The sequence below is a fragment of the Stigmatopora argus genome, chromosome 5 (assembly GCF_051989625.1).
Source record: "Stigmatopora argus isolate UIUO_Sarg chromosome 5, RoL_Sarg_1.0, whole genome shotgun sequence".
Classification (NCBI taxonomy): Eukaryota; Metazoa; Chordata; class Actinopteri; order Syngnathiformes; family Syngnathidae; genus Stigmatopora; species Stigmatopora argus.
Window position 1 is genome coordinate 14043676 of NC_135391.1, and position 72089 is coordinate 14115764.

At 38.7% G+C, this 72089-nt stretch overlaps 3 protein-coding genes across 4 annotated transcripts; all 3 read left to right on the top strand.

Annotated features, from left to right (window-relative positions):
* The first annotated feature begins 4694 nt into the window (after positions 1–4694).
* On the top strand, positions 4695–39323 carry srrm4 (serine/arginine repetitive matrix 4). 2 transcript variants are annotated; one of them, XM_077601395.1, is made up of 15 exons: positions 4695–5215; positions 17585–17651; positions 18886–19019; positions 22828–22911; positions 23838–23915; positions 23999–24025; positions 24847–24900; positions 25419–25481; positions 27475–27580; positions 32494–32759; positions 34069–34239; positions 34353–34457; positions 34553–34612; positions 34801–34944; positions 37438–39323. In XM_077601395.1, exons 1-15 carry the CDS (start codon positions 5040–5042, stop codon positions 37598–37600), a joined length of 1698 nt encoding a protein of 565 aa, XP_077457521.1. In that variant the 5' UTR covers positions 4695–5039; the 3' UTR covers positions 37601–39323. The 2 variants fall into 2 exon arrangements, with proteins under 2 accessions (XP_077457521.1, XP_077457522.1); XM_077601396.1 differs by lacking the exon at positions 34553–34612.
* A 317-nt stretch (positions 39324–39640) lies between these two features.
* Positions 39641–45565, top strand: hspb8 (heat shock protein b8). Its single transcript, XM_077600979.1, has 3 exons — positions 39641–40167; positions 42768–42831; positions 44955–45565. Exons 1-3 carry the CDS (start codon positions 39765–39767, stop codon positions 45130–45132), a joined length of 645 nt encoding a protein of 214 aa, XP_077457105.1. The 5' UTR covers positions 39641–39764; the 3' UTR covers positions 45133–45565.
* Positions 45566–57129: 11564 nt separating this feature from the next.
* LOC144074875 (integrin alpha-2-like) lies at positions 57130–72018 on the top strand. Its single transcript, XM_077601516.1, has 30 exons — positions 57130–57270; positions 58880–59003; positions 59239–59348; positions 59461–59552; positions 59962–60076; positions 60154–60281; positions 60399–60547; positions 60628–60778; positions 60860–61025; positions 61113–61189; positions 62591–62729; positions 62813–62958; positions 63047–63190; positions 64524–64727; positions 64802–64932; positions 65005–65168; positions 65241–65392; positions 65592–65702; positions 66977–67062; positions 67212–67353; positions 67492–67575; positions 67650–67726; positions 68148–68231; positions 68312–68414; positions 68489–68599; positions 68710–68820; positions 68907–69020; positions 69101–69190; positions 69275–69391; positions 70613–72018. Exons 1-30 carry the CDS (start codon positions 57222–57224, stop codon positions 70679–70681), a joined length of 3540 nt encoding a protein of 1179 aa, XP_077457642.1. The 5' UTR covers positions 57130–57221; the 3' UTR covers positions 70682–72018.
* Positions 72019–72089: the final 71 nt, after the last annotated feature.

Consider the following 72089-nt stretch of genomic DNA (forward strand, 5'->3'; position numbering starts at 1 on the left):
CAAAAACATGATTTTGACAAATATTTGTATTCTTCTGTTTTGTTCTTATTGATCTTGTTTTTTTTACCCTTATTGTTGTTCTTGTTTTTGCTTTAAACCTCTCCTGTTCTTCTCAGTCTTGCTCTTTTCTTCTTCTTCTGTTCTTCCTTTTCTGGGTCTTTGTGTTCCAATGAAAAAATAACGCCCAAGTGACAAACATGCTGACACCAGCGGCCATAGGAGCTGTCAATTAGAGCACATTATTCACTCCGGTCGTCATCATCAAGCCCTCAGAGCACTTTGGCAAAATGGCGCGCTTGCGTAACAGTTCATTAAAAAAAAAAGACAAAGGAAAGAAACAAACAGTCAAGAAGATGCCCCGAGATGCCACAGCATGATTTCAGTGGAGGAAACAACACCTTTCAGAGGTTCATTTTTTATGCTGTGTTCAAACTGGCTGCGTTTTCTATTTGTCACGGGGTCGGTTCTCATACAAAGTAGATGTAATCACTCGTGGTAGGGCGACAAGCGGCCTTGGGATCGGCGATACGCATCATGCATGACGGGAAGTCGTGAGTTTGACTAGATAGGTCACGCCCCCTGATGTCGCACGTTGAAGGTTTGTGTTGCAGAGGAGTGGATCTGTGACAATTTCAGCTACAACGAGCAAGTGGCAAATCAAATATGCTTTCTAATTCTTGTGTCTTTGGTTACCAGAGCCGGGAAGTTTCTTAACATTCAAGCAATAAAAAATCAGAACAAAACTTGAAGTAGATTACATTTGCAATATTATGAGAATACATTGTAATGTTGCGAGAAAAAACGTCGTAATAATAGGAGATTTAGGTTGAAATATTAGGTGAATTAGATCAATTGGTTTTCATGGGCTGAGACTTTTGGCAACGTATCCACACAAAGCTACTTTTAGTGTGACACTATGAGATGGAAGTAAAAAACTAATATTAATTATGAGGTTAAAGTCATTATATTACACATTGTTTACGTTACGTGAACTGGAAGTTGTTCAGGCATTTGGCATTTGTGTGAGAGCAGCATGCAAAATAAACAAAGTTCTTTCTGAGCTATAGTCGAATCATTTTCAAAATGATGCAAAATAAAGAAATTTTGAAAACACTGACAAATTGATAGTCAAACTGACAGATTTCAATTTCGCATATTGACCTATTAGATCCCGAGTCTTAGCAAACCACAAGTCTAGGCTTTCGGCTTGAGCTCCCATATTTCCAATTCTGTATTTTTATGTGCACATGCAGTGATATGACACATGCGGCGGTGACCCGAGCACATCTGTGGGGACACATAAAGACGTTGCGCTCCGTCATCCCCGATGAACATTAAAGTGTAGTACTTGTCAGCCAAAAGGCAGAAGCACAGTGGACATTTGAAAGACAAAGGGGACGGAACTGGCAGCTCATTTTCACCCGGGCCTCCACATTTAGACTCTTCAGAGGATTTTGTCAACACTTGGCTGGTTCTGCTTCTCTGCTCATCTTCCTCAAACTCTTCTGGAATAGATTCTTCATCTTGACACACAAACAATACCATACACTAGCGGCTTGCAGTATATTAGTTTCATTTAGTGATTTACCTGGTTTAAGAACCCTCCAAGACATCATGTTGATCATTTTCAATGGGAGACAACCTCTAGTTATCACCACATAATGGATAAACTCACAGTATTGATACATTTCAGTCAAGGAATATCATGGCCTTCATATGTAAAGATGGTGTGTCGACTTTACGTATTTACTCCTCCTGAGTCCTTGGCTGTGGCACAAAAGGACCAGCACTGAATAAAAGAGGAAGAGGGGCCTTGACGAGATCCTTTTAGGACCGTCCGCTGCCAATGGCACGTCTTCCTACGCCTCTATGCAATTTGTGTTAATCAAGCCCCTACTTGTGGTTAAATTACTGGCTGCTTATTATACACTGAGTTATCAGCTAATGTGAGAGCTTTGATTCTACTTTAGCACTGCTTTGGACTACATTAAATGGTTGTGTTTTTGGCTTGCCAATATGTGCCCCTAGATCAGGGATTGAGAACCTTGGAAAGAGCCATGCCTATAATCTGTGTTTACATTTATCCCTGCATGAATGATCCCGGATTATTACCTCCGTCACAGTTTTACTTTGTATGTCAATTTAATTTTTATTTTTTTTAAATTTGTTTGTTGTTGTTATTTGTACACTTCGTGGTGAAGCTTTAAGTCTCATTATATTTGTATAATGACAATAAAATTCAAGAGAGAGCTTTTTAGGAAGGCGGTCAAACATTAATGATACTACTAACACCAACTCATTATAAACAGCAGCACGGTTATTTATTTATATATTTATTCATGTATTTATTTACTAACTTACTTATTACCTATCTATTTATGTCTAAAATGCCTTTCCTATTTCTGCATCCTCCCCCTCTTGCTACTGTGACAACGAAATTTCCCGAATACGGGATGAATAAAGTTATCCAATCCAATCCAAATCAAATCTCAACAAGCCATGTTTGAAAAAACAAGTCAGTTTTTTATATGAAACAGACATTTTAGGCCTAACCTGGATTTTGTAGCAAGTACTCGACTCTGACGCGCAACAGCAACACCGTACAAAGGGTCCTCTGATAAATACTTGATTGAGCTACAAATCAAAGAACAGTGAATACAATATCAGACTGAATGCATTTGAGTGACAGTGACAACCTCAGCTAATGTGATGTTGCCTTCCCTTCATGCTTTATGGATATTGAATATTTAAGTGGTTATTTATGGCGTAGTGGCTATTCCACCTGACATTGGTGTGGGCAATCTGGGTCCAATTCATGGTGCCCTGCAATTGCCTAACAACCAATTCAGGGTCTCCACCACCTGCTGCCCGTGATTGGCTGGCATAGGGTCCGTGACGCTTGTCGCAAGTAGTATTGAAGATGAATTAATTAATTTTTAAGTCGCACTTCACAAGACATCGTCATCATTATATCTCACTATATAGCGTTCTACGTATCTTTGCACTTGAGTGCAAGTATCGTCTCAATATTTTTTTGGGAGCAACGCCATACTTAACCTGCAACCGAGCATAGAAGGTTTCTGGTGAGAAAAGTGTGGGGTGATGTCAGGAATAGCCTGCTATTGTTTTTCCCACTCTCGTTTGTCCCTCCTGCCATGCCGTTGTGTTCGCGCAGCTGCGCGTGATTCATAATTAGTCCCTGATTTGTGTATATAAACACCACTGAGTTTAGTGTCATTGTCGGATCGTCTGCGTAAATTCCCTTGCCATGCAGCCACGCTACCTTGCTCCTCGATTCCACTTGTTTTCCCTAGTCCGGTTTGGTTTCGTGTTTCGTTTCACAAGTCCTTGTTGTTTTGTAAGTTCCCTCCTAAATTATTAAAGTTTTTGTTATGAGCACAATTTGCCTCGTCCTCACCTGCTTCCCCGCGACTGGGTCCTAATCCCTCCTACCTCGCCTCGACGTCTTCCGTGGACATAACAGGTGAGGGTAGTATTTCGCTTACTGTGTGGCGCGAGCACATTTGTGTGTGTGGGAATGCCTGGCTGTTGCTCTTTGTTAAGTGTCATGAAGAAAGTGGAGTGCTGAGGAGGAGCCAACGGCCAGGAAAAGCCCCTGGGGGAGGTTTGTGTCGACCACATGCTCTGGTTGCTGCTCCTCTTTGTTATTCTGATGGCCTTTCAAGAGGCTCATGCAGTGTGTGTTTGTGCGTGTGCCACAGAGAGTTTGCAGGATATGACACATAACTGTCAGAGATTTCCCATCTGCTTGTTTTGCATACAACGACCACAACATAAGCCCTAGAGATGAACTAAAATAAACAATTCTTATCTTAAACTGAAGACCAAAACACAGCACATAATTATGACTTTAAAATGATGATTTGACTGTATAATGGCAGGAGCCAAATCCAGAATTGGTGGCCAGCCAATCACAGGAGACGGACAACCATCCATTGCTTCCAAGTGTGTTTTACGCTTTTTTGACAGTTAGCATTTACCTAAGTAAATATTCCCAAAACAAGGCTTGATTTACCGCGATAAAGAAATCCCCCTAAAATTATGTTTGCACAGTAAACTGAAAAAACCCATTCCATAATTGCACAGAATAATATTTACCTATACAAATTCAATAGTACAAGAACACACAGAAAGCCTGCCATTTAGAAGATTTAATTTGGGGTGCCTCTCAGACAAACTTCTCAAAGAGAGTTTAAGAAATTTAGCCCTCCAAGCCAGCTTTTGTATAAAATAGCAACATGAACTTTGCTATGGATGTCTATCATGAACTTGACAATGAAAAAGTCTCCAGAAAAATTGTCCAGAAAGGAAGTCACTAAAGAAATCTGTCATTTTGTTTGCGGCCATTTGCAAATTGATTATTATTAGTCACTGTTACATCAAAGATCATCTCCAACCATTCCAAATACGGTGGGTTTCCATCTTTGCATGGGCGGATTTAATGTCTTGCCAACAAAAGCCAGGGTCCGTTATTACTGCGTCATTAGTTCTGAGCACCTGCGAAGAGTGCAAAGAAGCTGGAGGGACAAGTGAAGTGATGATGTGAGCTTGGGGGGGTTGTCAGAGAAATGAAGAATAAAAGGAGGTACTACCCCCCACCCTCTCTCGTCTCGTGTCCCTCCCTCCTTTGACGTCATTGACTGAAGAACACAAAACAAGATTCTCGCCGCGTATCTCTTCAGTCCGCGTTCACTTGTGCGGGCTTGGCGTTACGCTGGCTAACATCGGATCAAAGCTCACCCGTCTGAGCCCCCCCATGCACTCAATTCCACCACTCTAGACCAATTGGAATTTTACCCTTCGATTCAAACTCCACAGATGTGAGAGGGGAGCGAGCTCAGCCCTTTTCCATTGGCTAACAGCACCGCTCATCCGGAGAACAATACCTTCACTACAGAGTGGGAGGGTGGGCTTCAGTCCCACGTTGACACGCTGTGACCTGGGAGAGAAGAAGCAAGAGAGGCGCTCTGCACCGAGATTCCAGCACTTGGACAGCTCCTGGCTACATTTTCTGAATAATGCAGACAGCAAATTCAGTCCAGCTCACTCTGGAGTCGCAGGAGAAGAGTGCTGCCATGCTGCATCAGAAGCAGCTTTTTGAGAAGTTCTGGAAGGGGACCTTCAAGGCGGTTGCCATGCCGAGGCCAGAGAGTGTCATTGTGGCCAGCATCATCGCACGGGCAAGGGTGACTCGGTGAGTAGGTAAAAGTTGGAAGGGGGAAAATTACATCATGGACGTTTTGCTTGGATATGCTTCAGTGTGGATGAAAACAATTGTCAAATTACAACTTGTCTTGGTAACAAACAGGCCAAAAGTTGGTTTTATTAAAGGCAATAAATCAAGCCAATCTTGATGACACCACGAACATTAAGTGAAGGCATTTTTATAGGACTTAGCTCAGGTTTATTGACTACATTCTTTCAAACTTGTATTTCATGTTTCTCGGAGACTCTTATTAGTATTTAATAAAAACCAAGAAATGAGTTTTTGTGTGCATCGGTGTTTATGCAAATAATTTTTGGTTGCACTAACTCGACAAAATAGATTTGCTCACGTTGTTGAATAGTACGCCTATAAGTGTTGACTAGGTAAGGTTTGCTGGAGAAGTTTAATAAGGTTCAAATATGTATTTATTCATTCTCAATACTGCTTATCCTCACAAGGATTGTGGGGGGTGCTGAAGCCTATCTCAGACAACAACAGACACTACGCGAGGTACACCTTGAACTGGTTGTCAGCCAATCGTAGGGCATAAAGAGATGGACAATTTACACTCACACCTAGGGGCAATTTAAAGTGTTCAACCAGCCTACCATGCATATGTTTGGGATGTGGGAGGAGACCGGAGTACCCAGAGAAATCCCACACAAACCCGGGGAGAAAATGCAAACCCCACAATCTCATAACTGTGACGCCAGCGCACTAACCACTCACCTACCAGACCACTCGCCAACCAGGTCTCCTAAAAACACATATTGGAGATTTTTGGAAGTCTTGAATTTGCTCCGGCGCTTGACATGCTACAGGTGTATCTTTCGTTTTGGGGACTCTGGAATGGCTCTGACACCCTCCATCCACTTGATCGTCAAATTAGACGTGTTAATGACGATTAGTACAGGCCATTGCCCGCACGCAGGTGCTCAATCATATAACGGGCCAGTTTAATGGCCCCATTCGTTGCACACGTGTGTATTGAAACATTTTTCTTTTGCGTTCATCCAAATCGAGCCACGCAGAGAATCGGTGTCACTCAACATGCATTTAATTTTTGTAGATCTTTAACTCTTTTACGGACAGTGATTTGCTAGAGTGATACTTAATACCTTCAACCCTTTATTTAGCGAGTGACAGTGATGAACATCAAATTAATTTAAACTGGGAGGACTGGCTGTGAATGCTGATCTTTAAGGGCCATTGATGGCGCTAAATGTGCAATCCACGTCCAACACTGGCAATGGCAGTCAATGGGATAAATGAGTTTACTGTGAGGGTTAAAAGAAAAGAATCCTGCGACCGGATCATGCTACGAGTAATGCTTCATAAGCATTTGACGCATTTATGGTATCAAGATTTAGTGCGTTGTGGCAGTAGTAGTAAATATTCTACTGCACCATTTGTATAGGGGATATCCTGTTTCATTCTTACCATCTGGAGCAGGGATGTTAGACTCGGGTTGGTTCGCGGGCCGCGTTAACGTCAACTTGATTTCATGTGGGCCGGACCATTTTAGATATATTTAGATTGTTTTTAATAAACGGATTAAAAGAACTGGATTGAAAGTCCTGAATATTCATTTTTTATAGATCTAAAACAATGTTTATTTTAGCTTTTTATATATATTTTTAGATTTTACAAAATTATTTTTGAACTAAAAACACAGAAAAAATGATTAAAAAATTACAATTATTGATTTAAAAGGGGGAAAATGAAGGAAATTTAATATACATCTATACTCTTCATTTTAGTTTGATCCTAAAACAGAGTCGACACTCATGATTTACTTTCCCGGGCCACACAAAGTGATGATGCGGGCCAGATTTGGCCCCCCGGCCGCCACTTTGACAAATGTGATCTGGAGTGTATTTTTCGTCTATTTTTATTGATTCAGAGTTGCCACCTGCAGGCACATAGAGAAACCAAAACAAGCAGGAAGACCACTAGAACAACTATTTTGATACTTCTGCATTATCGTTTCCATGTGTGCCTGATAAAATGGCAGCTAAATGAAAGTAGTTGGAGTTGAATAGGGGCACGGGAGAAGAGTGGTGTGTCTGGTCGGTTATAGCAGGAACAAGGTGCTCCTCCAGCATACCCCTTCGCTGAGCTTGACAGTGATGCTGATGGTGAGCAGTGTGCAGGGTTTTACACACTTGGAAAAAACAGATCATTTCTTGTTGTTTGTAATGGACTGTAGCGCCATGATTAGGACTCTCCCCAGAAGAGTATTGTGTGGCTTTGTGTGCGTTTGTGTCTGTTTGTCAGGAGGCAATGTGCCCAAACATTCAGTCTGTGAATGTAGGAGACAGAATAATATGTTTCTTTTCTTCTGCTGGAGGGGTTCATATCCATCGAGGGGGCTACAACTACCGAATTTTCACGACTATAAATCACACTTTTTTTCATAGTTTGACTGGACCTACTTTTCTTTCTGACCACCAACAGCCTTTTAAATAGTTGTTTCAAGGTTATAATAGTTAACTGAAAAACATAGTATGTTAACAGATGCCTATTTATCCTGTTATTCTTCATTTGACTATTGTTACTTTAACATATGTTTTTTTCTGCGTTTCCTATAAAATAATAAAATATAAAAAGCATCTTATACTACAGTGCGACATTCATTCATTCATCTTCCATACCGCTTATCCTCACAAAAGTTGTAGGGGGTGCTGGAGCCTATCCCAGTCAACCACAGGCAATAGTCAGGGGAAAATGCTGATTTGGTTGCCAGCAAATCGCAGGGCACAATGAAACAGAAAACCACTCACACTCACAATCACAACCATGTGGTAATCGAACCCAGACTTCCCACACCAAAAGCAGGTGGAAGAACCATTGCACCATGGGTGGCCCATTTTGAGTTAGGTAATGTTTTTTCCTCTTCATTCTGTATTCTTTGAGCATCACCCTCACCTGGTGAAAAGTGGCATTGAAACATTAATTTGCCAATGAAAGTGGACATTTCTTCTTTAAAAGACACTTTATGTTCTCCATGTGGGTAAATGAGTAAAAAAAACTAAATTAATCTCTTACGAAGGTTGGATAAACTGACATTCTTGGTGGATTAGTTGTGTCTGAAAAGGCTTTAATTGGATTCTCTATCCTAGTACGCTGCTGTTTTGGAGGCTTTTAGTAAAAAAAGAAAAAGAAAGAAAATGTCTTCCAAATGGTTTTTGGAAGACATTTTCTAATGTAGCGATAATTATGATTATTTATCTTTTTGTATTTTCTTAACTGTCATAGAGAGGTAAATGAAATTGAAATGCAAAAGGCAACAGGCGCCACTGAGACAAAAAAACGAATGTTTGACAGTCCATTTCCTAAACATCAAAAAGGGAACAACTTTTCAGTATAATAATGAATTTTTAAGAAGTATTTGCTTTCTTTTTCAAAACATTTCAAATTGTTGTATTGTCTAAGGCAGGGGTGGCCAAGTCTGCTCCTCGAGAGCCCCTATCCAGTCTGTTTCCCATAGCTCCCTCCGCTAGCACACCTGAATCAAATGATCAACTCATCAGCAAGCTGTCCAGAAGCTTGATTATTGATTATTTGATTCAGGTGTGTTAGTGAGGGAGATATGGAAAACAGACCGGTTAGAGGCTCTCAAGGACCGGACTTGGCAACCCATGGTCTAAGGCCAGCGTTTTTGCAATAGCTCAGAAACTATTACCCTTTTTACATACCATATTTTAACTACTACTCTTCTTACACAGCTTTATTTGTCACAGAGACTTAAGCAAAATGAACAGAATCACTAGAAAAAAATCAGAGTTAGGCAAGTTCCAGATACAACTTTGCATTTTCACTCCATCATTCAAGACAAGGCCCGAAACAAGAAGATTGAGTGAGCAAGAAAACGAACACCATATGCCCTGCTTCCCCTCCTAATGAAATGTCACGTCCTTAGCCTCTCAACCCAAAATATTAAGCTTAACTTTTAAAGATAAAAGTCATAAATCCTGACTTGAATAAATTCCTACTAGCAGAGGCAGCTTGAATTCATCACGGCACGCAGTCGACCTTTAATTCACCCCGCCAGACATTTTGACGGCTTAATTTTTAAATAATAGTGAAAAACAAAAGGCCTCAAGTAAATGGAAGCCACTTGTCTCCTTGAGGAAAATATTGTTTTGAAAACTTTTGTTTCTTCATGTTCACCAGACTGATGATTTAAAGGACATAATGTATAATTTTTTAGCAATTTGAGCGTTTTGGGGGTGTGACAAGACATTAGTTTTTTCAAAATGTGTCTTTTTTTTTAAATTGATGGTTTAGAAAATGCAATAACAATCTTAATTTCATGATGATTCAAAGGCAGATGCTTACAAGCGTGTTATTTTGGTCCATTCATTCATCTTTTATACCACTTATCCTGCCAAGGGTCACAAAGGGGGGCGGGGAAGGGTGGGTTGGGGGTGTTGGAGCCCATCCCAGCCAACCACGGGATCGAACCCTCGATCCCAGAACTTTGAGGCCTTTTTGTTGTAGTGCCAGGCCCTGCAATGTTTTTGCAACTGCTTCTCTATGTCCTTATTCCGCTGTTAGGGACAAATAAATGTCATGCAGTTACGTTATCATGCTAATTTGATACTGTGATGATGTATATTACATTACTTCCAAGGTGATACATAAACTTGCAAAAATAACCTCTGAGTGTATGTCAATGTTAAATAACTGTAATATAGCTAACATAAAACCTTGCTGATGGAAAGAGTGCAAGCATGCGTGTGTAACCATATTTTTCCAGTTTATTTTTCTGGCTGACTGCACAGTTGCACATTTATGTAAATGCAACAAATTCCTCACGATGGTTCTTTGGTGTTCGATTTTTAAATCCTATTGATTATGGTCTTGGTGCGATCTCCTGTCAAGCTAACCTGCCTTTGGCCTTCCAAATTTGTAGTGTTAGTGGACCTAACTAACGTAAATGCATTATTTTCCTTGAGTTTTATGGTTCTGGAGCACAAAAGAACAAATGTATGGGAGAAGTCGCTATAACGAATTGAGTCTATATAGAATTGTGTTGGGGATATGCAGCTAATTATAAAATGTGTAATTAACGACTTGGGCAGATGAGCTCATTCCTACGGCCTGCTATCGTTTGATAGAAACGACATCCCTAAAGTTTTGCTTTTATGCCTGCGGCTCAAATGAAAGACTGTTATCGCACTTCTTCATTTGGAAAAAAAATGAAAGTCTCTCTGATAGCCACTCAATTAAAGATTTATTTTCAGCCATTCTATTTAAACAGAATGGAGAGAAGATGGAGCGAGTATGCCGGGAAAGAGAAAAGCTTTGTCTTACTGCTGTCTTAGAGATGCTTTGAAATGAAATGCAAAAACTGATTAACGACAGGCAGACTCTCACAGTTAATGATTTGTCTTTGATTGGACCTTTTTGCAATCAACAAGTTATCATGCAGAAGGTGTCCTATTGTTATTTCTTGAGTGTGAATATGTCACTACCGTCTGTGGAACTTTATTACACAAAAAATATAATTGCATATCCATCCAATTCGCTCATTGAGTCTGTTGTATAAAAGAAAACCAAAATCAATTTGTGATAGCTTTTAAATCTAGGTACATGAAATTGTGCAGACATGTACTAAACCTGGGGTGGGCAAATGGGTCCTCAAGGGTTGCTCTGGCGTGCAAGATTTTGTTCCAACCGATCCAGCACAGACAGTTTAACCCACATGTGTCAAAGTGGCGGCCCGGAGGCCAAATCTGGCCCGCCGCATCATTTTGTGGGGCCCGGGAAAGTAAATCATGAGTGCTGACTTTCTGTTTTAGGATCAAATTAAAATGAAGAGTATAGATGTATATTAAATTTCCTGATTTCCCCCCTTTTAAATCAATAATTGTAATTTTTTTAATCCATTTTTTCTGTGTTTTTAATTCAAAAATCATTTTGTAAAATCTAAAAAAATATTTTAAAAAAGCTAAAATAAACATTGTTTTAGATCTATTAAAAAACTGAATATTCGGGGCTTTTAATCCTGTTCTTTTAATCAATTTATTAAAAAAATCTAAATATTATATCTAAAATGGTCCGGCCCACATGAAATCGAGTTGACGTTAACCCGGCCCACGAACCAACCCGAGTCTGACACCCTTGCACTAAGCGATACAGGAAGGCAAAAATTTTGGTTTGAAAGTCTTGGATGCTACTGACAGGTTTTTGTGTGGTGTTGTTAACCTGAAGCTTAGATGATTAAAATTTAGATGCCAAAGCTGGCCAATGATTGGTGAATCTCAGGAGTGGCCTCGAGATTTGGTTTGAAAATTTCAGCCCATAAAGCATTTGCACTTCTTAACATGAAATTTGATGGCTATGCTCAATTAAAATCGCAAACATTTCTCAACAAGCCAGGCTTGAAAACCCAAAGTCTGCCATTTTGCTTTGGAGCTGCCATTTGCCAAGTCCCGTTCAAAGACTATTACTTTTATTTTTTTGTTTATTTATTCAATGAACCTATTGTGTGTGGGATAAGGCATCTAAATTTGATCCAAAATAAAAATGCAATGAGACGTGAGTATTGATGCTTTACTTGTTATCATGTCCGTATTATTAGTGTATACTTTCATACAATTGTCTTTTTTTTACATTTAACTCCAACAGGGACTAATATTCTGCAATGAACATACTCAGCAACCTAATCAGTCTTTGGTCAATATTTTGTGAGCTGCATGCAGTTAGGTAAGAATGTACAGAAACAAATCTATGATACAACAGTTTTTCTCATAGAGTGTGTGCGTAGAGGTATTTTAACTAGGCAATAGTTTGGGGTTTTATTTACAAGAAATCCAGATTGTGTGGAAGCGATGCATTTTATCAGGCATCAAGTTGACTTTGTCGGCGTCCTCTCCGGATTGACACATTTAGCCCGGCCTCCTTCGAGCCAACAACACCTCATCATGCCGAAAGCTAGGAGATTAGCGAGTAATGTGTTATTGGCCAAGGAAGCGGAGAATGAGGAAAGAGTAGGAGATGAGTGACAGCTCACCGGCCTGATGGCGAGATGAAGCCACTTTGACAGTGTTGTTGCTATTGGTACTCCCTCAGATAATCCTGCTTCATGGTTGTGCAAGGGAACCATATTAGGCTAATTAATAATGTTTTACCATGTCACTTCCCAACTGTACCATAATGACAATTTTTAGACAAAATCCGAAAATGATAAGACTGCGTCAAAAACAGAAACATCGAAATCAATTATTATTCAAATGTTTGTTTTTATGAATGTAAAAGAAAGCAGAAAACAAATATCAAATAAATACATTATGATTCAATTGTTTAAATTCAATTGTAAAGCTTTAAGGACTAAATCAAGTACAAACCTGTCAAAATACCTATTTTGCACTGACAGTATACGAATTCAGAATATAAAATAAGACAAAGTGCAAAATATAGTTTTTAAAGGAGAAATAAAGTAATTTCGAATCTTTTGAATGTCTCTCATCTCATTTTCTGAACCACTTTATCCTCAATAAGGTCGCAGGGGGTGCTGGAGCCTATCCCAGCTGACTTCTGGCCAGAGGCAGGGGACACCCTGAATTGGTGGCCAGCCAATCGCAGGGCACAATGAAACAACAACCATTCACGCTCACACTCATACCTAGGGACAATTTAGAGTGTCCAATCAGCCGACCATGCATATCTTTGGAATGTGGGAGGAAACCGGAGTATCCGGACAAAACCCACGCAGGCCCAGGCACCGACCTGGATTTGAACCCAGATCCCCCAGTATGAGGCCGACACGATAACCACTCAACCACTGGGCCGCCCCGCTTTTGAATGTTTTCATGCATAAAATCAAAATGAGGTCAGTTGGCCCTGGTTGAATTCTCTTATTTTTTGTAGTTTTTTTTTAAATTTGATTGCAATTAGGACTGAACCACTTCTCATTTGAGGCGCAACATCGCGATGTGCGCAATATACCCACATTGCAGGACGTGCGGTACGTTATAATTATAGGCCATTGTTCATGAGACATGCTATCTGGCTCTTTTAATGAGCGCAGAGACCTTACGGTACTTTAAAAAAAGCATTATTTAAATCTATTCTATAGCATTTGTTATGTTTTAGTTGCAGTTCCAGTCTTTATCACATCTTTCCATACTGCATTCCGTCTGTCTTCTAACCCCAGGAAAAGCACCTTTCTCTGCTTCTGCGGCAGCATAAGTCAGCCTCCTCACCTGGTGCGTGATCCCCCACCCCAACGTGATGTCAGTTACCACACACATTGTCCCTAACCCGCGAGCCTTGTGAGGATAAGTGGTACGGGAAATGTGTGAATAAATGTTCCATACATCTCCGCCTCTGACCTCCACGAAAACAAAAGGACAAGGAGGAATTTGTCGTGCCCTGGCCATTTCCCAGACGTTGTTTATTTCCTCCCAGGGAGTGAAGGGCAGCATTTGAAACCAGCTCCAAGACCACCACCAACCTCCACACGCCCCTCTCATAGGACCTTGACACTCCCCGGCACTTAAAGAGTAATGAAATCATTCAGCGCAAATTGAATGAAGCTCCTTTCCATAAAATGATAATGGACTCCTTACACCAGCCCTCTAAATAACAAGGCACGGCGGCCTGGACCAGATGAGGCAATTTGTTAACCGACTATGTGGCCAAGGTCGTGCATCAATTATCGATCAGCACTTTGACAGCGTGCTAGGGGACAATGCAGTGACCTATGGCCATTTGTGCCGATGGGATCACAGCTTTACTGGTTTCATTGTGCCAAAGACTCTCTTTCAGTTTATCGGTTCCTGCCTGGGCCGGTGTGGTTTTTCTCCCAGTGGTCTGGTTTAAAAACATGCATGGTATTCTGGTTGAACATTCTAAATTGCCCCTAGGTATGAGTGTGAGCATGAATGGATGTCTGTCTCTTTATGCCCTGCGATTGGCTGGCAACATCACCTACTGCCTGTTGTTGGCTAGGACACACAAAAGCCCAGGGAGAACATGCAAACTCCACAAAGTGAGAACCCCCCTGGAATCGAACCCTCAATCTCAACACTGTGAGGCCGACCAACTAACTACTCCTTCACCGGACGATACGTCAGTTTTTCCAATTACCTTCTTGACTACTATTTATGGCAATATAAATGACCAATCATTTTATTGCTGCCAATGGCACTGAAACATGATCATTCCCAGTAAGCTATCCCAGGTGAAATGAATTGTCGTTAGTGGCAGCGAATGAGGTAATTGATAAATTAGATTTTTTTATATTGTAAATGTGTTGTTGGCATACCTGCATGTGCAGTAAAATAACATTCTTTCATTCATTTTCCAAACCGTTTATCCTGGCAAGGGTCACGGGGGGTGCTGAAGCATATCCCAACCAACCATGGGCACTAGGCGGGGGACACCTAGAATTGATGGCCAGCCAATCGCAGAGAACAGGGAGATGGACTGCCAGTCCTAGCTAGGTGAAATTTGTATGTTTTTGGGATGTGGGAGGAAACCGGAATTCCCGGAGAAAACCCACACAAACCCAGGGAGACCATGTAAACTCCACACCGGAAGGTCCGGACTTGGGATTGAACCCTCAACCTCAGAACTATGAGGTCAATGTACTAACCACTGGCTTATTGCCGGTCCGGTAAAATAACAAGATGTTGAAAACTATAAGCATAAATACTTTTAAGGGGTAATTTACGTCCACACAGCAGCAAGTATAAGAAACACCATATAATTGGACCGGGTAATGATGGGCGTTCAAGACTTTAAATTGGCTACGGTATCACATGCAGACGCACACATTGACGTTACAGTATTTCCACATGGAAGCTTCCTAAATTGTACTCCTTTTAATTGGATGATTTAATTGCTGCCAAATGATTTTTTTCCGATGATTTGAAGGAAGTGTTGTTTTATTTCCCCACACTTCACTTTGCAGTTGTGATCTCTGAACTGTCAGCAGGGAAAGTCGCCAATTAAACAGATATTCCTCTGACCGTAACATAATTGGTGTAACTTCAACTCCATTGTGGACGTGCGTGGTGAAGACGAGTATGTAAGTGAGAGGGAGTGTGTATATTTGCATGAGTGTGTCGGGTGTCTTTTATGTGTGTGTTTATGCTTTATGTTTTTGTGTTAGAGCAGAGTAGAAGGAGTTTGTGTTGTAGTGGTTTAGGCATCGCACTAGTAATATAAAAGATTGTGCAGCTGTTCTTTATTTAAATGTAATTTGATGAATAAAGTGGTACCTTTACTTACGAATGCATCTAATTAAGACATTTTCAGGTTACATAATTCACTTTTTGACATTTCTGGGTTACATCCTGTTTATTTTGTGTTACATCATGTTTTCCATGAGTCACTTCAGGTTTCTATTGACTTCTGAGACAATTTCTGTGAACTTGGTTCCCTTCCTGGTAGTTTTTGGACATTTCTGGGTCACTTCCTATTGATTAGGAGTCTGTTACCATTGATCTTTGTTCACCTTCTACTGATGTGGAGTCACTTCCTCTTAAATTCTGGACGTTTCTGGGTCATGTCTTGTTTATTTTGGATCACTTTACTTTGATCTTGAGTCATTTTATTGATTTTTGAGGATTTCTGGGTGCTATCCTTCTTCAGCTTTACATTTGATACTGATAGAGTGGCGTATTTTGTGCGGGCAGCACATACATATTATGTTATAACAAATATTGTTTGCATACACAAAACCCACAAATACTATGTACATTGTAAAAATGAAAACACATCTGGCAGCAACTTCATCATCCAATTAAAGGAGTTCAATTTAGGAATACACCAAATCGGGTCTGCTTGGTACTTTTAGTGTTAAAACCTTTAGAATCCACTATAATTGATCCTAATTCGAAAAACCAATGGGCTTGTGTCAATGGGCCAATAATGTTCCACATTTTCCTCTGTATCTTCATTTTTTTGTAATATTTTTTTTTAAAATGATTTTGAATAAAAAAAGGGCCATCAATGGTTCTGTGAGCCTTGGAGAAAGCCAACAAAATTTTGAAAAAAAGACTTCTAATTTCACTTTTTGGTCCACATTCTATGATGATAATGCTAAATGTAATTCCCTTTAATCTCTTTCTTATATCGCTAATAATAATATTTCTGTTTAATGGTTGTGGAAGGAAATCGGAGTACCCAAAGAAAACTCAGAGAACATGAAAATTCAAATTAGAACTGAGGGACAGACACTTGGCCATGTTTATATTTATTTTAAAAAAATAAAGATTTTTAATTCATTTATATGTATTATTTCTGCCCACTGCACCCATTTGCTCACATACATACAGTCTAAACAAATTCCTAAATTACGAACCCCGGAGTAGTGAAACATGTAAATAATTCATTTGGATTTTATGTCGGGCATTTTAGGAACAGCCCACTCATTGATGTATGTGGGTGTCGTGAGATTGAATAAAATGTGTTTTTCCTTTTGTGAGAAGATGGCGTTAAAACATCACAAGGCACGTCGTCAAGTGTAATGTTGTGGAGACAAGGCAGCTGTCGGCTCCACTTTGGGAGACAAAAGCCGAGCTAAGCGAGGAGAAGCAATGGTGCGGCACACCTCCGTCCCAAGTTTCTCCGTTTTTCGTTGTTGACACCCCTAATCCCCCCCACCCCAAATAAAAATTCTTCTCCAACGTCCTCCTCTGTGCTTGTGATTCACCGGCATTCTCAAGGTGACTCTCATCAAGCAACCAATATGGGGGGAAACCAGAGTATCTGGAGAAAACCCACGCAAGCCCAGGGAGAACTTGCAAACTCCACACAATGAGGACCGACCTGGGATTGAACCCTCAACCCAAGAACTGTTAGCCGGATGCGCTAACCAATCCACACCGGACCGCCTATGAAAAACTAATTTAATGAAAATAAAATGAATGAAAACACGTTCTATGTAACACACTAACGTTGTCTTTTTTTCAAAGTGCCATTGACAGCAATAAACATCCAATTAAAACTGGGAAGACTGGATGTGAATTATAATTTTTCAGTGCCCATTATGGGTTAAAAAAAAATATTTGCCCATAAAAGGGTTACGTGCACATCTTTGGCACGTGGAAAAATGGAGTGTGTCAATTTTGAAAATTGTCCTCGGAGTTGACTTTGTTTTCATTTCCCTGTCGCATCTGCTCACTAAATCCGCCGCTGTTAATAAGATAGGGAAGACATCACAAAAGGACCCTTCTTCCCAAAGTGCAGCGCTGAGCCAGGGGCGGGAATTGTTGCACTTCAATCAGCAGTCGAGGCAAAATGGAGAAAATGGAACGCGAAATCCACCCGGTCAACTTTTGTCTCGCTTCAACAAAAGCATGATCCACTCAAAGTGACTTTTATTTTTTTTCCTTTTAGTCCAGCAGCGAAGACTGACCAAACACCAGGCGACAATCATATAGACAAGATCCTGGAAGACTCCAAGGTAAACCCATGCCCAAAACCCATGATAAAAGTGTTCTTTTCTATAATACAGGCCGCTCAAAATATCATAATCAAGTAGGTGCTTTGAAATATAAGTTAAATCCATTTACTTTTAAATCAAAACAATAAATTTTTCCATTCACTAATCTTCTGTACCATTTTTCCCATATTTATCACGGGGTGTTGGAGCCTATCCCAGGTAATGATGGACAGGAGGTGGGGTACACATTGAACTGATTGCAAGCCAATTTCAGAGCGCAGACAAACATGCTTTTAAACTCACAATCCCACCTATTTTTGAAACATAGAAGCAAACTGTAGTTCCCGTAGAAAACCCACACAGGGACCGGAAGTAAAGGATTGTATAACGCAAGCCATAAGTGGCCATTTGTTAGACGTGTAACCGGCTGACTCACATGACACGGACACGGACACTTTAAACGTGTGTTGCGATAATATTCTTGAATTTTGTATATTTTTGCTAATATTAAAAGTACAAACTAATTTTTATAGAAATAATGACCCTTTTTCCTATTGCTGCACAACTTGCTGATCCTGGAAAAAATATCACAACTTAAATTTTGTAAGATTCCCCATTTATTTACGGGTGTATGTTTCCGTGGGACGGCCCAAGTGGTTAGCGCATGGGCCCCACAGTGCTGGGGTCGAGGGTTAGATCCCAGGTCGGTCCTTACTGTGAGAGTTCCTTGCTGTATTTACATGTTCTTGTGTGGGTTTTCTCCAGGTACTCCAGTTTCCTCTCATATCTAAAAGCATGCTTGGTTGAACGCACTAAATTGCCCGTCGATACGTATATGTATGAGCATGAATGGTTGTCCTTCCCCTTGTGCCTTGTGATTGGCTGCCCACCAATTCAGGGTGTCCTCCATCTGGTGCCCATAGTTGGCAGGGATAAGCTCCAGCACCCCCCACAAGTCTTGTCGGGATAAGCGGTTCAGAAAATGAATGAATGTTGTTTGGTGTTGTGGGGCATCTATATTAACCTTTACTGGAAGTGACATAAGATGCTTCATTAAAATACAATATATTCAAAATTCATTGAATTGAATGCTTTCATTGAAAAAAATAAAAATACAATATGTACAAAATTCTGAGGAAATGATTGCATATACTTCTGAACACAATAGTCAGGTTAAATGCAATAAGCATTCGTTACTTTCAATTTTTTGTGCATAATGTTATGACAGCATTAAAATTGCAAAATTATATTTCAGACAGGCGACGTTGCCCACATTAACCAGAGGAAGGGGAGTGCTGTTGACTCCATAGTTAAACCTGTTGGCAGGAAAAAACATCACCGCCATGGCCGCCGTCACCATCGACGCCATCGCCATTGCCGGGCCATCAGGTGAGAGACCTCAGGGCTAAAGTTTGGAGACTGCAGAATTCATGAAGAGCAATGTTTGTCTCATTAGATCTATGCCTTAGAGCAAGGGTGTCAGACTCAGGTTGGTTTGCGGGCCGCATTAACGCCAACTCATGTTTCATGTGGGCCGGACCATTTTAGATATAATATTTAGATTTTTTATTAATAAATGGATTAAAAGAACTGGATTAAAAGCCCTGAATATTCAGTTTTTTATAGATCTAAAACCATATTTATTTGAGGTTTTTTAAATATATTTTTTTAGATTTTACGAAATGATTTTTGAACTAAAAACACAGAAAAAATTGATTAAAAAATTACAATTGATTTAAAAGGGGGAAAATCAGGAAATTTAATATACATCTATACTCTTCATTTTAATTTGATCCTAAAACAGAAAGTCGGCACTCATGATTTACTTTCTCGGGCCGCACAAAATGATGCGACGGGCCCGATTTGGCCCCCGGGCCGCTACTTTGACACCTGTGCCTTATAGACACAGAATTAGTTTGGTGTTTACTTAATCATTCAATGTTTGTTTTCTCCTCAGAATTAAGTTATTCCATATCATTTTTTCACTCAAAGAGATCATTCTTCACCCCTTTTTTGTCAAAAATGTGAACACAAACAGGATTTTTTTTACCGTGTAATCAGATTTCATTTCCATTTCTTAATATTTAACTAATGTACCATAGGTGTGTGAGCACAAAACAATTATTTACAGCACTTCATCAAAACAAACTTGACTTTTTGCACTGAAACACACAAATACACATTTCTGCATGCAGGAGCACATGCACACACCCAGTTTGTGTGTGTCTCATTAATGAGTGACAAAGTGTTTTGATTAGCGTCAGCAGCGACTCGGGCTGCCTCAGCCTAATCACGTGTAATGCGTTGGGGCGCCTAATGCTCTCAAACTGCCGAGGATGCTCACCAGGCTCATTTATTAAAAAGGTTCCTTTTATTTTTGGAAGCACGTTGTAGCTTCACCTGTTCTTTGGTCCACAGACACCACCATTTAGGATTTGCATTTTACATTGATTCCCCATTTGTAGCCAAGTATTCATTGTAGACTGAAAATCCTCAAGACAAGACATTGTGATTGTCCTTTTCATTCATTTTCTGAATCGCTTCATCCACATTAGGGTTGTGGATGGTGCTGGAGCCTATCCCAGCTGACTTGGGCCAGGGGTGAGGGACACCCTGAATCAGTGGCCAGCCAATCACAGGGCACAAGGAGACGGACAACCATTCACGCTCACACTCATAACTAAGGGCAATTTAGAGTGTCCAACCAGCCTACCATGCATGTTTTTGGAAAGTGGAAGGAAACTGGAGTACCCAGAGAAAACCCACACAAGCCCGGGGAGAACATGCAAACTCCACACAAGAGGACCGACTTGGGATTGAACCCAGGACCTTGGAGGCCGACGCGCTAAACACTAATCCGCTGGGCAATTCATTGTCCTTTTCATGTTAAAAAAAAGACATTTTAGAGATGTTAAACAAAAGATTTTCTACTCAATCAATGACACTATCAACATTTTTTTTATTCTTAATATGTTTTTTTTGTTTGTTTTTGATTTTTATATTCGTGAAGATGGTGCTTCATAGTTCTGACATCAGGGGTTCAATCCCTGATGGGTTCCAACTTTGCTGTGTGGAGTTTGCATGTTCTCCCTGAGCCTGCGTGGGTTTTCTGTGGGTACTCACATTCCCAAAACATGCATAATAGGGTGGTTGAACACGCGAAATTGCCCCTTGGTATGAGTGTGTGTGAATTCTTTTTTACCTTGATCCTCACTATAGTTTTGTGATGCTGTGTTCATTACCAAACTAAATCATTTGCTACTGAGGCTTCCAAAAACACAGAATTAGTGTGCAAAATAGTGCAGGGGAGTCAGGCTTTTTTTCCCACCATCATTGACTTCTTTACGGGGATTATCATGCTGTTGCCGACAGATCATCTCAAATACACTTGAGGATAATCTCTCTTATGATTGTTTGGAGCTGGCAATCGTGAGGATTTTTTTTTCCTCCTCATGGGCGACATTCTGATTCACTCGGTGAGTCAGGAGGATTAAGCGAGATGGAGGCTGAATGGTGTTGTTTGTACGCTAATTTGCAATATTAGCATATGGAATATGTGTCGTGTTATGAGTTCTTGTGATCATGATTCGGATTTGCAAAATAAAAACTTGTAACTTTGTAATCACATTGTATTTAGACTTACGAAAAAAACTATTTGAATGAATTCACCAGAACTGTTTTTCTTTATTCCAAGTAAAACTATGCATTTTTCTCATTTCTCCTCATTAGATTTTGTTTTAAGCTTAACGGTGAGCATTCATATTATTATTTTTACATCATTTTTCATAAACTTTGATTTTGATTTACAGGTTTTCAAGACAATTTAAGTTGGAAATACGCCAAATGACCTATTTCAAGCTCAAGTTCCTGTTTTTGCTGAGCTCTGTAAACACTCAGATTCTCATTAAAATGAGGCTGATTAAATCAAATTTGAACATATACCGTATTTTCATGACTATATGGCGCATTGCATTTAAAGCCGCAGTGTCATTAACGAGTGCTATTTCTATATTTGACACACAAAAGACGCATCGCATTTTAAGGCGCACCCACTAGATGGTACTGCGCTAAAGGGAATGTCAACAAAACAGTCAGATCGTTCAGCCAAACTTTATTAATAGATTACAAATCAGCTTTCTGACTCCATTCACTCCCAACATGAATAAACAACAGTTTCTTTTATTTTCTCCGAGGTTAAAGTACTATTATTTTCGTGACACAGCAATAGCATAATAACTCATGTTGAACAGGTGGGCATCTCACCAAAGTTGTCATTACGCGAGTCAGTAATTTCTGCCTTCCTGAAAGCTCGGACCAGTTGAAACTTCCACTGGGAATGATGACAAACATAGAATTAATGTGCTCGATCAACCGAAATGCAACGCCGTTTTATATATCTCAGTATTCACTGGCGCACCGGAAATAGTTTGGGGCCGCTTGCCGTAGTTGCCAGAGCTGTTCGATAATTATCCATATTATATATATATATATATATATATATATATATATATATATATATATATATATATATATATATATATATATATTTCGCAGTCTAGCTTTGAATGCTCTGTTGACGCCAACATCTAGCGGCAGGATTTCTTTTGTAAATCCAGCCGGAATGACGGCGAGCACCAAATTAGTGTGCTCGCTGTCAGACTGGGTGTATTGACAAAAGAACTATATATCCCAGCAGTCACGGCGCAGTACTTTTTCTATGGGGAAAATAGTAAAGTTGTGGGCTGCTTGCCGTAGTTGTGAGAGCTGTAGAGGATGGTGTACCCTATCGACTGATTTATTTGATTTTATCGTGATAACAATTTTAGTATTGGTCCATATATAAAGCGCACTGGATTATTATTTATAAGGCGCCCTGTCTATTTTGGAGAAAATCTAAGACATTTAAGTGCACCTTATAGTCGTGAAAATACGGTACTATTTAAACTCACACTCTTCACTATAATAGGTTTTTGTAGGAATAGGCGTGTGAAAAATTTCTTAAAATTGTGATTTTTACTATAATTACAATACGACTTCCTTTCTTCCTGTATTGGTTACAGCTTTTGATTTGCTTCATTCTTGTAACTTATTTTTTAAATGGGGCAGCAGTCTTTAAACCAAGGGAGTTTTGCCATATAAATTGAGCATATTTCATATTTCAGTCAGTTTGACTGACTTTTCTTCTCACACTTTGCAGTGTTTCCTTAGACGAGAGGTCGTCACCATGGCCAAAAGGCAAAAAGAAGAAGAGAAAGTTGTCACGGAAAAGGCAGAGGAGGAGGTGATTTGCATTTATAACTTGTATGCTGCATCCTTTTTTAAACAATAATAATAATAATTACACAATTACTTGGTCTTAGTTTTACCCTTCCGATTAAACAATAGACAAAGGTTCCAATAAAATTACAAATCAATCAAAAGACTTTATTGTCATCATACACAGCTCCGTATAACGAAATTGATGGAAACTGGAGAGCGAGAGCCGCTGTGTGCCGCCATCCTGGATCTATCTATGACTGATTGAAAGTTATTAAACTACTTTTTGTTATATTGTAATTTTATCTGTTTAGAAATTATGACGTGTCTTGTAGTGATTGGGTTATAATATTGGGAGAAAAATCTAGGTTTTTATTCCATCTTTACACAACGTGATTCCTGTGAAATTCAAACTTTTGTCCTGTAGAAATTATGTGCTTTTTTAAAATGTGATTTCCTTACCAAAATGTTTCAACTCTTCAAGTTTATTTGGAATCATAACAACTATCTTGCAGAATTACAGTTCTAGTTGTGAAAAAAGATGTGATATTGCATACAAGCCTATTTTCTATTTATACAATTATTAATTCATTCACTTTAATCACTTTTGTCATGAAATGTCTCATTGAATGACAATTGTGTTCTCTTGAGATTAAAAAGCAAGAACACCTCAGTTTTTTCACCAGTAGTATTAGATTTAATCCTTGTAAAATTTGTACCTTCTTTTGTCAAACGATAACTATTTTTTATTCATTTCAAGAAAATATATTCTGATATTAGAGCTTTTTTATACAAATGTGCAATTCTTCAAATGTGTACTTGTTGCTGTACTCATACAACTTTACCATTACCAAGTAAAACTGCGCTGAATCTTAGCAACCATTTGAATATGTCATTTTACTGCCAAGGCCCTTCAGTGGTTGTTAACTAGTATTGTATTCATACTTATAGATCACACTCTTGCAGCCTGTCTCCACTTAAAAAGAAGAAAAAGAAGAAGAAAAGCACCAAGAAAAGCAAGCGGCATCGGTAGGCTTGGCCTTCTTGACTTTAGTCATACATCTTACAATCAACTTTAGAAAGTAATCAAAAATTCTCATTATTCCTTCCAGATATTCCCACAAAAAGTCCAAGCGTGGGTATGTTGAATGAAAATTTTGCATGGTAATGTTACAGCGAGGCTATATTAAAAATTCGGTCATTGCCAAGGTTGAATCATTGATTCATTTCCTACTTTCCTTATCATAACAAAAATCGCAGTTAGACATCATAAATTCATTTTTGGACTCAGCCTATTAGACAATACACTATTTTGGAGAAAAAAAACACCAAAAACTTTTTTAAAAAGGCCATGGAACTTTTGATGACCAAAAAAATGGAATGAAAAATAAAAGATTAGTAAATGAAATATTTAATCATTTCCTCTATTAAGATGAATTGTTGAAATTAAACATTTTTTTTAAATCTTCTAAATAAATAACCCGATGGGTCAGTGGTTATTCTGCCTGACTTTGGTGCGTCAATGTCGATTTTCCCCCCTTTTTATTTTCCAATGTAAATAAATTAATAGAATATTTCCTGTTTTTTTGCATACAAATGAGCTATCAATGATCAGAAATGCTATCAATTCAGTAGTTGTTGGATTGTGTCAGACAAAACAGCCCTCCAAAGTAACTGTAAAGCTATATAAACATGAATTTTTGGGGAAATCAAACCATGGTTACCCTAAAATGAGATGTGTAGTCATTTGTTTTCATGCTGCGAGCTAGTGCGCATTAGTAATGCTTGGACAGGCTGAAATGGAAAAAGGCAGTGTGAACAGTCTTACAAAAAGACCCGATATGACCAAAAAAAATCTGCTTTGGGCACTGCACTGAATGTTGTCTAAGGCAGACAGAGATAGAAATGTTTGACTCTTTTGCAAGTGATTATGCTGAAAATGCTGTGTTTTTGCTTCCAGCAGCTCCTCAACTTTGAAACATGAGAGAAAAAATGAGCGCAAACGCAAGAAAAGGTCAGTCTGCAGAGCAAAACTGTAAACTTTGTAAATTGACATTTCAACATGTTTAATTGATTCCCACATAGATTGTTCTAATGTTGTCTTAATGCGTAGAAATTTCAATTTGTGTCTGTAAATTTTTCATGTAATATCAGATCAAGTCTAACTTTCTTTCGGAACATTATTCGACTGGAATTTTTCGTCCTTGTTTGCCTTGGCCAATTTAGCCTTTATTTTTTTTTTTTTAGAAAATACTCATTTGTTCTTTGAAAAAATCTGGACATTTTTAAAACAAATTTGACAAATTTTGGACACTGCCCAGCTCATGCTATACACCGACCCCTTGGAGTCTTCCATGGGTGGTGAGGCTATTGAAAGGCCCACATTGCCTTTTTGAGCTTTGCCCTAGCATTTTTATTATTTTGTTCATTTATAAGAAAATTAAAAATCTCCCAAAAATTCACAAGAAAAAAGCCGTGTCATTTCCAGAGGTCAAAATTAAGTCTTTCGTTGCATACTGGTTCTTTCTTCAGCTCCGGGACCAGATCACGTCGGAAACGCCACCGTAGGAGGTCAACATCGGACTGCCTGGACAGGTAGGGAAGAAATGCTTCCTTCAACCCTTCATACATTCCAAACACTGAAGCTAAAGTCCCATATGGGGCAGCGCAATCCATGGTTTGGCCATTCATGAGTGTGAGTTGACAGCCAATAGGTTCTCATTTAAAGATGTTATCGCTTGATGACCGATAAAGCAGTGGTGACTCTTATCACAGCGCTGCAGGAAAGACCTCCAATATTGCCAATTTTTCCCTCTTTTTTTCGCTTGTGGTGAAACGTATATTCAATCGGCAGTTTGCTATGAGCAGTACAATGTTAGTTGATTTTTTTAGTCTAAAATGTTTTTTTTAATATATTGTTGCAACAAAACGCAAAGAATTAAAATTGGTAAGAATTGACATTTTCTGTGTTTTTATAATGCATAGTAAACATTTCTGATATGAAGTACTCATCTATTGCATTTTTTTAAACTATCGGACGATTAAGTCAAGACAAGTAAATGCGCTGACTCGTCTTAGTACAATTTTATTTACCTAGTGATTTGATGTACAGACCGTACCTAGAAAAATTGAATCGTCCATAGTATTCAGAAACAAACGCACACGGCTAAAAGTTGAAGCTACCTCTGGGAACATCCAGATTGGGTACATTTAAAATGGATTGATCATACCAGTACTTATGTGTTCTTGTGCTACAAGTACGGGTGCTTTCATGTGCTTGAACTAAAAGTACGTATACTTGCGAGCACTTGTACCACAACTTAATCGGCGAGCACAGCAAATTTTATCCACAAATTGCATTTTGTAATTTCTGATTGAAATGCAACATTGGTATGATAACGCAGCTTGAGTTTCATATGCAAAGACTTATCTGGCAGCCCAAAGGGAAAGGGGAAGTTGTGCATTTCAATAATTTTGATCCTAAGAGCACTTTGATTTTTGGCCGCCAATCTTATTACTTCCTTAGTTAATGATGATGCTCTATTGCCGTATTTTGCACACTATAAGGCGCAACAAAAAGACTTCAATCTTCTCACAAACCGGCAGTGCCCCTCATAGTCTGATACGCCTACTACTTCAGCTCCATCTAGTCAGTGAATCTATAACACAACCTACTATTACTACAGCGCCATTTGTAATACTACAGTTTCATGTGTATGTATAACACAACCTACTATTACTACAGCATCATTTGTAATACTATAGCTTCATGTGTATGTATAACACAAACCCTACTACTAATACTACTACCACCACTAATACTACTACCCCTGCTACTACTACCACTACTACTACTACTACTACCACCACTAATACTACTACCCCTACTACTACTACTACTACTACATACCACTAATACTACTACTACCTCTACTACTACTACCACCACTAATACTACTACCCCTACTACTACTACCACCACTAATACTACTACCCCTACTACTACTACCACTACTACTACTACCACCACTAATACTACTACTCCTACTTTTACTACCACTACTACTACTACTACCACCACTAATACTACTACCCCTACTACCACTAATACTACTACCCCTACTACTACTACCACTACTACTACCACTATTACTGCCACTACTATTACTACTACCACTACTACTACTACCACTATTACTGCCACTACTACTACTACTTCTACTACTACCACCACTACTACTACTACCACTATTACTGCCACTACTACTACTACTTCTTCTACTACTACCACTACTACTACCACTATTACTGCCACTACTACTACTACTACTACTACAGCTCCATCTAGTGGGTGTATAACACAACTCCCTACTACTACGACTACCACCACTACTACCTCTGCGTTTTATAATCCGTTACCTATGATATTTGAAACAATTTTTAAGATCAGCCATTCATACTCCGTTGCTCGTTATAGTGTGGAAAATATGGTGCATTCAAACATTTCAAAGTATAAAAATACTGCAGATAGCACTTAATGCAAGTTAAGGATTTTATTTTTGACTTTTTCACTTTCTTCTTTTTGAAGACATTCTGCTTGTAAAAATCGCTCCCGTGACATGCTGGATACCAAGAGGACAACCGGCAGCGTATCCAAATTAGTAAAAAAGACGTCCGTCCTCACGAGCTCCTCCGTAAGTACATTTCGTTACCTTTTTTATTTTTTATTTTTTTAGACAAGTCAGTGCAGCAAAAGAATAGATGTCAGGTGGTAGGGGTCAGGATTCATGATCAACTGGTACTTTTGCTTTTTGAGTTGAGAGATGCAAGTCCTAAAATTGAGCACATTCACTCAGAAATCCTCCCGTCACAAACAGCGAAATATTTGGTTAGATGAGACGTCAACAACATTTCATTGCTCAATTTAGCCTCAAAGACATTTTTCATATTTGAAGAAAGAATGAATGACAGGAAAAAGATTGTGCATATATAGTACAATAGAGGCAATACTTTTTAAACATGCTAGCATTTTTCTGACGAAATAAATGACATTTTCACAAGGTTTTGTTAACAATCCATGTAATCCACACATGCAAAGAATCCAAACTACAGAGAAACTGGCTTTTTTAAAAGAATTCCAATCTTTAGTTCTTTCCATAAATTTTCAATCATAAGCAGGTGACTAGCTTGGCCACTCTAGTAACTTTATTGACTTTCTTTGAAACCTATTACATTTTCATGGCTTCGCTTTTGGGATCATTGTCCATCCGCGTTTCATCTTCATCAACCTCACCTGTACATTTGCCCGTTCATTTTTCCTTCAGTTTGAATTGAGTTTGCCAGTATGATAATCGGAGAAATAGCCTTAAACCATCATTTTTCCACCTTTAAATTTAACTATTGGTATGGTGTTTTTGGGATGATGTGCTGTGCCATTTTTCGACGGCCTAGAGCAGGGGTAGGGAACCTATGGCTCGGGAGCCATATGTGGCTCTTTCCATGGGTGCATATGGCTCTCCACTAACCTGTGAGGTAAAATATGGAAATCACTGGTGAGAGAGCTGAGTCCCGAACGCACTAATATGAGAGTCACTGTGGCGTTGACACTACCTCTACCACCACTTTAATCATAATTTTGTTTTTTATGACTCTTCTGCATGCATGATATCATTGATACTGATTTATTAGCAACAGCATAACAATGTTGTCAAAATAATTCTGAGACTTTTTGTACTTTAAAAGTGGTGAAATGACAAAAAAATCACACTTTTCATGTATTTTTACTTTTCAATTCTGAGAATGGCTCTCAAGAAATAACATTAGAAAATATGAATTGTTTATGGCTCTCTCTGTCAAAAAGGTTCCCGACCCCTGGCCTAGAGCAAGGGTGTCAGACTCGGGTTGGTTCGCGGGCCGCGTTAACGTCAACTCGATTTCATGTGGGCCGGACCATTTTAGATATAATATTTAGATTTTTTTAAATAAATGGATTAAAAGAACTGGATTAAAAGCCCTGAATATTCCGTTTTTTATAGATCTAAAACAATGTTTATTTTAGCTTTTTTTTAAATATATTTTTAGATTTTACAAAATTATTTTTGAACTAAAAACAGAAAAAAATGATTAAACAATTACAATTATTGATTTAAAAGGGGGAAAATCAGGAAGTTTAATATACATCGATACTCTTCATTATAATTTGATCCTAAAACAGAAAGTTGGCACTCATTATTTACTTTCCCGGGCCACACAAAATAATGCGGCAGGCCAGATTTGGCCCCTGGGCCGCCACTTTGACACATGTGGCCTAGAGTAAAGTCTGAAATTCTTCCTCAATTTTTTTTATTCTCCTCTTCGAGAGTACACTAAATAAAAGTGCTAGTCCTGCGTTGTTTGGAGACATTTCAGAAACCAATTTGATAGGCAAGTGTATTATAGTGATGCGTTTCCATCAATCCTCTGAGACGGATTTGTACATTACTACTCCACCAGTATTTGTAGACTGATGGCAATGAGATTTGGTTAGTATATTCTACAATATTTTGTCACAGGGCTGGTTAGTTAAATTTAATAATAAAACAAAGTAGGAATCAAAGAACCACAACTACTCCACAACAACTCCCATTTAGGCCATTAATTGTAACTATTAGCCGGGATTTTATTATCAGCCAGAAAATGAATTATGCAAATGGTACGAGCATAGGCAGCATGGATGTCTTCTGTGCGACAAACATTTAGTATAAGTAATCAGGTTTTCTAAATCCAGTATGCAAATGGCATCACTCGCTTCACGTTTGCTGACTCAGTGACTTGATTGGTCGCTGCTAATGCGACACATTCATCTTGCTCCATCAGACAAACAAAAATGAATTAACATACTGGTGATTAGGATTGATTATAGTTTAGCATTAATGAGTAGTGTTTTCTTTTTTTTTCTTGTAACTTTATTTCTGTATGTATTCATGATTTTTTTTACTTGTAATACCAAACACTCATTCTATATCATCAAAAACAACAATACATCCTTTTTTTCTTTTTTTCTTTTTTTGTTTATTTAGAATATTACAGCTTTATTCTCAGAACTAATGGACCATTTTTATCTCATGAAAATGCAATTTTAAGAGAGACTTTTTTACTCATCATATCACAACTTTACTTTCATAGAAAATCACTTATTTTTTTGATAACATGCCAATAATTTTTTCTTATCCAATTATTTTTCAACCGTGTACTATTACAGTTTTTTTCTCATTAAGAAAAACATTTTAATTGTATGCAATATTAACAGAAGATGTGACCATAGCTAAGCAAAATAACTCACATTAGCCCATTTATTTTCGGAATTAAGATTAATCGTTGTTTTACGTGCGACTTGTTAGAATCCATTCCGGTTGCCACACAGATCTGAAGATTTGAAAGTGATGTCTCAGAAAACATTTCCATTTGAATAAGGTTATCCCATTTAATCGTGTGTTGTCTTGCCTACAGTCATAAAGGACTTTCCGTGCGTCCCCCCCCAAAAAGGTCCAAGTGATTCTGAGTGATTGTCTTTTTCTTGCCAATTTTCGACTCTAATGATGCACTTATGTTGCCCCCCTTTTTCTTACACTTTCCCCACTTAAGGAGGAAATCTTGATTGGTAAGTGGATGCTGTCCCACAGATGGAGGGATGTTCATTCTAGTCTAGCCTAAGGCCAGGCTAAGCTAATGGCATTAGGAAAGGGGCTCTGTCGTGTCTTATTTTGAAGGCTCTCTTTAGCTTACGCCTATGGCACTTGGCCCTTTTTCTTTTCTACGACGACAAACCCCAATTTTGTTTGTCCAACGAGGCTTCTCAGCTGGCCCGTATCTTCTCTTTTCCGCCTCTAAATGGAAGTGGTAGCCTGAAGATCTTTCTTTGTATACTCCTTTGATTTCCGTTCCTTTTAGAAACAGTGGTACCTTGACTTAAGAGTGTCAGAGCTTTTTTCTCGTTGCAAGCCATTGTTTATTTGATTTGATTTTTTTTTACAAAAGAAGTCTCTCGCTCAAGTATACAAATGTATGTTAAACTGAACCTTAGCCTACCATTTTGATTTTAAATAAAATTCATTCACCGACAGAAATAAGAGTAGGCCAAGTAGGCATCAGCTGACATATTGCGGCTTGCAGACAAGCCCTAGAGAAATTTATCTGCTGCTTATTAGCCTTGGGCCCACTGAGGGGCACCGGTACCCCCACTCCAAACCTCAGTCCCTTTCGTATGCATGCTTTAAATTTGACAAAGTTGTTGAAAGATCCAGCATCCAGTTCTTAGTTACTGGGCTGCTGGTCAGTAATTGAGGCTGCCATCAAGTACCTCACCGGTACACGGTCGATTGGTCGCCGGTCTTTTGGTCATCGATCTTTTGGTCACCGGTCTTTTGGTCGCCCGGAAGGTTATTGATAATTACCATTTAAATGGTTGCCCAAATTCCCTAAATACAAACTGCAAATTACTATTTAGTCATACTTAATGTCCTATTAATTATTAGGCTAAAGAAAAGCTCCAAATTTCCCGGACTTTTATTGTTTTTTGTTGGAGAATTTGTTAAGACCCTGACTGACGTAGCTTCTTAAAGGGACAACGCATGTACATACAAACTCTTATACACTCACACGTCGGCTCAGTGAAACTGCTAATGGCCATTGTTGGCTTTTATTGATGCGTAGACCGTGTTGTTTTATCTTGTTTTGTCGCCGGTCTTTTGGTCACCTGTTGTCGCGGTCCAGGCGACCAAAAGACCGCGACCAAAAGACCGGCGACCAAAAGACCGGCGACCAATCGACCGCACACGACCTCACCTAAACATTTCACTCCCTTCTCAGAAATGATAAGTATCACTTTCCTTTCGATGCTGAGTTGGAAACTGTCAATTACCTTGCCCATCTTCACTTCTAGTGATGTAGAATTGCTGGTTTGAAATACTGTTTCCTTCATTTTTTAAGATGCCAGATTTTATTCCCTTCATTGTGGCTTGGATTTGCCAAATATATATGAAAGGTTCATAGAGTAGTTATTATACAAACATGAATTGGAGAAGAAAAAGCTAATCACAATTGGAGAGAATTTCACGGACCGCTCGGGGCAGTGTCTACCTTCGGGAGTCAACTAATAGTACAGAGAGGGTTTTACAAGATATTAAATAGACACCATACAAACACACATCACGTTTATTTAGCTATTGTGGCACGTCTTGGAACCTATTAACCGCAATAAACGGCATATTACTATTTAGTATTTTCTATTATTTCGATGGGGAAAGTTGATTTGAGATATGAGTGTTTGATTTACAATGATGGTGAGTGAAATGATTTGACTCATTAGTCAAGGTACCACTGTATGTGTTTTAGCATAGAACGCTTTATCTACTCTATTCTGACTGCATGCCTCAAATTTGCATGTTATCTTATCAGCGTTTCAAAGTTTGTGGAATATATCGATTTTTTTTTGTTTAAAGAAGAAATTTTCTTGTGTATTTTCACGAGAATATAAACAGGACTTCACAGTGAGTCAAACCGCTAGTAAGTGGCGTGCAGCAGCTCATTAGCTCAGTGGTAATTGTTAGCCTCTTTTGTCTGTCTACAGACATATTCATCAAAGCTTTTCCAAAGACGAGCGTCGCAGCAGGTTGACCGTTCGCACGACTGCGACTCTGGCAATGACACCTCCTCGCCACCGTCCAGTAAGAGGAGCACGGCCAACAGGAGTGACGTGCTGCAGAGGCGGCACACATCTTTTCCGTTGGCAGATAAGGACGGGGTCTCAGACTCGGGGAACTCCCTGACCAGCTATGCATCGTTTGGCAAACCCCATGATGAAGACAGTTTGAATGCTGCTTCACTCCTCAAGAGGTGACTTTAGTTGACCTTTTCAGACAAGCGCTTCACTTTATTTGTTCACTGCATGTATGAATTTAATATCAATTAAAAAAGATGGCCCATATCAGAAGGTTATTGTTTAAAATGTTATTATACGAATAATAAATTATATATTCATATATACAGTGGTACCTCTACTTACAAAATTTATTCATTCAAGACATGGTTTCGTATTATCAATAAAAAAGATGGCCCATATTGGAAGGTTATGTTTTACAATGTTATGATACAAAAAATACATTATATATTCATATATACAGTGGTACCTCTACTTACAAAATGTATTCATTCAAGACATGTTTCGTATTATCAATAGAAAAGATGGCCCATATTGGAAGGTTATTTTTTACAATGTTATGATACAAAAAATAAATTATATATTCATATATACAGTGGTACCTCGACTTACAAAATTCATTCATTCAAGACATGGTTTTGTATATCAATAAAAAAAAGATGGCCCATATTAGAAGGTTATGTTTTAAAATGTTATGATACGAAAAATAAGTTATATATTCATATATACAGTGGTACCTCGACTTACAAAATTCATTCATTCAAGACATGGTTTTGTATATCAATAAAAAAAGATGGCCCATATTAGAAGGTTATGTTTTAAAATGTTATGATACGAAAAATAAGTTATATATTCATATATACAGTGGTACCTCGACTTACAAAATTCATTCATTCAAGACATGGTTTTGTATATCAATAAAAAAAGATGGCCCATATTAGAAGGTTATGTTTTAAAATGTTATGATACGAAAAATAAGTTATATATTCATATATACAGTGGTACCTCAACTTACAAAATTCATTCATTCAAGACATGGTTTTGTATATCAATAAAAAACGATGGCCCATATTAGAAGGTTATGTTTTAAAATGTTATGATACGGAAAATAAATTATATATTCGTCTATACAGTGGTACCTCTACTTACAAAATTAATTCATTGCACAAGTGGTTTCGTATCTTGAATTTTGCCTAAGTAGGGACGCATTTTACATGTAAAAGCTTTCATTCCTTTCAAGATCCGCAATATTACTCTTGAAACCCTTTAATAACTATAAAAGCATATCAATTTTTGATTATTTTTACATTTTTTTATGTATTTGTGTCCAACCAGGATCCCCGTACACCAGACCATAACAGAAATATTTGTGAAAGAAAAAAAAGAGAAGAAAAGTATTTATATAAAATTAAAATTCCCACCCTGCCTATTGTCTGGTCATAAAAATGAAAGCTTTACCTTGAAACGATGTGCTTTTCTTCACAGAGAACATGAGGCTTTGAAAGGCTCTCGGTATTCCGTGGAGAAATCTCCACTGAAGTCTTCCAAGGGGCAAATGAGCTCTAAATGGCCTCACAGACACCGTAGGAGCAGATCATCAGGAAACTCCAGACACCTGGGAAGACACTCTTCAAGCCCTTCACTGTCATCTGCCAGGTGAGAAATACCTCAAAATGGCAAATTAGTCAACACAATGGAATAATTGAAGTGTTATTAGCAACGCATTAGATTTCTTGGGAGAGATGATTTCTTGGTGGTTGTCATTGCAGCTGCTCCTCGCGTTCACCCAGTTATTCACCAGATCTGAAGTGGAGGCGGGGCAGCTTGAGCAGCCTGAGCTCCAGAGGAAGCTACTCAAGATACAGATATCGCAGGTAATTGGGTTTTGGGGTTTGTTTTCTTTCTTTCTTTTAACCAGTGAAAAACCAATTGAAGCTCAGGCCTAATTTATATTGGTTTCCTGGTCAAGCAATCAGAAGCGTAGAGTATTCATCACTAAATGGACTCAAAAAGGAAACATTGTTTTACGGTACTTCCATTGCATGCTCTTTATTTCATTTATTTCACAAATGCCAACAGGCATTTTACAAATTTATGCAAAGCCCACTTTTGTAAATCACAAAAGAAATAGGTCTATTTGATTGAGCCATGTCGCCCAACTCATGAAAATGAATGGAAATGAAAATTTAATAAAACAGGATGCAATGACCCCCTCAGGTTGCAAACGCGAACGTCCAGCTCCAGTGAAACAGACGCTGAGCACAAAGTCAGCAGGAAAAGACGAAGGTACAAGTCCTATTCTCCAATGAGGAAGAGGAGGAGGAACTCACCTAGTTATCTGGAAGCCAGACGGATCACCAGGTAGCATCTTTAACATATTTGCAAAAATATCATTCACTGAAATATCTTACTATACTGGCAGAAAGAAAACAGCTCTGTGAAATACAATTGTAGGAAAAAAGGGGACATGGGAAAAATAAGTATATAAATGGGGGAAAAAATAATCACACACGCAACATTTCCAAATGGGCTCCATGTATAGTTGTTCAGTGGTGTCCAAACTACGACCAAAGGGACAATTCCCTTTGGCCTGCTACCCAGTTATTTTTTCTTATTTTGGCCTGAAGCAAATAATCAAAAAATAATTGAATACGGCCACAAAAGAAGCTGAAATTCAGCCTACACTGCACATCTCAGCTTTAACACTAGATGGACCAAACAGCCCCTCTCCATTAACTGAGGTGTCAACAACTGAAAAAATAATGGAACTAATGTTGAATTATTATCATTATTTTTTTATACATAAGTGAGCTTTTTATACGTTTGTTTCTAGTTTGTTTCAGATTGTTTCAGGAGTGTAAATATAAGTATATGCATGTATGTTTCGAAATATCATTATACTAGTTATAGACATCAAATGTATTTCAACTTGGAAAGCTGGTATTGATTCATCATTTCAAACTGACATTGACTGTGATAGACGTCCATTATAATAATTTGATCAACTGGTCACTGCGAATTCTCCCAGTCAAAATGGACTGGACATCTATTGCCGTTTTTGGCAGCCAATGTATTACCTTAAACACATTTTAAACACGATCTTGTTCAAATGATTCTGATCATTTGTTAACCAAACAAAAGTCCCACTTGTGTTGGCAGTAATCAACCTTTATTGCTGTCAGATCGTGAGGTTAATACTTTTAAAATACCATCTTTTTTTTGCTAATACCGATTGTCTATTCAACAAATACATACAGAGAGGGACAATTTCAAGTCGGCCATTGCAACATTTTATTTTTTTTAAAGTGGCCCTTGGAGAAAAAAAAGTTTGGACACCTCAGATGGAGGCTATAAGTGATTCATAGTACTGAGTGCCATGTAGTATCCATATTGGAAATGTGGTCATAGGATTGAGTTAGGAAAATGCTGTCAATGCCATAAGCATTATGGCATAGGTTGATTTGTTCATATCTAAGTGCTAAGTTATGGTCCAAAAACTGCTCACCCATACATGGCTACCATAAGGTTTATATGTGGGTTAAGTGAGCAACTCATCAACCATGTCCAATGAATGGCGTGTGTGTGGGTTAGGTGGACATAAATTGAAACTGATTACCCATGTCTGAGTCATGTATGTAATTGAGCACTGAGAAACTGCAGTGAGAAACTGGTCAGCCATATTTTGGTCTACTATGAATTCTGTGGGGATGGGATGAAACTGATCACCCATAGCTGAGTACAATGAAATTGATTATATATGGGCTAAGTAGGCATTTTTTAAAACTTGCCCCCCCATATCTGGTTACCCTTAAGTTTTACATATGAGCGGAGTAGGCATGGTTAGCACAGTTCAATCGTGTCTTGATCCTGGATGAGTGATGTGTGGGATAAGTAAGCATGGGTAGAAATAGATCAAACATGTTTGGGTCCAGTTGGACATTACGTCAGAGCACAGGTATCAAACCAATTCCATAAAGGGTCATGTGGGTGGAGTTTCATTCCAGCTGAAACAGCAAAGACAGTTTGACCAATGAGGTTTCTTCTGAAACAAGCAGCACCTGCCTGAAATCAAGTGATTGCAGTTGTAAGAGTACACAATGGTGAAAAGTTGTTGGCTTCACTATTGTTAGGAAAAACTGCACCCACTTGCCTTTTAGGCAATCGGTTTGACACACCTGTGTGCCAGAGTAATTGATGTATGAAAATTTGCATGTGTGTAACACTCTCATCTGTATTTTAGTTGGGGTTTTTTTTCAAACTATTGTGTGGCTGCAGGTTTTTGTTCCAACTGACTCAGCACAGATACTTTAACCAATGAGGTTTCGGCGGAAACAAGAAACACCTGACTGCAATCCACTGACTGCATTTGCAGTACACAGATTGGAGAAAATGTGTCATTTTGATGGCTTGTAACAAAAATCCACACCCACTGCACCCCTTTGTGAATATTTTGGATAATGGGTGTTGTGTTTGGAGCAATATTTAATACGTCTCATTTTTAGATGAATTAAATATTGCTCCAAACACAACTTTATATTTTAGATTCTAAAATTTATAGCTGTTGTGAAATTGCGACACTTCGCTTAAACACTTACATATTTTCACGACTATAAGGCGCACTTAAAAGTCTTAAAATCTCTCCAAAATAGACGGGCGCCTTATAATCCAGTGTGCTTTATATATGGAAAAAAATTAAATGTGTCATTCATTGAGGGTGTACCTTATAATGGGGTGCGCCTTATAGTCGTGAAAATACAGTACTCTTGTTTGCCAAGATGGATAAATGGTTAAAAAAAGTGTTGTCCTTACATTAGCATTTAATTAAGAGCGGTTTCTTCATTGGATGACCCGCAGCGCCCGCAAGAGACCCGTCCCATACTTCCGCCGAAGCTCGCCGTGCAGCCGCCGCAGTACCAGTGTGACGTCCTGGAGCAGTCTGTTCTCGCGGTGTCGCCCCGGCAGCCCCGCCCCTTCTTCATCCTCATCATCGTTGTTTGGGAGTTTCATTCGTGGCTAGCTGTGGCGATTCGGGGCAGCAGGCCATCTGCCCTTTGCCCACTCTTGAAAAAAAATGAATCAACATACGCTAATTCTGGATTTTGGTTGTAAACAGCAGGGAGAGACTGTTTGCTACCATATTTATTTGATAACAATTCTACCTTATTTGAATCATTCCAAAGTCTTTTTCAGGGATTTAAGTTCTATTTGCAATGTTTGGGCCCTGCGATGGGCAGGCTTTCAATTTGGAATGCTCCCTATAGTTGACAGGGATATGCTCCAGAACCCCATGCGACCCTCGTGAGGATAAGCGGTCTGGAGAATGAATAAAAGAATATATTCTATGTCAGCTGGAAAACTAATGCTTAGAAAAGTTTGTATTTGAGCCACAAAACTGGGCTTCTGTTTAAAAAACATAAAATTTATTTAAAATATTTCAAAATCCCCCAAATTCTGTGATTATTATTGCAGTCAAGTGACAACCTTTTTTAAACTATATTACGTTGCTGTCAGAGAAAGAACTCTCATGATTTTGACAGATGAAAATTGTCAAAGTCTCATCCAAATAATTCAAATACAAAAACAGATTGTGTGCTTTATCTGAATTTAAAAGTGTAGAGTGTCTGAATGACTGTATTCCCAAAGAAGCCAAATGGAAATTATCAGCGTTGTTCATGTGTTGAGAGCAATTCAATATTTAATATAGCTTCTCCGAAGAACATCCATATTTATTGCTTATTTCAATATTTATTACTTTGTTGAAGTGGTCAATCTCTCTATGCAACATGTCCATTTATTGTTACAACAGAAGCTTATGTAAATAATTCATTGCACCTGGAGAAAAGAAAATTCGCTCTCTGTTGTAAAATTCAACAAAACCTGAAGGACTTGCTTTATAAATCTTGGTCAATGTTATCAATGTGAAAGAATGTTCTACCTTTTTCTTGCAAAATTGTTTAAAAACTCATGTTTTGAGATATGTACAGAGGAATTATGTGGCCAAACTGCTCCATTTGTGCTAATGTAAATATGAAGCTCAATTAGGCAAGAAATTAAGGAATATTATGTTCTATATAAGACTTTACTATTATTGAATGATGTGTTCCCCACACCCTAACAGCCAATTGTTCATCCATCAATTAAATGGAACTTGTTTTTGTATTACCAATGAATGTTTGAACCACATTCTTGAAAAAGATATATACTGAAATTGGCAGAAAGATTGTTTGCCCGGCGGCTGAGTGATTAGCGCGTCGGCCTCACAGCTCTGGAGTTCTGGGTTCGAATCCAGGTCAGGTCACCTGTGTGGAGTTTGCATGTTCTCCCTGGGCCTGTGTGGGTTTTCTCCAGGTACTCTGGTTTCCTCCCACATTCCAAAAACATGCATGATAGGCTGATTGGACACTAAAATTCCTCTACGTATGAGTGTGAATGATTGTCCATCTCCTTGTGCCCTGCGATCGTCTGGCCGCCGATTCAGGGTGTCCCCCGCCTCTGGCCCGGAGTCAGCTGGGATAGGCTCCAGCACCCCCCGCGACCCTAATGAGGATAAAGCGGTTCAGAAAGTGAGATGAGATGAGAATTTGAGAGAGCATTTTCAGTGGTTTCCTCAACTCATCACGGAGTGTAAACATGTTATGTGAGCCTGCTGAGTCACGTTGTGCCGCTTGTTCCCAAAAAACATGAGCAAAGCTTCTGGTTAATTTTAAAAATAAATAAAAAGGTTTCTTTTACTTGTCAAACGACTGATCTAACTTGAATGTGTTGACTCCTCTTCTATTCGGGCCAGCGTGAGTCACTCCATTTGAAGGTTAAGACGCTGTAAAAAGTGTCCCCTGCCGCAAGTCACACATCTTTAAATCGAATGCTTTTAACGTGTTTTAATAGGAGAAAAAGTTTTGAAGGGGGGCAATTGAATGAGTTGAAGTAGATAGTTTTGACAGTTTGAAGTTTTTTGGGCCATTTAAGGACTTTGGAGAGTTGTTGATGGGTGACTTTTTACAGCCTTCTACGCTCCTTTGGCCTTTTCCAGAAACTTGATGCGCTATAAAAAGACACGCTCAGGCGAGGTCGGCTATTGCGTGCATTCGTTCTCGGGTCTCGAACGGTGATGCGTCAGTACCTCCACCAGAGCCGGAATTTGACTTTTTAGGGCTACTTTTTGTTTATTTTTTAAATCGGTTATGGCCGAGGGAGACTTTTACACAGTGGGCGGGCGTCCGAGGTTTCCCCGCGACCCGTTCGGAGAGTCAATGGCGTCTCGCTTCCTGGGGGAAGATGACTTCGGGATGCCGCCATTCCCGGATGACCTTTCGGCCGACTGGCCCGGCTGGGCGCGCCCTGGTCGGATCGGCGCCCGCCTGAGCTCGGCTACACCCTTCGGCAGCGGTTTGCGGACGGCGTTCCCCGAACGGCGGCGGAGGCTCTCGCCCCCCTTCGCCTCCGGGCGCTTCAGCGAGGCCTCGCCGAGGAGCTCGCCCACCGGCGGGTGTGCGGGTGAGCCGTGGAAAGTGTGCGTTAACGTGCACAGTTTCAAGGCGGACGAACTGAACATCAAAACTAGGGAGGGATTCGTTGAAGTGTCAGGTGAGACCATAGCATTTTTCTTCAAGTGAACTGTATATTTAGGAAATCCCCAATTGAAATGGTATAATGCTTGTAACATTTGGTGTAGATTGTCCAAGCCTTTTGAATGTAAAAATGAGTTTTACACCTTTAACTAGAACAGCTAAACTAAAAAGATTACACTTGTTTTTTTTGCATTATGTTGTTCCAAATTTCCCAGTTTTTATTTATTTATGTATTTTACAACAAAAACACCAACCAATGTTCAATTTTTATTTTTATTTTTTATTAAATTATTACATTAAGTTTTTTTTCCTGTAGGGATGCAAAACCTGTTTTCCCCTGAAAAGGTTAAAGGTTCCAAAAATGTTCTTATTTTTAGTCAATTAAATCTACTTCATAGCTACCTGAGGCTCGAAGAAATTTGTATTTTTGTTTATATTCAATGTCATTTAATTATTTAACAGTTTTTAATTACATTTTCATTTATTTATAGGCACAAAATTATTACAAACACAATTATGATGAAGAATTAGAAGGAATATAAAACTACTAATATTTAAATATTTTTTCACTTGCTCTATAAAGGCTTAAAGATCTTAAGTTGAAAAAATATATTTTTTTTTTTGTTTTATTACCAAAAAGACCACTGTGCCTGAAACGGTCAGTTGGATGTTTATTTATTGTATGACTAAATTTTAATAAAAATGTCTTTCAACTATAATTTATCAGGCACCCTTGCATAAAATCTGTCATTTGTCGCCAGCTGGTGGACTTCAGGGTTCCCTATGTCCGCAACTCGGACACCTGTCGTACATTCCTAGAGCGTTGCTGTTGTTCCCCCCAGAGGCGGGACGGATTTAGCATCTCGCTGTCGTCAAAGTGTCGAACGGAATGTTCTCGAAGTTCTGCGCTGTCGCTGTCACGCTCGACGTGTTCGGTCCTTACAAATATGAAAATGCGTAAAGTTTGGGTTTGAAAGGACGAGTAAATTCTAGAGACTCAGTTTTATTTAAATCCCCTTACATAAGTATATCTGGTATGTCAGCTGGATCATTAAGTCAGAGGTTGTCACTGGAGACCCGACCTCATTCTAAAAGTGTGGCACAAGCATGCTTAGAGGCCCAGCATGATGACACCAAGCAGGAAAGGGAAGCTCAAATTTTAGCAGCATTAGTCATACACCTTTCATCAACGTTGATTCGACGTTATATTTTAATTAAGGTTTAGGAATTAAGGGGGGAAAATCACACCCAAAGCTTGAGAGACCATACTCAAAAAGACACTGGAAGTCAGCCATGTTGGTCTGAATGGCCATATTATCTTAGAGCTTGTGGGCTTGTGTGGGTTTCCTCCGGGTACTCCGGTTTCCTCCCACATTCCAAAAACATGGATGGTCGGTTTAGACCAAGGGTGTCAGACTCAGGTTGGTTCGCGGGCCGCTTTAATGTCAACTTGATTTCACGTGGGCTGGACCATTTTAGATATAATATTTAGATTTATTTTTTTATAAATGGATTAAAAGAACTGAATTAAAGGCCTTGAATATTCAGTTTTTTATAGATCTAAAACAATGTTTATTTTAGCTTTTTTATATATTTTTAGATTTTACAAAATGATTTTTGAACTAAAAACACAGAAAAAATGGATTAAAAAATTACAATTATTAATTTAAAAGGGGGAAAATCAGGAAATTTAATATACATCTATACTCTTCATTTTAATTTGATCCTAAAACAGAAAGTCGGCACTCATTATTTACTTTCTCGGGCCACACAAAATGATGCGGTGGGCCAGAATTGGCCACCGGGCCGCCACTTTGACACATGTAGTTTAGACACTCCAAATTGTCCCTAGGAATGAGTGTTAGTGTGAATGGTTTTCTGTTTGCTTGTGCCAATGGCTGGCCACCAATTCAGGGTGTCCCTTGCTTGTTCCCCATAGTTGGCTCCAGCACCTCTTGCGACACTTGTGCGGAAAATGAATGAACAAATTTGAGAAGCATGGTGGTCGCAGACACAAAAAAGTCAATGTGCATCCTTGAAAAAGTCAATGTGCATGCTTGAAAATTGTAAGTCTGCCAATTTTCTTCAAAGTGACCATCTTTGTTCAATAGTATCATGTGGAATTGTCTATCACTGTTCACCCCCAGAAATCAGATTCACTTGGCCGCATCCAATTTGGTTACCATGTGTGAATAGAAAGAAAAAGACACACCAAGTCTGCTATTTGTATTTGAGGCAAGCAGCCATTTTAGACCCCGCAAAGTCTGATCTTGACCAAATTTCTTGCATGCACTCATGTGCTGAATCTTCCAGAACATGTTACATAGCACGTTTGGAATGTGTGCTCTCTCCCACCTTCGTGATTTAACTCACAAATCAGCTAACTTGTTGAATTGGTAGTAAGACGAGTGTTCTCCTGAGCTTTTTTTTTTATTTTACGTGCGACCTGCACTCAAAGAAGGCGGCGGGGTCGAGGAAGGCCACTTCGCTAGCGGCAAGGCTGACATTTAGCAGCTGCTCTCATGCAGGGGAGATATGAAAGGAGGAGTAAAAGAAAAAAAGGACCTGAAGTGTTTTTGCGTTCGCCGTGTGCTGACCTATCTTTTTTCCCCGCAGGAAAACACGAAGAGAAGCAGGAGGAAGGAGGAATTGTCACAAAGAATTTCACCAAAAAGATCCAGTGAGTCATTTTACAACTACTGTGCATGTAGGGGATGTGAGACCACTAACGGTTGTTGAAACCAATGCAAGATGGTGTCAAAAAAAATGAGGTCATTGATGAAACGGCACCCTCATCCAAAAATAACACATTGAAATGTTCAACACAAAAAAATACAATGTGAGAGAGGTACTGTGTTGGCTTTCCCTATCAAGAAAAATAAATATAAAAGAGTGGTTATTTTTCTTTTCCTTCATATTTAATACGTGCATAGAAATATTGAAAAAAAAACCATAAAGGCCATAAAGGAAGGACAAACATAAAAATAACGTTTATCTCACAGTATAGCAATAGTACAACAATTATCAATACACGTTCACAAAAACGTTCTATTATATTCTCCCATACAACTAATAAACAGAAAGACAATCTCTTTGTGAATTGAACTGAGTTTATCCCTAGTAGTATTCTTTTTTATTTCATTCCTTTTTTTGAACCGCTTTATCCCCACGAAGGTCGCGGGGGGGGGGGGGGGGGGGGGGTGCTGGAGCCTATCCCAGCTGACATCGGGCACGAGGCGGGGGACACCCTGAATTGGTGGCCAGCCAATCACACAAGCACAATGAGACATACAACCATTCACACTCGTACTCATCCCGAGGGGAAATTTAGAGTGTCCAATCAGCCTACCATGCATGTCTTTGGAATGTGGGAGGAAACCGGAGTACCCGGAGGAAACCCACGCAAACTGAGTTATCTTTTTTTTTCCATTCCAGGTCATTTCAGTATCGGTGTTTTGGGGGCATTTTCAGGTCACTCTATATTGGCACATCTCTCAAAGATATGAGATTCATGATTTATTTAACTGAACAAGGTATATGTTTTTAATGATCCTAATAGTGGATATTGTGTTAAAAAATAAAACTCTCGTCACACTGACGGCAAGCGTCAGGCAGGCTGGGTGGCCATTTTTTTTCTCTAATGAGGATCATTCCGTGTCTGGGGTGATGTTTACATTGACTTGCTGGAGGGATGCGTCTGCCCGACGGCCTTATTTGGCAAAGGCTTTGCACGCCTCCTTGCCTTTAGCTTCACCGTGAGCTTGTAAAACATTCAATCCATTTTGGGAGGAGAAGCAAGAGTACCTGAGGGAAACTCACACAATCACAGTGGACCACATTTTTTTTTCTCCTTCACGTGTCATAAGCACTCAGAAGACCTTTTCTCAAGATGTGACTTTGTGCAACCTGAAAATCCTGTTTCAAACATCATTTTATGTATTTTATCTTTCGTTTTGACCATCCACCTGAACAAGGGACTAAAGATGGAAATTGCCTTTGGCTATAATTTTACATATTTGCATGTATATGTTCATTTATATGTGTTGTCCCTTTATTAAATAAATCAAATTTCATCTTGGAAAAACAGATCTGAATAAAATTATAAGTTTGTAGGAGATGCAGGGTTCTAAGATAAATATTTAAGAATAAAACAGTAAATTTTAAGGGAACAAAATTTTCAAAGTTATAAGATTAAGACACTATTTTACAAGATTAATTCATTAAAAAAATCAAGATTAGTCATCACTCATTCACCATCCACACCACGCTTCTTTGCAAGGGTTGTGGGAGCCTATCCCAGTTGACAACACCCTAGATTGGTCGCCAGTCAGCCATAGGGCACACAGAGAGACAGGCAACCATTCGCTTTCACAATCACACCGCCACTGGGCAGAAATCTAACCCACGCTTGGTGGCACCGAAGCCACTCAAGTGAACCACTACACCATCAGAAGGCATGGGTAAAATTAATCAATTGATAATTAACTCTCCTGAATTCATATTTTTTCAAGCTACTCATGAATTTTTTTTCCTGACCTTTGCAAAAAGCCGCATTCTCATGAATATGTGGTAGACTGGTTAAAATTTGAATATTTAATGTTCACATTTTAGCTCTTTACTCTGATTGGCCGGCCTGTTGGTGAGTGGATGTGTCCTAAAAGTGTTTATAGTAAGACATCACGTAATTTCTTTTAATGAATTAACTCTATTTCTACATTAAAACATCAATTTAGGGGAAAAAAACTGTTGTGTTTAGGCTTGTATTTCAGGTTCCATGCTAAGCTAAGATGTGCTTGTGTTTAGGATCCCGACGGACGTGGACCCTCTGACGGTGTTCGCCTCGCTGTCGCCCGAAGGCGTGCTCATCATCGAGGCTCGCCAGACACCGCCTTATTACCTCTTCAGCGAAGATGCGCCACCGCCGCCACCTGAGGAGGACGCAGACTCCGGCCCGAGGCTCCAGGAGGCGCCGGTGCACTAAGCAAATGCACCCCACTTCTCTCCGTTACCTCCATTTCAGCCCATCTTAGAAAATGTCACGTTGAGTGTATGATGAAAAATGCAGGAGGTCATGATACCATGACATTGCTCACTATTGTGGAGCTCCATGACACCACGAGGCCAATTAAGTCGCTTAATATGCCGCAATACAGCGCCACTCACTCATCTATTGTGTTCAATGTCAGCACAAGAACCAGAGTGATGGATTGAGTAATTGATGTGAAAAAAATTCTTTCTTTATTCTTTTTGCTTCAATATTATTGAACAAAACAAAAATGTTACACGTGCCTTCTTTTTGGAATTTGCTCTTTTGTAAATAGTATGTGGTTTCTTTTAAAAGTGCGCTTTGCATCTGTTTTTCTATTTGAAGTTTGATGTTCCCGATGCAATGAAATGTCAAATTTGCGTCTCCAGCTGTCATCTCATTCATTTTCTGAAACGCTTATCCTCGCAAGGGTCAAGAGTAGAGTTTCTTTTTCTTTATTTTAACCTTCACAGCTCACGTGTTTACCTCACTGACTATCATTGACAGCATTAGAAGCTCAATCCATTTTGTCAAAATAGATTGGAGGTCACGCTGAAAAACGAGCATTCACAGCCAGTGTTCCCTGTTTGAATGAATTTGACATCTATAGACACAAAAGGCAAGCAGACACAGTTGAAATAATAATGACAAAGACAAAAGATAAACCAGAATGATGGCAAAACATGACATAGCTAATGACATAATCAAAATCTAAACTAAATCTAAGACAAACAAAACAATTGAAACATTTTTTTCATAATAAAATAGACAAATGGATCAAAGAAATGAAATAATGGATTCATTCATTTCTCTTCCACTTATTCTCACAAAGGTAATTAAGAAAAGCATCAGATTAATTGCAAATAAAATCTAGTTTTAAAAAAATGTTTTGGAAGTGTTAGATTCAATAATTTGGAAGACTGGAAGAGAGTAAATTTGACAAAACATGAGCCTAATAAATTTTAACAGGTTATCAAATTCAAGCCAAATAACTCCAAATTTAAAACAATAATTTACAGTAATGGTAATTGAGCTGATATTCCTAAAACCTCTTTAATACAAATGTGCTTTTAAAGAACAAATATATCAAATTGAATTATAATGTAGTTTAAAAAAATTGGTTAAATGAAGTGAAATTTGCTTCTTTAAAAAAATAGTACTAATTTCAATGAAATTACAATAAAACTTTCATCAACTTTATGAAAATGTTGAATAAAATAAAAATTACACCTATCTCCATATAGCCAATTGTTAACGTTGTTTACTACTTGAAAATTATACAAATGCAAAACATTTAATTATAATGCATAACAAATATGGTGTGCCCAACTTTAATCAATCGTGGGTGGCCGCACATTCCAGATGTATTCTATGTGTTCCACGTTGGACGAAACATATTCCCAATTTGGAACCATATTGTTACTGTGGCCTCTTATCTGTCGTCGCCATGACGACAGCGAGCACCCACAGCTCTGTTGACTGTCTTTGCTGTCTCCTCAAAGATAAACAAGGCAATATGATCCTCTAGCAGCGTCATCTTAACAGCACATTCGCTCTTCACATGCCCCCTGTGGAGCGCTGGAGCGCCGAAAGCTTGCATTGCTACACAACGTGGCTTTGTGCACGTATGCGTCCCACCCCCCATCCATCCCTCAAAACAATGTCCCACTTCGACACCACCAAGGAGATATTTGCGGTAAATTAACTCATCCATCAACACAAGACCTGCCAGGCAGAATCCGAGTCTTCCCACCTCCTGCCAAAAACTGATGATTCATTCAAACTACCCTCAAAAAAGGGTTTCTTTCATTATTAGCAAACTAGATTCAGATTAGAATTCCAAATTGGATCAAGATCTTGATGGTAAATTCCCACTTTCAGGACAATTTGACACTAGTATCTCTTCATTTACCAACAGATGCAGCACCAGCTTAAGTATCTTCAGTATGAGGTTTAGGCAAGGTCACCAGAGTGGGGAATGAAACCCACAGCCTCTGGGTCAGGGCAGACAACAAACCGACCACTGAGCCCTGATGCCCCCTACGAGCCAAATTTGAACAAATAAACAACCATACACCAATTGAACAATAATATCTTTGCATATTGATTGAAATTCAAGTGAATAATTTCAGGTTTAATAAAGGACCAAATTGAATGCAAATCTCTTATACACGTTTTCCACTTACGATTGAAACAGTAGCAGCATGGTGTAAAAGTGTTATTGATTCCTAAACGTTCACAAACAAGTTGAGTGTGCAGCAGTTTTTGACAAGAACGACACATGCCCGTGCATGTTTTCACATGGGGCACCGTTCCCCTCCTCTCATGCCCTCCTCTCGACTGGCGACCAGTCAAGTGTTTACGGGAGATTCGTTTTCTTGCCATCTTGTTCAGGAAGCATTCTTTGCGTGACTCGATCGATGTTGCGGCGTTACAGAAGAGTTCACCGTAGTATTGGGGTCAAAAAGTGTGTTAGATTTGGATTTGGATGACTGCAGGGTTTTGCAGAGCTTATTGCACATGGAGCAATTGTGAAATAATATTTTAAAAAATACAATCATGATAAATCATTTAAAAAATACAATCCTGATAAATCATTAAAAAAATACAATCCTGATAAATCATTTTTAAAAATACAATCATGATAAATCATTTAAAAAAATACAATCATGATAAATCATTTAAAAAAATACAATTATGATAAATCATTTAAAAAAATACAATCATTATAAATCATTAAAAAAATACAATCATGATAAATCATTTTAAAAAACAATCAAGATAAATCATTAAAAAAATACAATCATGATAAATAATTTAAAAATCTATGTAATAATAATAATAACTGCTAATATTAAAGGCGGCCCGGCGACCTAGTGGATAGCGCGTCAGCCTCACAGTTCTGGGATCGATGTTTTGATCCCAGGTCGGTCCTCACTGTGTGGAGGTTGCCTGGTCTCCCAGGCTTGCGTGGGTTTTCTCTGGGTGCTATGGACTCCTCCCACATTCCAAAAACATACACGTAGGCTGGTTGAAGACTCTAAATACCCCATAGGTATGAGTGTGAGCATATATGTTTGTCCATCTCTTTGTGCCCTGCGATTGGCTGGCTGGTTGGTGTCACCTGCCTGGTGCCCTAAGTGAGCCTGGATAGACTCCAGCACCCCCCACGACCCTTGTGAGGATAAACGGTACAGAGAAAGAATTAATGAATGTTAACTTTATCGTTTTTTAATGACAATAAATAGTGACCAAGTGTTAAAGTTCTTAAGTTTAAATCTTTGAATATTTGTCCAATGTAGAACCAGCCCTGAAAGGGTTAACGGAGTAAAACTTGAAATGATGTAGTTTGTGCATCAGAAGATTTGGAATAATGTGTATCTTGTAGAATATAGCTTGAAAGTAAATGGTTTCTGAAAGATGCTATTAAATTGAGGTGGGAATGATCTCTGAAGGATGAAGTTTGTGTCAAAGACTCACAATGATAGTTTGCAGCAGACTGGAACTGGAAAGGATGTGGTTGCTTGTTGAAAAGCTGTCTTAGTGAGTGTGTATCTTGGAGACAACACACATCTGCCACAAAATAAATGGTGGCCTTTGCCCGGGTGCATGGTTTGTGTGTGTGTGTGTGTGTGGGTGTGTGGGGATGACTGTGTTTCTCCTTGAGGGCAGTGAAGGCTCCACTTGCAAGATGCAAACATTTCTTCCAAGCACATACGTGTGCATACGTGCGTTTTGATTATTCATTCAGGGGATGAGTTGCCATTTCACGTTCATTTTTGCAAGGTCACCTACAGTAAATGATGTGTACGACCTATATGGCAAACCTGGAGAAAACCCACGCAAGCCCGGGCAAAATATGCAAACTCCACAGAGATGGCCGGAACCAAACAGGGATTGAACCTTCAATCTCATAACTATGAGGCAGCTGTGCAAACCACACGGTCACCATGCCATGTATGACATATTTTATTGAAAAATTTAGCTTTGGACAGCTTATCTCATTGGACAAATTCTTATTGAGGGAAATTGTGATTACCAGGGAAATTGAAATAACTTGAAATGGGGTTGTAGTTTTTGAGGACTAGGACTAAAGATGGTGTCGATTCCAGTGGAATTGAATGTTGTTGAAGGGGAACTTGAAATAAGGTAGCTTGTAGCGCACGCCAATGCGATAATGACTCTCGAAAACAACACACTCAAGGTGTGGCTGGCGAGACGCCCCACAGGCACCATTGGATCTGACAATGTGACCTTTTTTTTTAAACTTGGTTATTGCAGTCGCTGCACATTCCATTTTGATGTGACGTGAACGGGAAAGTAATTACGCGTGCTAAATGGGAAAAACAAGCCAGTTATGTTGGAGGAAAGGTTACAGTTCCAAGTGAAAATGCCTTAATGAAGCCATTCATCACATTTGTCACCTCCTCCTTTACTTCGTTATCAGCTCATGTGCGCTTGTTGCATGAGTTTAGATAAATGCATGATTATGATGTATAGAATATTTCATTGTTAATTTTCCATTGGTGGATGAATGAAAAATATCAAGCCATCAATCTCCTCAATTGTGCACTTTCACAGTTGCCGGAATGATTTGATTTGATTTGTAGCGGGATGACATTTGGAAGTATGTTGTATGTAGTCAAGTTAAACTTGTTTGTATTAGAATGGAAGGCAGGAATTAAAAATCTGTGGTTAATTATGGAAGGATGCCTAGTATGATGTTGTTTGCAATAGACTTCAATTTGTTATAGCGTAATAGTAATTTATCTGTAGAGCACATGTGTCAAAGTGGCGGCCCGGGGGCCAAATCTGGCCCGCCGCATCATTTTGTGTGGCCCGGGAAAGTAAATCATGAGTGCTGACTTTCTGTTTTAGAATCAAATTAACATGAAAAGTATAGATGTATATTACATTTCCCGATTTTTCCCCTTTTAAATCAATAATTGTAATATTTTTAATCAATTTTTTCGATGTTTTTAGTTTAAAAATCATTTTGTAAAATCTAAAAATATATGTTAAAAAAGCTAAAATAAACATTGTATTAGATCTATAAAAAACGGAATATTCAGGGCTTTTAATCCAGTTCTTTTAATCCATTTATAATATTTAAAAATCTAAATATTATATCTAAAATGGTCCGGCTCACGTGAAATCAAGTTGACGTTAAAGCGGCCCGCGAACCAACCTGAGTCTGACACCCATGCTGTAGAGCAGGGGTCGGGAACCTTTTTGAAAGAGAGAGCCATAAACAATTCATATTTTCAAATATTATTCCTTGAGAGCCATAATCACAATTTAAAAGTCAAAACACATGAAAATGTGCATTTTTTGTCATTTTACAACTTTTAAAGTACAAAAAGTCTCTTAATTATTTTGATAACATTGTTAAGCAGTTGCTAATCAATGAATGTCAATAAGTTCAATGAGAGAATGAATGCAGAAGACTAATGAAAAAAAAAATCAATGCCACAGTGCCAACGTGACGTTCCTATTGGTGCGTTCAAGACTCTTTTCTCTCACCACCGGTTTCCATATTTTAGCTCAGAGCCATATGCACCCATCAAAAGAGCCACATGTGGCTCCCGAGCCATAGGTTCCCTACCCCTGCTGTAGAGGGTGGGGGTTATCTCAAAATAATGTTGATCAGAGCAGTTAAACTTGAAATTGTGTCATTAGGGGCTTTAAGTGGGGTGGAATGTGTGTGTTTTGAGATGCTTGAGGAATGGATGTGGCAGTAAGAAGCGTTGAGGTGTGAAAGAAAGCACGACATGAGGTGACAGATGATATTTCTCAACTGCAGGTGACGCTCCAACCAAGTGAGGTGGACACCTTTGTGTGCTAGTGCGTGTGCTTGTGTGTGTTTTTGTGTGCTAGTGCCTAGAGAACAGAGCATTTATGCCATATATCTCATTTAATAATAAATGAAATTTTACTCTTCATATCTAGCTTTTGAATTAATATTTCAAGTAAGTAAAGTCTTTACAAAATCATCTCACCGAATGATGTTGAACTGGAAAGACGAAGGACGGTTGTGCTTTTGGATATGATTGATTTATTTTGGAAATATCTCAAATGGAAAAAAAGACAAATAAAACAAACCAAAAAGCAAATTAAAAATCAGACAAGAGAAATGAGACTCCATGGATAACAACTATACTCAAGACAAATATTTCGATTGATGTTATGAAATCAGCTGTTGAAGGTGAATCATACAGATGTGTAGTAATTTTATTATACAAATGGAGCATGTCTGATAACGGGAAAAACAAAAACAGCACGAGCCGAGTTGGCAAGAAAACCACCAAGGAGGACAACATAGGCCTGAAAAGGTAAAAGGTAAGGAATCTTCAAAAACAATTTGGACAAAAAGTACAGAATGATCACAATATGAAATACAGCCATGAAATGGCAGGTGAACTCGAAAAGGTATGATGCACACATCGGTGAGCAATGATTAAGATCAACAGCAACTTGACTGTGACAGGAGTCCTTAAATACTAATTCAGCTAACTGAAATCCTGTAAAAAAAGAAAAAAAACTGAGAGCAAGACACAGACACGACAAATAATAACACAATTTACTCAAGGAGTAGAAGCGCGGGCATCTGTTTGTGTTTGTTAGCGTTTTAAGAATAGCGCGTGTACCAGATTTTTCATGTAGCAATGGGATGGATGAAAATCGATTTACTGTCAAATCTGGTTAAGATTGTGTTGGATGTGGAAAGACAGTAAGATCGAGAGTGAAACTTGAAATGAATGGTGTTATATATATGATTAGTAGTTATGGCTCACAGCAGGTATCAAATTCTGGAAGAACATAGAAGTTGATGTGTCTTGGAGAAGTTGAAATTGGAAGTTGGGGGCAAAGAAAAGACCAATCGGAAGTCATTATATTTGGAATTGGTGGAACAAAAACAGAGTCATCTTCAGAGTGATATAGGTTTATGATAGTTATTAAAATTGTCCAAGCACTCTCTCTCTCTCTCTCTCTCTCTCTCTCCACACACACACACACACACACACATATATATATATATATATATATATATATATATATATATATATATATATATATATATATATATATATATATGGTATGTATGTATATATATACATATATATATATATATATATGGTATGTATGTATATATATACATATATATATATATATATATATATAATTTATGCGTGTGTATAAATATGTATATAGACATAATGCTGGATATAATGCTGAAGATGAAAAGCAAATATGCACAAGGCAGACACGACCGCGGCTGTGCCCCGAAGGGCCCCAAATCCAATTTGTCCAGCTTTTATGGTTCCAGTGATGCAGCGGACGTGTTCCACAGTCAGCGAAGAGAAGATGGTGAAGTGAAATATGATCACAAGGTTAACATACGCACAAAAGCCACCCCCATTTCAAACGCACGCTCTGTGAGTTTTTGGTTTTTATGACGGTGTGAGGATGAATTACAGGGAGGCATAATGGCCGACGCCACCGCACTTTGCCGGACCCGCCGATTCGTAGAAGGTCAGCGGCATGATTGATGCGCCGCTGTTTTTTGGGGGACTTTAGAAGGCTTTAAAGGACACGTTAGTGTCTGTTTATCACATTGACTTCAAGGTCGTGTTGTGGTTTTCGAGTGGTTATTGCTGTGTTCAAACACAAATTAATCCTCCCAATTGTATTATTAATTGTAATCAGAGGGGTGGCTCGGTGTCGCGAGTGGGTAGCGCGTTGGCCTCATAGCTCTGGGGTCCTGGGTTCAAGTCCTGGTCATGTCCACTTTTTTGGAGTTCTCATGTTCTCCCCTAGCCTGTGTGGGTTTCCTCCGGGTACTCCAATTTCCTCCCACATTCTAAAAACATGCATGGTAGGTTAATTGGACACTCTAAATTGCCCATAGGTATGAGTGTGAGTGTGAATGGTTGTCTTTTTCCTCGTGTCCTGCGATTGGCTGGCCACCAATCCAGGGTGTCCCCCGCCTCTAGCCCGGAGTCAGCTGGGATAGGCTCCAGCACCCCCCACAAGGCACACTCCTTTTTTCATTTTTCTTTGATTACACTTTTTCCTCTTTTTTTTAAATACTTTTACAGTACACTGAGGGCACCTCACTGGGCACTGAGCAGAAATAAACACCTTTTAATATGATCTCATCACAGAAAGGCTACTTAAATCCTTTCAGCCTTCCTTAAATCCAGGTTTCAGTAATGTGTATGAGGTAATCCGTGATTATGTTGAAAACAGTACCTCGTATGCATGGAAATGTCCTCTACATAGTATCAGCCTTAACGTGCCGTCTGAGTCATAAGACCCTCAGTGCCTGCTCTTTGTGGGTGCACAATAGAAAAGAGTCACATGGGTCAGCAAATGGGTGAAAAAGAGGAATTAGCTGAGCGATGCATTCCATTCACGCAGAACTGAGTGTTTTGTAAATTGTTACTGTAAAATTCATGAATGAATCAAAACAACCCTCACTCCAATATATTTGAGGGCAAATTTTAAAAACTAGTGTGAGAAAAAAGGCTTTCTGTTATCCCAGCAATTTAATGACTAACTATTTTCTAAAAGTTAAGTGACAAAATTGATGGGAATGACTCACTCCTACAACCAGCAATGTCGTAATCCACAGGAAAAAAACAGGCTAATGAGTCAGTGGGGGTTTATAATTATTTGTCTCAATTGTTGCGGCATTTCGGGCAAACATTTCTATCACTCAACATTAGTCAACAGCTGAAGGGATTTTACTCCCACTGTGATGACGGCCGTGGCAGTCCGTGCATTTTCTCGTAGGGCCTTCAACGAATCAATCCAACCCTTAAAAACTATGTTATGGCTATAAAACCTCTACTGCAGCTACAGCTGCGACACATAAAAAATAATCAATAAATCAATGCACAAAATGGGGTAAAATCCACTTCCTAGCAGCATTTTGATGATTAAATACAAATACTGGAGCTTTTCAGACATTACAACTGGGCCAGGGGGTGATTTTCCCGGGAAAAGACAGCGATGAACGTCAATGGCGTACCGGCAAACATTGCCCGAAAATGGGGTAAAATCCACTTTCTAGCAGCATTTAGTGATTAAATAAAAACACCTGAGCTTAAATACAAACACTGGAGCTTTTCAGATATCAGAACCGGGCCCACAATTAAAATATTATTTAGGAATATAGCCATATTTTACTCACCAATCACTGAAATGTGATTGGTTAAATTCTTCAATATGAAAACACATCTGGAAGCAGTGCAACCAGGGGAAAGCAATGAAAGGAAGCTAACAGAAAATTTGGAATTATTTCATAAGTATTGATGAACAAAATATAATATATGATTCAGATATTTCTTAGGCCAGCAGAGAAGGCCTTGAAGGTCCTGACGGCCCGCCACTGGATGACGGAATATATATTCTATATTCCTACGATGCTGTATATTTGTTAAGAAAGCCCCTAAAGTTCAGAGGAAGCTGTGGAAGGACCAACAAATACTTCTCTTCCTGAGGAAGCGTAAAACGGATTCAGTCGTCAGTATATAGGCTGACAATGGTATTGTATTGGTACTAACAATTGGGTTGAACATTTGCGTGATTTTCAGTTTTTATTCCATGTGAAAGGAGAAATTGGTTTTTAGATTTGTGGATGAGGGAGAAGTAAACAGAAGAAGGGTAGCAGATGTCCTTGTGGCCTTTAGTTTGCTGGGATAAGCTCCAGCACCCCGAATTGGTGGCCAGCCGATCGCAGGACACAAGGAGAGGGAGAACATTCCCATTCACACTCCTACAATAATTCAGTGTCCAACCAGCCTACCCTCCATGTTTTTGGGATGTGGAATGAAACCCACTTAAACCCAGGGAAAACATGCAAACTTCATATAGTAGGGACCCACCTGGGATCGAACCCTCAAGCTCTTGTCCTGTAGAAGGTGTCCATTTTTGTGACTCTTAATTTTTTTCTCCTTGTTTTTTTAATTTTTGAAATAATGTCACCATGTTGTTTAATGCATTGCAGGAAATATGCATATTAAAAGGGATTTTGTAGATTTTTTTTCCGCTAAAATGGAAAAGCGACTGACTTTTACAGTGGTAGGGGCGGGCCAGGAAGCAATAACGACACTGGGCTACACGTCATGACAACAACAGCTGGCGTTTTATCCCACCTAAAACAAAAACCTCTGACCAAAAGAGTTTCTGTCTGTAGCACACAATTTCTCAGTTTTTTAGCACTTGTTTTGAAACAGATGTCGTGTATTTTGAAGAAAATCATCAAAATGTGTGTTAAAAATCACCACTTCCATTTCGTTATCAGTCGCTTAACAAGGCAAAATGTCTGATCTGTGATCGTGATGCTTATCAGGTGTTTAGGTAACATAGCACATCACTAAATGTTCCGTTGGTGTGGCAACCAACTAGGAAAGATCTTTTAGAGAACCATTTTCTCAGAGGAACTTGACCTTTAGGTACATAAAAACCACTGCAGTGTGTTAGACTGAGGGTCAGAATCAATCCTGATCTTAGCTGATTTAGTATATATCTGAATAGCTCTACTCAAGGTATTCAGATACACATAAACATTACACTCTATTTATAGAGTGCAAAATGAACAACCATTTGTCTATGCTTTCTCAGTGACTTCGGTCTAATCATTAGCAGAGTACTTGTAACTTCTGCCCTAGAAACTTTTATGAGTATGGACACAGGTCTGAGACACACTCCCGAGTAACTTCCCACACCTTATCCTCCCTTGGCAAGGTCTCCAAACACCCCACGTCAAAAGATTAGGTATTATTTGTAGTGCATTCACCCTACATGGTCGTGTACTGTGTCAGGATTGCGTCATATAATGAATGCAATTCAACCACTTCAAATGTTTGGTCTGAGTTGGAAATTCTGAAGAAGTCCACGCAATCCTTCACCTCACTATAGTGGCATTCTTAAGAAATCCTGCAATGGCAAAAATAGAAAAAAATGAATAATAAGTAAATAATTAGCTAATGACAGCCTTTTTAGTCAATGTTGCTCAAAGTATAGTCTTCCTCTTTAAGTCCAATACATTACAAGGGCTCACATCTTTTAAATTCCAAATAGCCAGTGCAGAACAAAGACTTTTTTGTTCAAATGCTATCGTGTCCGAGCTTTCATGAGGTCATCACTTTGCTTTATTCCCAACATTGTAGGCAGAAACTCAACATTGCAGCAATGTCATTCATTGTAAGTCTGACGTTAGCGGATGTGATTACACAACTGAAGTAGTCATTGAGCAAGTTACTTAGCACTAAATAGTTCCTGTGAAATAAATTCACATGGTGGGATAAACATTTTGACCTAAACCAATGAATAAACAAGAGAAAACCAACACCTTTAAGCAAGTGCTTATTTAATAAAATAAAATAATTTCAAGTAAGTGAATGAATCAGTTGAATGTTCAATTTTGGGAAAAAAAACAACAACAATTGCATTGAGAGTAAATGCAAATTAAATTATACCTTGAGTAAAACAATTATTTCAATAATTCTAAAAACAATTTACTAATTAGAAAAAAAATAAAACAAGTTGTGATAAATTGAAAAAAAGAAAAAGGAAGATATAAATTTATAAGTGTGTATTTTGCCCTGGCAATTGTGTTGTAGTTGTTTTTTTTTAGTTTTAAAACTATTGTGACCTCATAAAGGTTAAACCTTTGACTGCCATTTACGGCAATCTAATTCATTTGACCACAGTGCGAAGGGTTAATAAAGTTAAAAACTAAACTATTTTAGAAGTTTGATTTAAAAAAAAAAGGATTACAATGTTCATTAACTATTGATTCTGACTGATCCTCCCAACTGTTTCCTAAATTATATATTTCCTCTTCCAGTGTTCCCATTCAGACATCAGGCAAACAAATTACCTGAGTCAAAGTTACCACACAGACAGCCAAGCACGCACACTCACGCACGCTCAAGAGGAAGAAGCGCAGCTTCTGGCGTAGGAAACGCGCGTCAGAGCTGAGTGTCTATTGTGCCTGCATTGAAGTCCCCCAGTCAAATGGAATAAAGCTCACCATGGAGTATTTTTGGAGGAGCCTCGTCGTCTTTGTGCTGATTGTCATTAGTGAGTATTAAACAATTTTCCTTCAACTTCCTTTTATTTGGATGTGCATGCCCCAAAGTCTCAGCTCATTGAAAGTTATTGGCATGCCACAAAAAAAAACATTTGCAGAATGGAAATTTGCTGTGATGTCCATGTTTCTGCTAAGAAGCAAACAAATTGACATGTTCAAACTGTCATTTTAGGTTAAGTTGGTGTTTCAGGAGTTAACGGGCGTGGTTGTGCTAGTGTACGTTCGCATTCCTAAAGTGCGGTGCCTGTACGGGCTTGTGTAGCTTTGATAGATTCCAGGTCCTTAGGGGATAAGTTTATGGTTGAAGTCCAAAGTGTCCATGGTGGGGAAAAGATATTGTTGTTATTTCTTGACAAAATAAGTCTTTTAAAGTACTATATCTTCACATTATTTCCTCTATCTCAGCAGCCACTGATGTATATTTCATAAGCCTTCATTTCAACTTGGTGTCCTCGGTGTGATAGTACGGCATGTGGCATCACAAAGTGTTTTGCACATTCAGTGTTAGAATATATCGGCTCAGGAAAGCTCTCTGCTCTATTTAACCCTTTTTAGGGCAAGGGACTATTTTTCATAATTTAAAAAGGGGGGAAATCCAACATCATATAGATCAGGTGTGGATATATACTATGGAGATTACATTTTGTGTCATGTAAACTAGAATATTAACATTTGGTAAACAAGTGGCGTCCCAAAATGTGATATGCACATATGTGGAACCAGGTATTAATTACATTGATGTCATTTTAAAAGATTATCAATCATTATTTTTTTGTATAATTCATTCATTTTCCATACCACTTATCCTATCCGAGCGAACAATGGACACCAAATGGGGGACACCCTGAATCTGTGGTCAGCCAATCACAGGGGACAACAGACGGACAACCATGCTCATGCCTAGGGGCAATTTAGAGTGCTCAACCAGCCTACCAAACATGTTTTTGAAACGTGGGAGAAAAGTGGAGTACCCGCAGAAAAGCCACACAAGCCCGGGGCGAATATGCAAACAAATTTTCTAATTAATAAATGAAATAAAATCACAATAAAAATAATAATAAAATGAAATGACATTTAAGACAGAAATACTCACTGCTTATGGCCTCCAAAACACTTGTTGGAAGTTGATTTGTTTGTTTGTTTGTTTGTTTGTTTTTATTTACGAAAGCTAGACGTTCAATTAATTCAAACTGGAAGGACTGAGGCTTCGAATCCTCATCTTTCAATCCTATTAACCACACTAGACGTCAAATCCACAGGGCTAACAGCGACCATTCACTGCCAACCTCACAATCAAAATGCATTGGACATCTAGTGTCGTCAAAGGAAGCCAATGGGTTAATAATATACTCACCATGCCTCAATATCTGCTACAGTTTGACATTTAGTCAACCATTCTTATTAAAAGAGGCCGAATGCTTGCTGTTTATTTCCTGCAATGGTGCAGCAACACATGTAGACAAACAATTCCCTTTATTTATATTGGAAAATGTGATTAGAAATGCGTATGTACGTTTTGAGTTACGACTATCTTCATGGAACTGTACAGGTTACCTTTTTCTACAAGCTAACCATATTTATATATCTGTCTTTCACCAGCTGACAGAATCAGCATCTCGCACTCCTTCAACGTCGGCACTGCAGGGGCCAAAATTTTCAGTGGATCACCTGTTGAGGAGTTTGGCTACACAGTCCAACAAGCCGCCAACCATGAAGGAAAATGGTAATGATCATTTCTAAAAGTGTTGTTGAGTGAAGATTTCATCTAGTTAGTGGAAGAGTGGTCCTCGTTGCACAGTGATTCATCGTCTGGAGTGGGCTGTTTTCATTTACCCTGTCTGGGAAAGCTGACGCAAACAATGTTTACTGCATCCGTCCATGTGTGTGTGTGTGTGTGTGTGTTTGTATTTAACACAAGTGACGAGCACGAAAAAGATAAACATTTTTGTTGTGTGTAGGCTTCTGGTTGGCGCTCCTTGGAGTGGTTATGCTGAGAACAGGAAGGGGGATTTATACAGGTGTCCAGTGTCAGGATCCAGAACAAACTGCGACAAGCTCAACCTTGAAGGTGAGGTGTGGCTTCCGCTGCAACCTTTGTGCCTAGCGGTTGCTGCTTTGAACAAATGCATGGCAATAAAATGAGCTTCATTCTGAAAGAAAGTTTTCAAATATCCCCGCAGATTCCGTTAATATCCCAGACGTGACGAACATCAACGTCAACATGTCTCTCGGCATGACCCTGACGCGCATGCCTGCAGTCAATGGTTTGATGGTATGCGTCTGCGAATAGAATTTTTTATGGAGGAAAAGAATGCTATTTTGAAAATAACAGGAACTAGGCTACCAGCTGATTAAAAATAAAGCTGATATGAGACTATCAAAGAGGAAGTGGTTGAAATACAAGACCAAAGACGTAACTTGCACACTGCATGAGCTAGTGGACACTTTAATTTAACTTTAATAGATTATTATTTATATACATATTTTTCAGCATTTTCATCACATATAGAGTTACATCTCAATGCATGAGAGTAATGTTGAAAAATTGTTATTTTCATAGTTCAAGTTAAAAACTGAACTCAAATTAGATAAAACTTAAAAATTCCCCATCTCCAAGGGAAAAAAAACAATTGTATATGATGGATTTTTGTAATAGTACTCAATCTTGTATTGCGGTGCAGGTGTGTGGCCCCCTTTGGGCACAGAAATGTGGTGATCAAAATTTCTACCCTGGGATATGCTCAAGACTGAGCCCCCTCTTCAAGCCTCAACCTGCCTTCGCGCCTGCTGTTCAGAGTGAGCATCACTGATAGAAATGTTGTCATTGGACTTAAATATGTAGTCAAATCAATTGTGGTTCTTTGATTTTCCAGCTTGTGGAGGGCCAATGGACATTGTGATCGTACTGGACGGCTCAAATAGCATCTACCCCTGGCCTCCAATGAAGGAGTTCATCGAGAAACTCTTACCAACCCTCGAAATCGGACCCCAAAACACCCAGGTGACAGCATCTTACCGGTGTTGCTCACAAGTCGCCGCTAAACATTTGCAGAATTTGTTTTGCTGCAAAGCTCAAAGAGAAAAAACCCAAATCTCATCATATTGTGTGTTTCGCCAGGTCAGTGTCATTCAGTATGCTGTTAATGCCAAGTTTGAATTCCCACTGAATAAGTACAAAACCAGAGCGGAACTTTTGACAGCTACGTCCAAACTCAAACAAATGCAAGGTTCCTCTACCAACACATTCCATGCCATTCAATATGCCACGTAGGTATTGCTGTTCATTTGTGTCCATAAAAAAAATCCTGGTGTGCATCTGATATCTTTTTTTATATCCACACTTAAAGTCAGTGGGGTTTCAATCCAATTCATGGAGCCCGCCCAAGTGCATCCAAAGTGATGGTGGTGGTCACTGACGGCGAGTCGCATGACCAAGCCTTTAGAGATACAGTCATCGCTGACTGTGAAAAGCAAGGGATCACACGATTCGGTATTGCTGTGAGTGTTGACCCTCGCCAACACGTTTTTATGCATCCGCATTATCCGGTATAATGAACGATATCATCCCATTCTACTCAGGTGCTTGGCTACTATACCAGAAACAACATCGACACTGAAAATCTCATCAAAGAAATCAAATCCATTGCCAGCGCGCCCACAGCGAATTATTTCTTCAATGTATCTGAGGAAGCTGCCCTGTCCAACATTGCAGGAACGCTGGGGAACCGCATCTTTAACATTGAAGGTATGAATTGCTTTTGGCATCATTATTGATATTCTTCTAAGCTACATGTCATCCCTTCTTGTTGTTTCCGGTGTTTGTTTACTACAGGCACGGGAAAGGGCGGTGACAATTTTAAAATGGAAATGTCCCAAGTGGGCTTCAGCGCTCACTATTCCACCAAAAAGGTACATCAAAGACTGTTACTAAAAGTATTTAACTTTTTCAGGGACATTGGTACTACAGTGGACGTCCATTTAAAAGTTATCTTTAGCTTAAATAATTTGTTGTCGGTGCAGGCCACGGTGTGTGTCGTGGTAGTTAGGAAAAGTAGGAACTTAATTTTCAAATCAGCTACTCCTCCCACAAGAGTTTTATACAATATATTTTCTTAAATTTTCACATCAAATTTTTGTTTTAATATAACTTTAAAAATGACTTTTATATTAGAATTACTTTGTATTATGCATGTATTTTTTAAATTTGGGTTGTTTTTAATATCAATCTTTTTACTTATCACCCTTTAAATTAAAATGGATCCTTCAATTAATTAATTTATTTTTTTAAATCATTTTTAATTATGTTCATGCAACCCTAATACTACAATTGGATGTCAAATCGGAGCCGCAATAATATTGTCCCTAGTGCTGCAATTAGCCCTTGAGCTTTAAGTTCCAGACCCCTTTCCAAAATATGTGTACATGAAAAAGTTAAGCATCCAAATCGCTATTTTAGTAAACCTCTAATAGTGGAGAATATAATGTTTAAATACAAAAAAAATCACTGGCTCTCGCGCTAGCATTCTGTGACATCAATTATAGCCACATAATACTATTTATTCTACAATTGGTTTTGAATGCTGTATATACTCTTATTTGGGATGAATAAAAAAACAACAATTCTCATTTACATTGTAGTACAAGTAGATACATGTGTTCTCGAGTATTATGAGCGTCAAATATCGTGACCGGACGTTTCGTCGAGAGACGTTTGGTCCCTCGGACGTTTGGTCCCCGGACGTTTGGTCGACCGGACGTTTGGTAGAACGGACGTTTGGTCGCCGGGTTCGCTCGCTGTCAAATTATGACAGAGAGTTTAGTGTTGATATTTTGATATTAGATATTTAGATATTAAACTCACTTTCTCTCTCTCTCATGATTAGAATTTTGAGAGCTGGTTTCAACAGTAACAACCCGGCGACCAAACGTGCGTTCTACCAAACGTCCGTTCTTCCAAACATCCATTCTACCAAACGTCCGTTCTACCAAACGTCCGGTCGACCAAACGTCCGGTCGACCAAACGTCCGGGGACCAAACGTCTTTTGACGAAACGTCCGAGTACTGTCAAACATAGGTCACTGATCAAACACGTGACAGTTGGCCGCTTTTTGGAAATGGTGGCTTTTATTGTTGTTTTTCTTCACTTTGACACATACAATTCTGTATTTAGTTTATTAAACAAGGTTATTTTGCTGCGATGCACATGATAAAGTTGTTGTCTATCCCATTAACACTAAATGTAGATCACTACACATCCTCTGATTTTCATAAACTGCAATTAAAAAGCCATTTCACCATTGCTCTTACAGGATATGATGATGCTGGGAGCAGTGGGAGCTTATGGTTGGGCCGGGACCGTCGTCCACCAAAAGGGCTCCAAAGTAGACGTTCTTCCCGTCTCAGCCTTTGAGGGAACACTTCAAGATAGAAACCACAGCTCCTTATTAGGTATTAAACATTGCATTCTTCTCAAGTGGACCACGGCATACATGTAGTATTTTTTCTGATAGATTATTTTGGTTGACTTGAAGGTTACTCTGTCAGCACTCTTAGTGATGGCAGCACGGAATATTTTGTGGCCGGTGCGCCTCGCTCCAACCACTCGGGACAAGTCATCGTCTACAGGTTCAACGCACAGAAGCAATTAGCTATCATTGATTCGGAGCGAGGGAAGCAGGTAGTGCAATTGACCAGAACCCAAAAAAAGGACGCCAATGATTTTGAAGTCAGACGTCAGTGAGCAGCAGAGGTTTGTCCTCATCTAGATTGGAGCTTATTTTGGCAGCGTCCTCTGTTCGCTGGATGTGGACAAAGACGGGGTGACGGACCTGCTGCTGGTTGCCGCGCCTATGTTTATGAGCGAGCAGAAGAGGGAGCAAGGCCGTGTTTATCTCTTCACCGTCACCAAGGTAACAAGTATTTGCTTATCGACTGCCACTGATGACAATAGATGTCCAATCCATTTTGACTGGTAGGACTCGCAGCCAATGGATTGGACGTCTATTGCTGTCAACAGTGGCCAATAAATTAAGAAATTCAGCCAATTCTGATTCTGTCAACTGTTGATGATAATAAAAATATATTTCTTAGTATTTATGATTTATTTGAGTGTTTGAAAAAGTATTAGTTAAAAAAAGTAACTTTTGAGTTGGTAAAATGTTTTTTCAAATCATTTATTGAATAAATTAACAATCTATATTGTAGTACGTATGGATGGATGGATACTTAATTATTTAACAAGATAAAATAAAACTAACATTTGATTTATCTTTTTTAAATGTCAAAACGGAGCAAAATTAGCAATTCCAAAATAACCTAATGTTATCAAATTATGTCAAATGTTAATTATTGTAATATGTTTTTAGACCTCTTGAAGATAAGCTGTGTAGAATATAATGAATGAACATTTTAATATTGAATGATTTTTTTGTCAACGTGTGCTCTGCAATGGAGTGGCATTACTAATCAGCACAGAACTAGAAAATGCAATTTCTGGAAAAATTTGCACGAGAATGCTTTGCAATGTTGGTTGGTAAACTCATGTAGGTCAATTGCTGTTGATTTGTGGGAAATTACGGCTCACTTATTGATTAATTTAGAGCATTTCCAGGTCTTCCTCTTAATTTGGGGCATTTTCTGATCATTTTCTGTTCATATCGTGTAACTTCATGAAGATTTTTTTCGCCATTTTGAACTACTGTATTCTCTGGACTATAAACCGCACATTTTTTCATTGTTTGGCTGGCCCTAGAACGTTTTTCTCTGACCACCAACAACCTGTTAGGTTGTTTTTATGCTATAGTTATCTGAAAAACTGTTAACAGATGCCTATTCAGCCTCCATTTTAGTATTGTTACTCTAACGTATGTTTGTTCTTGGTTTACTGAGAAAATGAAACATTACCCTCACAAAAATGCAACTGATACTCAATCCAAAAAGTACAGTAGACGGACTCTAAATAGAATAAAAGTATATATTTTTTAATAGGACAAAAAAATTAATAGATACAAAAAAATATCATACATATTCATTCATACATTCATTTTACAAGGCCCTCATCCTCACGAGGTTTGCGGGGGTGCTGGAGCCTATCTCATCCAACAACTAACAGTAGGCAGGGTATACCCTGAATTGATTGCCAGCCACAAGCAGGACACAAGGAGATTAAATAAAACATATTTTCAAAATATATGTATATATTAGCCCATTCATTAATGTTATCTACGTGGTTCTAACCCAAAGGGTATCCTGAACGAGCAAGGATTCCTCAAAGGCTCCCCTCCAACCGAGAACGCGCGTTTTGGGATGGCAATGTCGGCTGCTCCCGATTTGGACCTTGACGGTTTCAATGACATTGTGGTGGGAGCACCCCTAGAGGACAAAGAAAGAGGTGTCATCTACATCTACAATGGCAGGGAGAAGACATTAAACAAGCAGTTTTCACAAGTACAGACAAGATCATCTCATTTTTGTAAATTTTCTAATTCCATATAATGACTGGTTGTTTCGTCCTTTTACAGAGAATATTTGGCTCTAAAATGGATCCTCAGGTTAATTTTTTTGGAAGGTCCCTCGACAGCTACACAGATTTAAATGATGACACGCTCGCTGATATCTCAGTGGGGTCTTATGGAAAAGTGGTCCAGCTCTGGTCAGTCAAAATTCACTTTTGAACTGCCATTGACACGGTTGGGTGAGAATGTAAAATACAGTTGCTTTACAGGTCTCGTGGAGTGGCCTCAGTTTCAGCCACGGCTACTTTCAAACCTGAAAAGATCAACATTCTCAGCAAACCTTGTGACGTTGGTGGACGCAAAATGACATGTTTCAACATGGCCCTCTGTTTCAGTGCAACTTTCAGGCCCAAAAATCCTGTTGGACCCATTGGTACACTAAATCTAGTAGTTCTTTTTTACTTTGAGTGTATTAATGGACTAAATTGTGTTGTGTATTTTATAGATATCTCCTATACGTTGATTCTGGATGCCGATTTGCAGGCTTCGCGCGTCACCTCGAGAGGGCTTTTCATGAAAAACAATGAGCGTTTGCTTATGGGGGACGCCAAGTTATCATCTAGTAAGCACTGTGAAGACCTGCAAGTCTACGTACAGGTATCTTTTATTTGTTTTCAAATTACTTAAAGATACAGGTAGAAGGTACAATCTGCAGAGTATAATTGACATTCAGAAATTTATATAGGAACATTTCTAACCGGCGTCATGTGTCAGGAACTTCTGCTTTTTTTCCTCTGTACTTTTATTTAGCTCTGTGTGGAAATTAATTCCTCCATTATGTTTGTTTTCCAATCAGGAGACGCCAGATTTTGTCAATTCGCTCAGTCTGAAGGTGGAAATTGAGCAGAAGAATGCAGACGCCAACCCAGTCCTTGACATTTTCTCTGTAACTGCCTGGGAATTCTTTGTGAGTAGCTGGATGGCCATTTTTTCCTTCTGGTTTAATAGTTGTTTTGGAAGTGCTCGAAGAAGATGACATAACCTGATGATTACTGTCTTCAAGCACTTGAGTCACATAAGGGCTCACATTTTATGACAAACTCATATTTTCCGGTGTTTCTAAAGTATTTGTTTACCACAATTGTACCGTTAACAAAATGGGGAAACTGTCAAAAGTTTACTGTCATATTAATAACAGGCAACTGTAAAGCGAACCACGTTTTAACTCTTGTTTTAAAGTCCCACTTTCACTGACTTTTACACACTGGTTAAATGAGAGACTCGTGTCAGAGTATTGAAAAATGAACGACCAAGACTCACACAGATCCCTATTTATTGAAATTGTACCCCAAAAAATATTGATGGAACATTGCCATCAAATTTCTTTTAAAAAAGCTCACCTCCAAATCCGTAGGGGAGGATTTTTTGGGTTATTTTTACGGTGCACTCAATTAAACTAAACAAAAGTCTACACACTCCTTTTTCAAATGACAGCTTTTTGTGATTTAAAAATGAATTAAACCAAATTGAATACTATTAAATTGAAAACTTGTATTACTCAATGGAAATTTTTTTCAGCTTTTAAAGAGAAATAATGGCACATTGACATCACGTGGGTCCAAAAACGTACTCGCCATCTTATGAACGGGGATGTGGCCTTCAATTAGAATTTGCTATTCACATTCAAACTTATGTCAGCTCATTTATTTATATATTTATCAACTTACTTATTACGGTACTCGGACGTTTCGTCGAAAGACGTTTGGTCCCTGGACGTTTGGTCCCTGGACGTTGGGTCGACCGGATGTTTGGTCGACCGGACGTTTGGTCGACCAGACGTTTGGTCGACCGGACGTTTGGTAGAATGGACGTTCGGTAGAACGGACGTTTGGTAGAACGGACATTTGGTAGAATGGACGTTTGATCGCCGGGTTGTTACTGTTGAAACCAGCTCTCAAAATTATAATCATGAGAGATAGAGTGAGTTTAATATCTAAATATCTAATATCAAAATCTCAACAGTAAACTCATAATTTGACAGCGTGCAAACCCAGCGACCAAACGTCCGCTCTACCAAATGTCCGTTCGACCAAACGTCCGTTCGACCAAACGTCCGGTCAACCAAACGTCCGGTCGACCAAACGACGGGATGAATAAAGTTATCCAATCCAATCCAATTATCACCCATTGACTGCAATAGATGCCCAATCCGTGGAGTTCACACATTTTGGTGTTTTTCAGATACCCTTCACTAAAGACTGTGGCTCTGATGAGGTATGTGTCAGTGATCTAATGTTGAGTGTGAAGACTGACACTAAAGGTTCCAGGTAAGATCAACTGGCTTCCTACTTTATCTCACAGATTTTACTACATCATTGTAAACTTTACAATGTAAAGTCATGTGTGAATACACAGAGCAAAACTCTGGGAATGGCTTTGACTGAATTCTATAATCATTTGAATATATTTGTTGCAGCTCGGCTCCTTTTCTAGTCAGCGCCAACAAGCGGGAGCTGTCAATCGAGGTCACAGTGAAGAACAAAAAAGAAAATGCTTATAACACTCAAGTCTTGGCCACATATTCAGGCAACCTTTTCTACTCCTCTGTGTTTCCTCCCGTAAGTTATCATATCTTTTGTATATGGTTGAATGGCATTTATAATGGAAGTCTACATACAATTTATCGAACTAAACATTTTTGACCTGAAAAATGTAGAAGGACTACACATTTATTTCATGGAATGACTCTTTGACAGACAGAGGGAGTCAAATGCACCTCAACGCAAGAGCAAACAGTTGTTTGCCAAGTGGGCTACCCGGCCTTGAAAAAAGACCAAATGGTGAATGACAAAAGCCTTTTTCCTTTTATGTTCTGGTCTGCATTCATTCACATTCATATTACTTTTTTCCACAGATAAAATTCCAACTCAATTTTGAATACAACCGCAACCATCCGCTAAATCAAGCCAAGGTCAAGTTTGAGGCGAAAAGGTAAACTAATCATGAACTGGAGTGGCACTTTGAGAGAGATTTTAGCCAAAGCAGATAAATTAAAAGGTTTGCCATGTTTAGTAGAATGAACACTCCATTTAAGTACTAAACAAATTATCATGAATTTGCTTTTCGAAACATCTGAACTTTGAAGTCACGGCCTTAAAATGTTGTTGCATCGTCCAGATTTATAATACAACCATCCCTTTATTCATTCTTGAGTTATCTTAAACACAAACACATCCCCAAAAAAGGCTTTTTGAAAATTTCGCCCCTCCATTTTAAATTACGAATATATCCTGCAGGTATTATTAGAATCACTTCAGTCGTTTGTGAGTTATCTTGAACGCAAATGGACAGATAAAACTAAAAACTCAAAATAAAACCTCTTTAAATTCATTGTTATTTGCCTGCCCTGCAGTGACAGTAAAGAGTACAACCCCGCAGACAACAAAGCTGACATCACCATTCCTCTTCAATACGACGCAGGCATTGTTTTATCCAGGTGAATTGTTGCACTAAATGCAAACCAATATTCATAAAAGGGAAACTTTTTTTAATTAACCTCATATTTTTTTAATGCAGGAAATCAAACATCAACTTCTATGTAGCAAATTCAACCACTGCACCAGCAACAGTAGTAAAAACATTGGATGACATTGGACCGGAGTTTAACTTCACTGTGAAGGTGCCATGAATTAATATAGTTGAGCAATGATCATTTTTAAATGACGACTTGTTCACTGCTTTAACTTTATTCAGGTTTCAACAGGCAACTTTCCAGTAAGCCTCCTTTATCTGACGATCGCTTTACCAATCAGCACCAAAGGAGGAAATCCTGTCCTTTATCTCACCAGCATCGAGACACAAATTGTGAGTGGTTCTGCTATTGACTGCGATACATGTCCAAAGTGCATCACTTTGTTTTCATTCCCATCCAAGCACTATTTTCCCGCGGGTTGCCAGATAACTGTTCTCCTCAGGGTGGTTCTCTCAGCTGTGATTCCCGTGGCCTGGTGGACCCTCTGAGTATCGGCGTCAAGAAATATCAAGCGACTTTCACTGAGGAGAGTCTCCGAGGCATCGACAAGCTGGTTGGTTATGTTTCAAAACTTCATCACATAACTTCAATTTGAGTTTCCTTTTTTTTGGGGCCATTGATCATTTCTTTTGATTGCAGGATTGCCAAAGCGCAAAGTGCGAGCGTATCAAATGTCTCCTGAAAGACGCCGAAGTCATGACCGACTACTACGTCAAAGTGAAAACAAGGATTTGGAGTGGCACGTTCATTACGGTATTGGCTGGATAGAATGAGTTCTAACACGAAATGTCATGGCGGCCATTTTAAAGCTCACTGTGTGTGCATTTGTTCAGGCGACCTATCAGACCACTGAGCTGATCTCCACTGCGGATGTTGAGAGTTCCAACCCTGATTTATTTATAATCGGGCTCAAAGAACTGCCGGTGAAGCCACGTGCTTTTGTGTTTTGTAATTCAAGATGGACCAAAGAAGACTTTTATGTTTTGACATATTTTGATGTTTTGCAGGTAGTGGTCACAGTAAGCAAACCAGGAGCGAAGGGGGACGTTCCAGTAGGAGTGATTGTCGGCAGCGTAATTGGTGGACTAGCGTTGTTGGGCGTGGCTGTTGCACTGCTGTGGAAGGTGAGCTCGTCTCCATACTTTGTCTAAGACACATGTGTCAAAGTGGCGGCCCAGGGGCCAAATCTGGCCCGCTGCATCATTTTGTGTGGCCCGGGAAAGTAAATCATGAGTGCCGACTTTCTGTTTTAGGATCAAATTAGAATGAAGAGTATAGATGTATATTAAGTTTCCTGATTTTCCCCCTTTTAAATCATTAATTGTAATTTTTTAATCATTTTTTACTGTGTTTTTAGTTCAAAAATCATTTTGTAAAATCTAAAAATATATTTAAAAAAGCTAAAATAAACATTGTTTTAGATCTATAAAAAACTGAATATTCAGGGGTTTTAATCCAGTTCTTTTAATCCATTTATTTTAAAAAAATCTAAATATTATATATAAAACTGTCCGGCCCACGTGAAATCAAGTTGACGTTAAAGCGGCCCGCGAACCAACCCGAGTCGGACACCCCTGGTCTAAGAAGTGGTTGTTAGATTAGTGACAAACAGGTGGCTATCGAGCTGCATGTGGCTCTTTGCTTCTTAACATTTTTGTATATAATGTGGCACTTTGCCTCGTTTCATGTTTCACTTATTTTTATTCTCTTAAAACATACTTAAATTCATCAGGGCCCATTAAAACAAGGCGGATTGGATTTTTAATGATTTTTCTTATGTCTAACCTGTTCGCCACCGCTGGATTAGTCAGTAATTGGTGATGTCATCGTGCCATTGACGGCAATAGTCGTCCAGTCCATTCTGTTGGTTTAATGTAGTGCTTCTCATTTATCTTCTTTTGCGCCCCCAAAAGGAAAAGTCAAACGTTATGCGTCTCGGTTTTTAAACCAGCCTTTAGCAGGCATCTTCAGTACGGCATTTTAAAGGTTATTTTAAAACTACAAATAAAAATACCCATAAAAATGAATTAACTAACCCCCCCCAAAAATATCACCTTGGTAGTTGAACTTTGATGGTATACTCAATGTGTTAATGCTCACAAAAAAACATGACAATTTAGGTTTTTTTAGCGCCAAATAGTGAATGTTTGCGACCTGATAGCTTAAAAAAAAACTATATAATATTAATAATCAGAAAAATACAATAATGTCATCCTTTCTTAATGGGTAACCCGACATTTTGAGATATACCGATCGGAGAGGTCTTCTGTATGTATTTTTTATTTTTTTATTTTTGCATTAGATCATTCAAGAAGCTCTTCTGAATTTATTTTTTGTTGTTCTAGTTTGGATTTTTCAAACGGAAATACCAGCAGCTTCAAAGGGATGCAGATGCACACGATGAGGTGTTGTGAAACACCACACGACAGCAAGCTCCCACTTTCAATTTCCACTGTACGTGTCTTGTGGGCACCCTGGTACTTTTAAAACACACTCAAGAGTATTTGGTTAAATATAAACTACTGACAGGACTGACACTCAGGGTTTTTCTTGCTTTTGGTCAGCAGATTTGGGGTAAAATCTGCAATCATTTCTTTTTCTGTGCTTTTGTGGGTTTTCTACGGGTACTTAATCCCACAATTTAAAAGCATGCTCAACAATTTCGAGGTCTCAGTGAAGAACAAAAAAGAAAATGCTTATAACACTCAAGTCTTGCAATCATTTCTTTTTCTGTGCTTTTGTGGGTTTTCTACGGGTACTTAATCCCACAATTTAAAAGCATGCTCAACAAATTCACTGAAGACTCTAAATGGTCCATGGGTGTGAATATGAGGGTGAATGGCTTCAAACTGTGTGACTACATTCCAGCAATATGGAAAGTGGAAAAAAATATACAAACCAGAAAAGGAAATGCAAAATGGAGCAGAATCTAGAATGTTTTTATAAATGTATTTTTTAATATAATATAATGTATGAATTCTTTTGAGATTGTATTGTCATGTAAATCTGGATGTTCATATTACAAGAATATCATGATTTTTTGTTTGTTTGTTTGTTCTCCATTTAAAAAAAAAAAATCATTATTGCTGGCCAAACGTGTTCTGTCGATGTCAAATTATGTATTGGCACGCTTTGACCACAGGAGGGCAGCAAAGTCTAAATCTATTGCTACACTAGCTTCTGTAATACATATTCCTGACTGTCAGTTTAAATAATCATTATCATAAATTAAGACTCCCCTGTGATCATATTGATTCACTTTTTTTGCTAATTCTAAGAAATGCTGGTTGAACTAGACTTTATCATAATGTTTATATGTTTAACCCACTGATAATAGATAAAAGTTTTGAATTGTTTTCTATTCACTTGTCTTGTAAATGCTGTTATGGTGTATTTTTCTGCTCCATATTTTTAAGGATTAGGATCTATTTTCTATACATTTGTTTTATATGTATATATTGTTGACCATCAAAAAGAGAGAACGATTGGTACAGCTACAATGTGAATATTCCATATACGATCCAAAAATAATGCATAATGACCAACCTTCATTTACCATGGATTGCACTTTTTCTTTGTTTTTATTGTCAGATGCCTTTGTGTTGTGAAATGGCGTTGAATTTTTACAGATGACTTCATTTTAATCCAGAATGCGGCACGAATATTGTTTATGTACGGCGACTAACAACACAACATTTCTTTTTATTGTACAGAAAAGACCCAGATTATAGAATAAATATATCCAATTTGCCAGGATGTTCATCACTGGCTGCGTTTCATTGCAACTGTCAAAGAAAATTAATTATTGAATGTGTTATTAGA

Excerpts from the sequence above, each read along its gene's own strand:
- hspb8 (XM_077600979.1), top strand. The coding sequence starts at position 39,765 with ATGGCCGAGGGAGACTTTTACACAGTGGGCGGGCGTCCGAGGTTTCCC. Across the intron at positions 40,168-42,767 it reads GGGATTCGTTGAAGTGTCAG|GAAAACACGAAGAGAAGCAG; the intron begins GTGAGACCATAG and ends TTTTCCCCGCAG. Across the intron at positions 42,832-44,954 it reads AATTTCACCAAAAAGATCCA|GATCCCGACGGACGTGGACC; the intron begins GTGAGTCATTTT and ends GCTTGTGTTTAG.
- srrm4 (XM_077601395.1), top strand. The coding sequence starts at position 5,040 with ATGCAGACAGCAAATTCAGTCCAGCTCACTCTGGAGTCGCAGGAGAAG. Across the intron at positions 19,020-22,827 it reads CGCCATTGCCGGGCCATCAG|TGTTTCCTTAGACGAGAGGT; the intron begins GTGAGAGACCTC and ends CACACTTTGCAG. Across the intron at positions 27,581-32,493 it reads CCGTCCTCACGAGCTCCTCC|ACATATTCATCAAAGCTTTT; the intron begins GTAAGTACATTT and ends GTCTGTCTACAG.
- LOC144074875 (XM_077601516.1), top strand. The coding sequence starts at position 57,222 with ATGGAGTATTTTTGGAGGAGCCTCGTCGTCTTTGTGCTGATTGTCATT. Across the intron at positions 62,959-63,046 it reads ATTCGGAGCGAGGGAAGCAG|ATTGGAGCTTATTTTGGCAG; the intron begins GTAGTGCAATTG and ends GTCCTCATCTAG. Across the intron at positions 67,727-68,147 it reads GTCAAGTTTGAGGCGAAAAG|TGACAGTAAAGAGTACAACC; the intron begins GTAAACTAATCA and ends CCTGCCCTGCAG.